The 71,493-nt window shown below is 41.9% G+C and overlaps 5 protein-coding genes and 1 pseudogene across 6 annotated transcripts in view; 3 read left to right on the top strand and 3 right to left on the bottom strand.

The window, feature by feature from the left end:
• LOC129548569 (tripartite motif-containing protein 77-like) overlaps positions 1-2,468 on the top strand; it is an 8,882-nt gene extending 6,414 nt beyond the window's left edge. For both annotated transcript variants that reach the window (XM_088832401.1, XM_055415081.2), the window contains 2 exons: positions 586-683; positions 1,975-2,468. In XM_088832401.1, coding sequence (XP_088688527.1) covers positions 586-683; positions 1,975-2,468 — 592 coding nt within the window. The remainder of the gene's footprint in view (positions 1-585; positions 684-1,974) is intronic.
• A 21,800-nt stretch (positions 2,469-24,268) lies between these two features.
• On the top strand, positions 24,269-25,573 carry LOC148773913 (upstream-binding factor 1-like protein 1). The gene has a single exon (XM_088832100.1). The coding sequence runs from the start codon at positions 24,341-24,343 to the stop codon at positions 25,571-25,573; it is 1,233 nt and encodes a 410-aa protein (XP_088688226.1). The 5' UTR covers positions 24,269-24,340.
• A 575-nt stretch (positions 25,574-26,148) lies between these two features.
• Positions 26,149-28,711, top strand: LOC148773912 (MAU2 chromatid cohesion factor homolog pseudogene; annotated as a pseudogene).
• Positions 28,712-30,945: 2,234 nt separating this feature from the next.
• Positions 30,946-37,785, bottom strand: LOC148773911 (tripartite motif-containing protein 43-like). Its single transcript, XM_088832273.1, has 6 exons — positions 37,375-37,785; positions 35,844-35,939; positions 34,071-34,301; positions 33,364-33,386; positions 32,515-32,612; positions 30,946-31,445 (listed from the first exon to the last, which is right to left on the bottom strand). The coding sequence occupies exons 2-6, from the start codon at positions 35,844-35,846 to the stop codon at positions 30,946-30,948; spliced, it is 855 nt and encodes a 284-aa protein (XP_088688399.1). The 5' UTR covers positions 35,847-35,939; positions 37,375-37,785.
• TRIM48 (tripartite motif containing 48) lies at positions 37,348-37,785 on the bottom strand. Its single transcript, XM_088832272.1, has one exon. It carries the CDS (start codon positions 37,783-37,785, stop codon positions 37,348-37,350), a length of 438 nt encoding a protein of 145 aa, XP_088688398.1.
• Positions 37,786-44,108: 6,323 nt separating this feature from the next.
• LOC129548568 (tripartite motif-containing protein 64-like) lies at positions 44,109-49,584 on the bottom strand. Its single transcript, XM_088832096.1, has 5 exons — positions 49,174-49,584; positions 48,585-48,680; positions 47,693-47,923; positions 45,186-45,321; positions 44,109-44,608 (listed from the first exon to the last, which is right to left on the bottom strand). Exons 1-5 carry the CDS (start codon positions 49,582-49,584, stop codon positions 44,109-44,111), a joined length of 1,374 nt encoding a protein of 457 aa, XP_088688222.1.
• Positions 49,585-71,493: the final 21,909 nt, after the last annotated feature.

Genomic DNA, 71,493 nt, shown 5'->3' with positions numbered 1-71,493 from the left:
TAGTCTGCCAGATTTTATATAGTCTGCACTTTGGTGACAGTATCGTTGGGAGGAACGTGGTTTCTATTGCAAGACTTTCTATAGAAGTTGCAAAGAGACGACGATTTTTCTTGCCCCCAATTTCCAAATCCTAGTTATCCAAAGATTATTCCTGGTCATCCACAGGAAAGGCAGATAAGCTCAGAGAAGCAGTAGGTGGAAGGATGCTGAGAAAAGGAGTGAGGTAGACGTCATCAAGAAAGAACAGACAATAGTGCTGACGTTTCCTATATATTAAATGGCAAGTTCCAACAATTTTCCACCTATTAGATTTCAGGAATTAAACGAGAATTGCTGTGTGGATCCCCTAGGGAAGCTAGAAGGAAGGAAACAGACAGTTTTGATTGAGGCATCACATTCTACTAGGTTTGATATGCCAAGAGCAAGGAAGCAGATTGTAAAATATAGTAGCAACTGCAGTGTCCCTCCATCTGAAGTTAAATTCATGCTCTTTAAAGGTCATTATGAGCATTCTGTGGAAGCATCCTCAGTGGGTTGCTAATGATACCTTTGGGCCTCTTAGTAAGTGGGCCTTTCTCTTTGCAGGAGTCAGTTAATGCAGCTGTATATTCCCCAGCCTTTGGACCCACAGCTCAGTACATGGACCATCACTGGGATGCTAGAAAGGCTTAACAGCTTCCGAGGTGAGAGGCAGCACTCTGCGTGAAGGCGTCACATTTCCTACATGAGTAGATGACACATTGATGATATCTCTTCACTGCTCTGTCTGTTCTTTGTAGAGAACAGGGGAGCAGGTACATATGCAAACCCTTGTAACTTATTTATTTCATTGCTAATTATCAGTCAGAAAAGTTAACTGAAGCCTGTCAAAAATAATCAAATAGGACACATAATTTTTTTATGTAACTACTTGCAGTGAGTTAAAATAAAATAAAAAGAACACTTTGACCTACAAAAATGCATATCCATTCAGTGTATTTCATCTTGTAGTTCGCTGTGGATATTTAGATTATATGTGGATATCGAGATTCTTAGAATCACCTTAATGCTGTTATTTAAATGTTTACCTGAATATTAAAGGTAATGACTGTATGTGAAAAATCACAAGACTTTCAAAAAGCTTGAAAACAATCCATAATTCATTGTGTAGAGGCCTCCCTGAGACAAATGCAACTGGAGGTGAGCCGGCGGACAAAGGAGAAGCTGGACTGAGATGGGATGAGTTGGATTCTGATTCAGCAGAGACTCCATTAGAAACTCTGAGAGGAATCACTGCAAAAAAAGAGCACATATAGATATTTGGTTTATTTTACTTTTGCTTCCTTAAAAGTTAAGCCCATATATCCTAGGCAATGTGATCCCTATTTCAGTCTAAACATAACAACAATGTCATATAAAATACAGTATATATTTATTACGATTATTTTTTATTTTGTGATGATTGATTAATGAGATGAATTAAGGGCCATTTTGCTATTTTCTTGACATCTATGAATGGACTCCCAAATTTTTGGTGAGGTAGTGAAAATAAGCCTGAGTCTCACATCCTATATCTTTATGTATTCTCAAAATTTTCCTTCCTCCAGTTGTACAATTAGAGATTTTCTGGCTCTTTAGATAGATAAGAAGCCCTTCCTGTTCTTTCTCTGTATTTCCAGTGACACACTCTGTATAAAAGGGTGTGGTAACACAGGGTGTCTAACATGTGTGGTTAAAGGGTATTCTGGAACTAGCCAGTACTGCCACACTTGTGGGAGCTAACTGTTACTAGTTCCAGAATTTTAGGAGCAATTACTAAAGGACTGGCACCTTGAAACTGGTCATGGTGGGTTAAAATATTCCCAGCAAATAAATCAGTTTTGCTTCGTTTCAGAGTTTGGTTGCTAAACATTTGTCACAACACCACTGCACTTATATGTTCTTCCGAACTTGAAACCGCTGTTCTCTGACTTCATTGCTTTCGTTTCACTGAAGTGTATGTTACGTTGGACGGTGAAATAAGGAACGGCCGTGTGCCTCTGATTGAAGCCCTGAGACATCTGAAATGCAGTCCTGTCCATCGAGATGTGCCTTGGGACCCAGCATGTCCAGAGAACACGCCCACATGGGGTGCTCAGACCTTCACCGCTGGCAAACACTACTGGGAGGTGAATGTGGGAGACTCCTGTGATTGGGTCATAGGGCTCTGCAAGGAGTCCTGGACAAGCAGGAATGATATGCTGCTTAACTCTGAGGACATTTTTCTGCTTCTATGTGTCAGTAAGGATGGCCATTTCAGTCTCTTTTCTACCTTCCCATTCTTACCCCACTATATTCAAAGACCCCAGGGCTACATAGGGGTGTTTCTAGACTATGAATGTGGTATGATAAGCTTTATTAATGTTGCCAGAGGTTCCCTCATTTGCAATTTCCTCTCACAATCTTTCTCTTTCCCTCTCAGACCTTTCATTTGGTGTGGAGGCAAATGATCAGGAACAGGTCACAAACCTGACCAAGGTTTTGGGAATTCTAGTAGCTGAGGGGGATCCTAACCTGGTGACTTCTAAAATGGGGAAAATCAATTATAACTTCACTGTGTTTAACTTCATTTTACCTTTAGGACTTACAATGGCTGCATTATTTTTTAAAGTGGTGGTAATGTTAATGATATCCATTTGTCTTTTATATTTTATTTAAATAAAAGCAATAATTTTATTTTATTGGCTAGGATATAGGCACTTTTCATTTGCCATCTGAACTTGCTAGAGATGAAAGAACACATGGGTGTGGAAACCCAGTCAAATGCATGAATGCAAACCCAGAGGACTCTTCTTTCAGAGAATCCTTGTTAAAACTCAAGGGCAGCATAGAATTTTCCTCTCCTTCCACTCATCTGGGTAAATTCTATTCCCCCCTTAATCCTCGGTTTACTGAAGTAGAGTAGATCAATTATAATATGACCTCAAGAACAGCTTATTCTTTCCCTTTGCAAAGCTCACAGTAGATTTCGGATCTTCTTTTGCAGTTTTCAGACTGCAAAAACGGAAGGCCAACATCTGTCCTCTTCATAACCACATTCCAGGGACAAAACACCAGGTTAAGGATATGAAAGACATCTGAAAAATATTTGAACAAATGAATATGTAGGAAACACATTAAAAGCAAAGGCTATATAACCAAAAACATTTCCTATCGTGTAGACACAGTCAGTAGCTCGAGAAGTGATAAGAAACATTGAAGAAGTGAATTAAGTTATTGTTCAGGTTCATGGCTCAGAAATTCATTTTAGTGGGCAAGATATAGATTGTGTGTGATTTGCGTCCCTCAGTGTTGCTCTTAGTAGCTCTCAATGATGAACAGATTTTCAGGAACACACACATATTTTTACCAGAGTGATAGTAGTACAGATAATGTGGCTTAGCTGCTTGGAATCTGCAGTATTTTTAAGGAAGGTGCATAGTGTGAAAATACTCTGAATATATATTTTCAAGGATGGACAATGAACTTTATTTCTCACATATACAAAACATCCAAGCTGTCGACGAATTTCATTTCAAAGAGTGTTACTGACTTAGAGATTAAAACTTTGCAAAATAAACAGACATTGAAATCCATCTCTTTGGGGAGGTATTGCCCAACATAATGACTCTAGTTAACACTGTTGTATGATCAATAAGAAAGCTGTTAAAAGAGTAGATTCTAAGAGATCTCATCATAAAGAATATTTTTTCTTTTTCCTTCTATTTTTATATATATATATGAAGTGAAGTGTGAAAGTGTTAGTCACTCTATAGTCTGACTGATTCTGTCAGTTGTGTCCAACTCTTTCTGACCCCTTGCACTGTAGCCTCTGTCCATGGAATTTTCCAGACAAGAATACTGGAGTGGGTAACCACTTCCTTCTCCCGGGGATCTTCCCAACCCAGGAACAGAACTGGGGTCTCCTGCATGGCAGGCAGATTCTTTACTGGCTGAGTCCCCAGGGAAGCCTATATATATACATATAAATATTTCTCTTCCCACTCTCCTTTCTTCCGTCTCTGCAACTTTTGTTCAGTCTCTTTACAGAGAAGGTGGTCTAGGGAATAATCTCTGGATTAAATGTATCTCTGTGAAGTTGTAGCAGAAAATAAATTTTAATTAGAGTTTCAAGTATTTGCTTCAGTTCAGTTCAGTCGCTCAGTCGTGTCCGACTCTTTGCGACCCCATGAATCACAGCACGCCAGGCCTCCCTGTCCATCACCAACTCCCGGAGTTCACTCAAACTCATGTCCATCGAGTCAGTGATGCCATCCAGCCATCTCATTCTCAGTCACCCAATCCCTCCTAGCATCAGACTCTTTTCTAGTGAGTCAACTCGTCGCATGAGGTGGCCGAAGTATTGGAGTTTTAGCTTTAGCATCAGTCCTTCCAATGAATAACCAGGATTGATCTCCTTTAGAATGGACTGGTTGGAGCTCCTTGCAGTCCAAGGGACTCTCAAGAGTCTTCTCCAGCACCACAGTTCAAAAGCATCAATTCTTCGGTGATCAGCTTTCTTCACAGTCCAACTCTCACATCCATACATGACCACGGGAAAAACCATAGCCTTGACTAGACGGACCTTGGTTGGCAAAGTAATGTCTCTGCTTTTTAATATGCTATCTAGGTTGGTCATAACTTTCCTTCCAAGGAGTAAGCGTCTTTTAATTTCATGGCTGCCATTAGCATCTGCAGTGATTTTGGAGCCCAAAAAAATAAAGTCTGACACTGTTTCCCCATCTATTTCCCATGAAGTGATGGGACCAGATGCCATGATCTTCGTTTTCTGAAGGTTGAGCTTCAAGCCAACCTTTTCACTCTCCTCTTTCACTTTCATCAAGAGGCCTTTGAGTTCCTCTTCACTTTCTGCCATAAGGGTGGTGTCATCTGCATATCTGAGGTTATTGATATTTCTCCCAGCAATCTTGATTCCAGCTTGTGCTTCTTCCAGCCCTTAGGGATTATTTAAAGCAATCTAATAATGCCCAGGTGGGGCTCAGTTTAGTTCAGTTGCTCAGTCCTGTCCGACTTTTTGCAACCCCACGAACCGCAGCTCGCCAGGCATCCCTGTCCATTACCAACTCCTGGAGTTTACTCAAACCCATGTCCATTGAATCAGTGATGCCATCAAACCATCTCATCCTCTGTCCTCCCCTTCTCCTTCTGCCTTCACTCTTTCCCAGCATCAGGGTCTTTTCCAATGAGTCAGTTAGTTCTTCGCACCAGGTTGCCAAAGTATTGGAGTTTCACCTTCAACATCAGTCCTTCCAGTGAATATTCAGGGCTGATTTCCTTCAGGATGGACTGGTTGGATCTCCTTACAGTCCCAGGAACTCTGAAGAGTCTTATCCAACACCACAGTTCAAAAGCAGCATTTCTTGGGCGCTCAGCTTTCTTTATGGTACTACTCTCACACCCATACGTGACTACTGGAAAAACCATAGCTTTGACTAGACCGACCTTTGCGGGCAGGTGGCGCTAGTGGTAAAGAAACCACGTGCCAGTACAGGAGAAATGAGATGAAGGTTCCATCCCTGCAGGGGGGCGCAGCAACTCGCTCTAATATTTTTGCCTGAGAATCCCAGGGACAGAGGAGCCTAGCCGGCGACAGCCTATAGAGTCCCAAAGAGTTGGACACGACTGAGGTGACTTAGCACACACGCACAATAATGCCCTTATTTTTGGAAGGGATCCAAATATTGTTGCATACCTAAACTTTTTAGATTGATTCTGGCACCGGCCAAAATGGGATAAATTGCCAATCGTATGTCTCACGCACAGATAACTGAAAACTCAGAATTGACTATAAATAGTAACTTTGTGAGGACTGCGAAAAATTAAAAGTGGAAAGTGAAATGAGGAGAGAAGTTTAACTGGACTCATCACCCTCAATGGAGTGGGATTTTGTGGCCTTGTTTTTCCGCTTCTCTTTCCCAGCTCTCTGGTCTGCACGGCTTGAGCATGCAGCAAAACGTCACACACACACACGCCCGCTCTCTGGTCATAGAACCGGGAAAAGATGTTTCTGCAAAAAGAAAAGTGTGGCAGAAAGTTTTTTTTTTTTTCTTTGTATTTGCTGGGAAGTTTCACTCCGGGCTGGATGGGTAGGCCTCCTGGCTCCCCGCGACCGCGCGGGCCTCAGTTCCCTTTAGGAGGTGGGGAGCGCCCCAGCCACCGGCTTCTCCGAGCGCAGGGCTGCCGGTCCTCCCGGAGGAGGGTCGCGCCGCCCCGGGGCTCGGGCAGCTCCGCGGCCGCCTTCTGAGTCCCGGCGCCGCGACGTCCCCGCCGCGCCGGCTCGGTCTAGAGCTGCGCTCGGCGTAGTCCCGCCTCGCCCCCGGTGACTGCTGCAGGCCCTCTGGCCGCCTCCCTTCCACGCACCTGGAAGAAGAATTTACTAGGTTGTAGGTCAGAGGTTAAAGCGTCTGCCTCCAATGCGGGAGACCCGGGTTCGATCCCTGGGTCGGGAAGATCCCCTGGAGAAGGAAATGGTAACCCACTCCAGTATTCTTGCCTGGAGAATCCCATGGACAGAGAAGCCTGGTAGGCTACAGTCCACGGGGTCGCAAAGAGTCGGACACGACTGAGCGACTGAACAGAACAGAACAGAAGGTCTCCTATGCACGCGTGCGCAAGCGTCTGTGCTCCTTGACCGCCGTCGTGGCCTTCTCTTGGTGTCCCCATGGTCTGTAGCCTCCCAGGCTCCTCTGTCCATGGGATTCTCCAGGCAAGAGTACTGGACAGGTCATTCCCTTCTCCAGGGGATCTTCCTGACCCAGGGATCCAACCCAGGTCTCCTGCAGATTCTTTACCATCCGAGTCATCAGGGAACCCCCAAACCACCTATTCTTCAATTTAAAAAGGAGGGGAGAATTTTCTTTCGCAATACAGTTGTTCAGGGGCCCAGTCGTTTGGGACTCTTTGCAACCCCATGGACAGCAGCACGCCAGGCCCCCCGTCCCCCACTGTCTTCCGGAGTTTGCTCAAGTTCATGATCATTCATCGGTGATGCCATCCAGCCATCTCATGCTCTGACGCCCTCTTCTCCTTCTGCCTTCAATTTTTCCCTGCATCAGGGACTTTTCCAATGAGTTGCCTATTTGCATCAGATGAACAAAATACTGGAGCTTCACCATCAGTATTTCCAACAAGTATTCAGGGTTAATATCTCTTCAGATTGACTGGTTTGATCTCCTTGCTGTCCAAGGGACTCTCAGGAATCTTCTCCAGCACCACAGTTGGAAGGCATCAATTCAGTAATACAGTAGTAGTCAATTAACAATACAGTTCAGTTCAGTTCAGTTCAGTCGCTCAGTCGTGTCCGACTCTCCGCGACCCCATGAATCACAGCACGCCAGGCCTCCCTATCCATCATCAACTCCCTGAGTTCACTCAAACTCATGTCCACAGAGTCGGTGATGCCATCCAGCCATCTCATTCTCGGTCATCCCCTTCTCCTCCCGGCCCCAACCCTTCCCAGCATCAGAGTCTTTTCCAGTGAGTCAACTCGTCGCATGAGGTGGCCAAAGTATTGCAGTTTCAGCTTTAGCATCAGTCCTTCCAATGAACACCCAGGATCAATCTCCCTTAGAATGGACTGGCTGGATCTCCTTGCAGTCCAAGGGACTCTCAAGAGTCTTCTCCAGCACCACAGTTCAAAAGCATCAATTCTTCGGCGATCAGCTTTCTTCACAGTCCAACTCTCACATCCATACATGACCACGGGAAAGACCATAGCCTTGACTAGACGGACCTTGGTTGGCAAAGTAATGTCTCTGCTTTTTAATATATTATCAGTAGACCATGTCAAAAAACTGTTTAGATCTTTCAGAATTCAAAGATATTGCTGGCCATGTCCACACCTCAAATTTCTCACATTGTTAAACAGCTTGGTATTGTGACTGATTATTTCTTAACTGAAGGAATTTGCCACTGTGGCAAAAACAGAATATTTCAGTCAAAGTCAGAGTTTGAATTATTATAAAGGTTTCCTAAGAGTCATCCCCCTCTCCAACAGTTTTCCTCCTGTATAAAAAAAAATAAAAATATGGTTTTGTTGTTGGTGTTCGTTCGTTCGTTCGTTCGGTCGCTCGGTCGTGTCCGACTCTCTGCGACCCCGTGGACTGTAGCCTACCAGGCTTCTCCATCCATGGGATTCTCCAGGCAAGAGTACTGGAGTGGGTTACCGTTTCCTTCTCCGTTAGTTTCCTCCAAATAGCTTGGACTTCCACAGTTTGATTCATCCTATAGCTCCAGGTGGTGAGTCCTATTTGGTCTGAAAAATCAAACAATAATAGTACCAGCCAGGGACTGGTTTAACAAAGAGTAGTTAACTAAATTTTTCCACTTCTATTATTTCATTTAAGTGTCACAACCATGCAAGCAGGATTTCTTGTTCAAAATCACCCTGCTGAGAAGTGTGGGTGTAAGAAATCACTTTTGACCCAAATTAAAATCCACAAGTCATCAAGTCTCCTGCTGCTAAGTCATTTCAGTCGTGTCCAACTCTGCGTGACCCCATAGACGGCAGCCCACCAGGCTCCCCCGTCCCTGGGATTCTCCAGGCAAGCACACTGGAGTGGGTTGTCATTTCCTTCTCCAATGTGTGAAAGTGAAAAGTGAAAGTGAAGTCGCTCAGTCATGTCTGACTCTTAGCGACCCCATGGACTGCAGCCTACCAGGCTCCTCCGTCCATGGGATTTTCCAGGCAACAGTACTGGAGTGGCTTGCCATTGCCTTCTCCTCATCAAGTCTCCTAGATCAGGCAAAATACAAGCAACATGTTGTTTTCTAAGCAACTATGTTAATTCAACCACAGGTGTTTTCTGGCAAGTTGACAGTTCAAGGGACAATCTACCAGCTTGAAGATGTAATGGTTAATAAAACAACATCCTTATAAGAGATAATCAAAGATTAAAAAAAAACACCACAGCTGTTAAAATGAGAAAATGTACACAGTGCCACTGATCTGTACTTCTTCTGTCCTCACCCATGATCTAGAAAATGCTTTAAGGCCTCCTCTGGTGGTCCAGTGGCTGAGACTCCTCACTCCCAATGCAGAGGGCCAAGGTTCCATCCCTGGTCAGGGAAATAGATCAAAGTTCCAGTGTGCTACAACTAAGACTCAGCACAGCCAAAACAAAATAAATAAATAAAAGTAACATTAAAAATATTTTTAAAATGCCTTTATCGCAACCCACTGATTAAAATGTAGGAAAGTGTGCATACACAAGATATAGTCATAAACTAAGTGGTTTCCTTTGATGTCCTTTATCTCAAATATAATTTGTCATTAAAAATCAGTTTCCTAATATATGAATTAATAGGTTAATTTTTGTAAAAGTGGGTTAGATTTCAACTAAAGTCTTCTTTTAAGAGTATAGCTACATTTTAAAATTTGCCTTCTATCTTTATTATTGACACCTTTGCATTTAAAAACAAAACATTGAGGAGAAGGGATTATTCTAAAGTTCTTTGAAACTATTATCAGGAACTCCTCCCCACTGTGATGTAACTCTCATTCCTGACAGACAGCACCAGAAAACAAATCCTTTTAACGTTTTATTTTGTAAAAAACATTTCACTTCAGTTCAGTCCTGTCTGACTCTTTGTGACCCCATGGACTGCACCACAACAGGCTTGCTTGTCCATTACCAATTCCTAGAGCTTGCTTAAATTCATGTCCATTGAGTCAGCAATGCCATCCAACCATCTCATCCACTGTCGTCCCCTTCTCCTCCTGCCTTCAATTTTTCCCAGCAACAGGGTCTTTTCTAAGGAGTCAGTTCTTCGCATCCAGTGGCCAAAGTACTGGAGCTTCAGCTTCAGCATCAGTTCTTTCAAAGAACATTCAGGGTTGATTTCCTTTAGGAGGACTTCCCTGGTGGCTCAGATGGTAAAACATCTGCCGACAATGCAGGAGACCCAGGTTCAATCCCTGGACTGGGAAGCTCTCCTGGAGAAGGAAATGGCAACCCACTTCAGTACTCTTGCCTGGAAAAATCCCATGGATGGATGAGCCTGGTAAGCTACAGTCCATGGGGCCACAAAGAGTGGACATGACTGAGTGACTTCACTTTCTTTCTTTTCTTTTAGGATGGACTGGTTCAATTTCCTTGCTGTCCAAGGGACTCCAAGAGTCTCCTCCAACAACAGTTCAAAACCATCAGTACGTGATCTTAATTTCTACATCCCAAGAATGGTCACTTTAATTTCTCATATTTATGCACAGTTACAAATGTCGCTTTCTTATAGATACATTCATTATTGTTTGCTCCAAGTCAGAGGTTTCTGAAGAGTCATTTGCCAACACTCAAAACCAATTTCTTTTTTTTTTTCTCAAATCATTTACTGCACTATCTTGCTGCTGCTGCTGCTAAGTCACTTCAGTCGTGTCCGACTCTGTGTGACCCCACAGACGGAAGCCCACCAGGCTCCCCTGTCCCTGGGATTCTCCAGGCAAAAACACTGGGGTGGGTTGCCATTTCCTTCTCCAATGTGTGAAAGTGAAAAGTGAAAGTGAAGTCGCTCAGTTGTGTCCGACCCTTAGTGACCCCACGGACTGCAGCCTACCAGGCTCCTCCATCCATGGGATTTTCTAGGCAAGAGTACTGGAGTGGCTTGCCATTGCACTATCTTACCTATTGCTAAACATTCTTTCTAACGCACACACATATTACCACTTGTAATATATTTATATGAGTAGAGCAGGATGCCCTTTTTAGGAGCTGCACTAAATAGAAAACTAACCAGTACCTGGAAACTACTTTCTGAGTCCCTAAAATCTATGTAAACAAGGAATTCATAGATAACAGACCTAAAATTTATCATCAAATTATTCAAAAAATATATAGCAAGACAAGATGGCAAAATGGTTTACTTTATAGAAACGTTGAAAGAACATAATACTTTAAAAAATTTGACAAATGAGATCATTACATAGAAACAACCTCAGCTTGTTATAGGAAAGCTTGGCCTCTGAATACCCGTTCCAAATCAAATTCCAGAGACAGTTTTGGGTGAAGCAGAAAAGGATAGCTTTATTGCCTCGCCAGGCAAAAGAAGCCATACCAGGCTTCTGCCTCAATAAACTGTGCCTCAACTCCAGAGGATTTGATGAAGGTTTTTTATAACATTGGATCAAAGGTGGGGTCTGACAAAATTAGGGTGTGAGCAAGGCTTGCACTCGTTTAATCTCGTCTCAGATAGTCTGTCTGCTAATCTTGATGAGCTTCTTTAATCTTACCTCAGGTGGTTTTTTGGCTGTTCCTCCCTTGATTATCAACTGTTTGAATCCACCCTTTGCAACTCAGGGAGGTGGCTCATGCCTACAAGAAATGGAGGCACAGAAAAGCCTCCATCCTTGGGAGCGGTCCCGAACTTTTTGGTGCTAGGGACAGTTTCATGGCAGACAGTTTTTCGTGGATTTGCGAGGGGACATAGCACAGGCGGTAACGTGAGGGATGGGATGGGCAGACTACCTTCGCTTGCTCACCTGCTGCTCGCCTCCTGCAGCATGGCCTGGCTCCTTCCAGCCCGTGGACTGGTGCCTTCCTCGCCTCAGGGTGGGGACCACTGCTCTGATTCCCCTGAGGTCTGGGAGCTTCCCTGGGGTTGGCTATGCAGGGTTAAGGCAGAAGGTGCTTTTTGGATCTGGGACCAGAGGGCGGGGCTTTAGCAGGAGACCCAGCTGAGCGCCTAACCAGAGACTCAGTTCTCTCTGATTCAAACCGGAATCGAACTGGGGTCTCCTAACCAACTGAGCTATCAGGGAAGCCGTGGTTTGATGCTACTATACTGAAAAATTCCAAGAGGGTAGGGAAAATATTTATTTTTCCCACTATCTTATACTGCTTAGAAGGTAGAATACTATAAAAATGTGGTGAATGAGTGAATAAATAAATGAATGAAAGAGTGAATATAAACAACATTATTCCGGCATTAACAAAGTTTTCCAAAATGCAGCTAACATCATAGGACTGAGAATAATGAAGCATAATGTCAACAAAAGGCAAATCATAAATTGATTTCCATATTGTTAGCCCAAGGAAATTCCATTATTTTGAGATTTGAAATGATTATATATACTATAATTTTATTCTACAGGTTTGATTTTGAGATTTCCTCAGGGATGGGCTTCCCTGATAGCTCAGTAAGTAAAGAATCCGCCTGCAGTGCAGGAGACCCCAGTTCCATTCCTGGGTCAGGAAGATCCACTGGAAAACGGATAGGCTACCCACTCCAGTGTTCTTGGACTTTCCCTGTGGCTCAGCTGGTAAAGAATCCACCTGCAATGCAGGAGAGACCTGGGTTTGATTCCCGGGTTGGGAAGATCCCCTGGAGAAGGGAAAGGTAACCACTCCAGTATTCTGGCCTGGAGAATTCCATGGGATTGCAGAGTCTGATACGACTGAGCGACTTTCACTTTCTGGGATGGCAAATATATATTATGGAAGATAATGTTCCTCGTGATAAGAAAACAGAAAACAATACTTAGAATGAGACAGTCAGGATTTTTATTTTTAAAGTTTTTACTGGAGTATAGTTGATTTACAGTGTCATGTAAATTGAATTGATTATACATATATCCACTCTTTTTTAGATTCTTTCCCCACATAGGCCATTCTATCCAGTAGGTCCTTTTCAGTTATCTATTTTATAGTAGTGTGTATATGTTGATCCCAATAGCCCACTTTATCCCACACAAACACACTTACCCCTTGGTAACCATAGTTTTGTTTTCTACATCTATAACTCTATTTCTGTTTTGGAGACAAGTTTCTATTTGTACCCCTTTTTTAGATTGACATATAAGTGACATATGATATTTGTCTTCCTTCAGACAGTCAGGATTTAAATAGGCACATATACAAAAATCACTTACTGGGACTTCCTTGGTGGCAGTTGCTAAGACTGCACTCCCAATCCAGGGTGCCAGGGTTTGATCCCTGGTCAGGGAATTAGATCCCATATGCCACAACTAAGAACCAGTACAGCCAAATAAATAAACATTAAAAAAAGAATCCTTACTAAAGCTTTAGATGATATAAACATTAAACATTGAAAAAACAAAACAGATTTGCTTTTGAAAGAATGATGCACCTGACTGATAATTCACATTTCTATAAACAAAATGCTAACATGCCTCACAAAAAAGAAAAGCAAAGAAAATATTTTGGTATTTGGTTCCTGGGTTCCAAAATCACTGCAGATGGTGACTGCAGCCATGAAATTAAAAGACACTTGCTCCTTGGAAGGAAAGCTATGACAAACTTAGACAGTATATTAATATTCATTAGGACTGCAGCTGAAGCGGAAGCTCCAATCCTTTGGCCACCTGATGCAAAGAGCTGACTCACTGGAAAAGACCCTGATGCTGGGAAAGATTGAGGACAGGAGGAGAAGGGGACAACAGAGGATGAGATGGTTGGATGGCATCACCGAGTCAATGGACGTGAGTTTGAGCAAACTCTGGGAGGTAGTGAAGGACAGGGAAGACTGGTGTGATGCAGTTGGTGGGGTTGCAAACAGTTGGACACGACTGAGCAACTGAATAACAACCAGATGGTGTATTAAAAACCAAAGACAAATAAAAGAAAAAAAAAAGAAAAAAACAAACAAAAAATAAAAACCAAAGACATTGCTTTCCCTACAAATGTTCACCTAGTCAGAGCTATGTTTTTCCCAGAGTCATGTACTGATACGAGGACTGGACCATAAAGAAGGCTGAGTGCCAAAGAATTGATGCTTTTGAATTGTGATGCTGAAGACTCTTGAGAGTCCCTTGGACTGCAAAGAGATCCAACCTGTCAATTTTAAAGAGAATCAGCTCTGAATATTCATTGAAAGGACTGATGCTGAAGCTCCAACACTTTGACCACCTCATGCAAAGAACTGATTCATTGGAAAAGACCCTGATGCTGGGAAAGATTGAAGGCAAAAGGAGAAGAGGGTGGCAGAGAATGAGATGGTTAGAAAGCATCACTGACTCAAAGGAAGGAATTTGAGCAAACTCTAGGTGATAGTGATGGATAAGGAAGCTTGGTGTACTGCAGTCCATGGGATCAGAGAGAGTTGGACATGGCTTAGCGACTGAATACCAAAACATGGCCATGGGATAAATGATGACTGAAATGTGGAAAAATAACATAATTTGGAATGTGTTAAATTCCATGAAACCAGGAGTTCACTTCTTACATATATTTCAGGCAAGTGAAAATCTCTCAAACAAGTTAGAGGACAGGCTAATTTTCTCTTAACAAACACCCCCGAACTTAAATGAATCAGAGTGTGTATTTCCCAGGTTCTTCTCCTGTCACCTTTCCTTTGATTTGTTGCTTATGACTAAGAATTCAAGATTATGTTAAATATAGTTACTGTTATTAGATAATGAAAAGTGCAGAAAAATGTGATTTTTTGGCCCCACTTCTACTGATTTAAGTATGATTTTGGTCAAATTTCTTCATATCTCTTTGATTAATAATTTTTTTCTTTCCTTTTTAAGTTTGGCTACATTTCATGGCACGTCAGACCTTAGTTCCCCAACCAGGGATTCAACCACAGCCGCTGCATTAAAAAGTGGGGTCTCAACTACCAGCCCACTAGGGAAGTCCCTTGTTTATTGCATGTTTAATAGAACATTTTTAAAGCATTTTATCTAAGTTTCTGTCCCTTTAACAGGATTTAATTTCCAGTCACCTAAAACAGTGGTCTTTTAGACTATGGAAACTTTCAAACTTTGGGTGGGGCGGCGCTCTGAATTCTACAAGCATGCCATTGTTTTAAAGGGAAGGGCTTAAGTTTATTGTTTTCTTACTAGAGAAAATAATAAAGGAAATTTCTATTTTGAAAAGATAGGCATAAGATCTACAAAAAAACTGGGCAGAGGGACAAATTACTGCTATGTTGAAAGGAGATTAGTAGCAATTGTTCCCTTCAGTCTCATTTTAGGAAGAACTGTCATTCATTCATTTTCTGTTCTTTATCCCCAGCTACTAGAAAATCTTCCTTGATGAGTTTTTCTCCTCGATTACAGTTCATTTCCAAAGATGCTTGGGAAACATCCACAACTAAATACTGTATTAACATAATCCTTTTAAGAAGAAAAACATTTATCTTCCTTACATTTATAGAAAGAAAGCAGTCCAGTAAGAATCAAAGGACATGGAAATAAAATTTGCCTGATTTGTGTAGCCTCTGGTTGGAAGATCAACACAGTTTCTAGAGAGCTAGAATCCAGAAAAGCTTCTTACATGGAGTGAAGGACGGATTGCCTCCATGAAAGCTCAGACTAACCCAACAGCATTTCTCAACAATTTTGTACGAATATTGTTCTTCATCAACCAGGTAAGAAGATACCATAGAGCCTATTATTTCCATCGACATCTTATCTTTGAACACAAATCTGTAATTCTGTGTGTATGAAAAGTGGGAATATTAGGAAATATGTGACTGGACTATATAATTTTTTTGGTATTTCTTTTCTTCATTTCATTTATATTTGACTGAGCTGGGTCTGCCTCTCTAGTTGCGGTGACTAGGGGCTACTCTAGTTGCAGTAGTCTGGCTTCTCGGTGTGCTGGCCTCTCAGAGCACGGGGTCTAGGTGAAGCAGCTTCAGGAACTGTGGTTTAGGGACTTAGTTGCCCTGGGATCTTCCTGGACCAGGGACAGATTCTTTACCACTGGACCACCCCACAGAAGTCCCTTTTTTTGTATTTTTCTTTCATATTATTACTTACTTGCTTCACTAGCATCTGTATTGTTGCCTTGCATGCTTTAGATTTTACAGTTTTAAGAATCAGCATGTCTAAGCTATGTTGTTATGATCTTACTGTTGTTGAAAATTCAATTAACAATCAAGGGGGGAAAAAAGAGCATTTTACTCAAGCCAAGCTGAGGGTTATAACTCAGGAGACAGACTTGCAGAAGCTCTGAGAATTATTCTGCCTGTTAGAAGTGGAAGGCACAATCACAAACCTTTCAAGACAAAGTAACAGACATTAAAACCATATATTGATATTTTATATAAAGTTCACCAAAGATATATGGTCCAGGTGAAAAATGAAAGTGTTAATCACTCAGTCATGTCTGAGTCTGCGACCCCATGGAATGTAGCCTGCCAGGCTCCTCTGTCCATGGAATTCTCCAGGCAAGAATACTGGAGTAGGTTGCCATTCAATTCTCCAGGGGATCTTCCCAACCCAGGGACTGAACCCAGGTCTCCCACATTGCAGGCAGATTCCTTACCATCTGAGGGAAGGTAGGGGAACCCCCATTCTTTTAACACTAGCAGTGTAACCTTTTAAAGAAGAGTGTTCTTTCCTGGCTCTGTATCGGGGTATCATGATGACTTGCTGCTCATTTTGCACGTTGTTACCTAGACTATGAGCATCCCTGGTGGTTCAGAATCCACCTGCAATGTGGGAGACCTGGGGTTCGATCCCTGGGTCAGGAAGATCCCTGGAGAAGGGAATGGCTGCCCACTCCAGTATTCTTGCCTGGAGAATTCCATGGACAGAGGAGCCTGGTGGGCTACAGTCAATGGGGTCCCAAAGAGTCGGACACGACTGGGGGACTAGCACTTTCAAGAAGTTACATTGCTAGCATTAGAAAAAAGGGAAAAGACATTTCTTTATGGTTGGGTGGACACCCGCATCGTTGAGGAGATCTGGTTAGAGTGGAATTCAGATGGACACTGCACACTAGGGAAGGAGGGAGGAGGCCCGAGTGAAACTGGAAGAGAACTTTAGGTTTAATTTCTCATTGTAACTAAAAACACAAATTTTATCATGAGCAATGTCTCATTTGTTTTTTACACTGCAGTGGTTTCAATTGGGGGTGATTTTTCCTTCCAGAGGGCAATTGTTGTTATGTGGATAAATGTTGCTGCTGCTACTGCTAAGTCACTTCAGTCGTGTCCGACTCTGTGCGACCCCATAGACAGCAGCCGACCACGCTCTGCCATCCCTGGGATTCTCCAGGCAAGAACACTGGAGTGGGTTGCCGTTTCCTTCTCCAATGTGTGAAAGTGAAAAGTGAAAGTGAATTCGCTCAGTCGTGTCTGACTAGTAGCGACCCCATGGACTGCAGCCCACCAGGCTCCTCTGTCCATGCAATTTTCCAGGCAAGAGTACTGGAGTGGCTTGCCATTGCCTTCTCCGATATCAAAGGCAAGTCTTCCCAAACCAAGGTGCTGGCTTTATATCCTTTTTTGGGTCCTTCTTTTATTTGGATTTGACTTTATAAGTTCTGATTAGCTAATGGGTTTATTAGACACTTTAAACAAAATGCAGATGAAGATGAATACTATGGAAGATATGAAAAATAAAGAATGAAGAGATAGGAAAGAAACTGATTCTGTCATTTGCTATCAAAGTCACATTGGGCAAGGTCTTTAATAACTAAATCTGATCTATCATCTTCAAAATACAGGTATTTATTTCAAGGGTACTGTGAGGATCAACTGAGATCATACACCTGATGTACTATATCAAAGTAAAACAGTATTTTCATGAGAAAAAAAAAAGCCAGAGTCCACTGTAGCAAAGGCAAGAACTTAAAATTTGAAGTATTATTTTAATCTTCTATCAGCCAAATTAAAAAAGAAAAAATAATCTTGAATACAGAAAATCTATTTTAGCTTTGTCCTTAACCACTCATGTAAAATAACATAGAACACATGGCCAAATCTTGAAAAAATAACCATGAAGCAGACCCATGAAAAACTACTAGGTTTCACTTTTCATCTTCTTTACTGTTCTGTTAAATTCTCACGAGAACTTGAATTTTCTTGTGGTTTCATTTTAGAATTGGTTATGAATGCTGAACAATCTTATATGAAGAGAATAGAGCAATAGTTAAGCATAACTGTCTCCAGAGATTTATTAATCAGCTAATATCAAAGTCATTGACTCAGAATTAGAAAATATCTAGAAGGAGGTAACAATTTTGAAGTTGGATGTTACTATTATTTCATGGGTAGATACCATGGATTCTGTTAAGCAGCCTACAAGGCAGAGGCAAGCCCAACAGAAAGAAATAAGCAGTTCCAAATGTCAGTTGTTCTGATTTTGGAAAATCCCTGAGCTAGAGAATCTTAATGAGGATTAGTAATAAGGCTTTTAATTAGCCAGTTCCTGAAGAAAACAGGCAATCAGTAAAAAGTCCTGAATAAATGGAAAGCTAAGACTTTAAAGATATATATATATATATATATTTTTTTTTTTTGCCTAAGATTTATGTAGAATTCCTTGAAATCACTCTGGATTATTAAATTCACATCTACTAGCCAACAATATTTTGACTTGAGATTTTGTCACTGTGATTTGAGACTTTGCCTTTAAGTCTGTAAACATATTTTCAATACTGTGAATACTGCATCTGAATGCATTCTTGGGTTATTCTGTTGCTTATGTAGTAACATTTGTTTTAAGTAGCAAGAGGTGGTTATGAACAACACAGACATCCTTCCTATCTTTATGAAGATTATAGACAGGGAGCAAGGAATTGAATAAAAGTTATAGTTAAAATTTGGATCGGTGTAAGAAGGGGGAAAAAGGAGTGTACTGTCCCTTCACTTCATGGGAAATAGATGGGGAAACAGTGGAAACAGTGTCAGACTTTATTTTTGGGGGGCTCTAAAATCACTGTGGATGCTGATTACAGCCATGAAATTAAAAGACACTTACCCCTTGGAAAGAAGGCTATGACCAACCTAGACAGCATATTAAAAAGCAGAGACATTACTTTGTCAACAAAGGTCTGTCTAATCAAGGCTATGGTTTTTCCAGTGGTCATGTATGGATGTGAGAGTTGGACGGTGAAGAAAGCTGATTGCCGAAGAATTGATGCTTTTGAACTGTGGTGCTGGAGAAGACTCTTGAGAGTCCCTTGGACAGTTCAGATCCAACCAGTCCATTCTAAAGGAGATCAATCCTGGGTGTTCCTTGGAAGGACTGATGCTAAAGCTGAAACTCCAATACTTTGGCCACTTCATGCGACGAGTTGACTCACTGAAAAAGGCTCTGATGCTGGGAGGGATTTGGGGCGGGAGGAGAAGGGGATGACAGAGAAAGAGATGGCTGGATGGCATCACCGACTCGATGGACATGAGTTTGAGTGGACTCTGGGAGTTGGTGATGGACAGGGAGGCCTGGTGTGCTGTGATTCATGGGGTCGCAAAGAGTGGACATGAATGAACTGAACTGAAAGGAATACATAATCAAGTATAAACATAAGGCAGTGGCATCTGAAGACAGACTTGAAGGATCAATAGGGTGGGGTGGGTGGAGATCCTGAGGTGGGAAAGAGCTTTGATACTTTTCAGTACATGGCTGAAAAAGCCATTGAATCGAAGAAAACAAAAGTATAATGAGGTAATTAGGGCTGAACTGGCTTCCTTGGTGGCATTGGCAGGAGACTTGGGTTTGATCCCCACATCCGGAACATACCTTGGAGAAGGAAATGGCAGCCCACTCCAGTATTCTTGCCTGGGAAATTCCAAGGTCACAGGAGTCTGACAGCTACAGTCCATGGAGTTGCAAAAGAGTTAAACACGACTAAATATCACCAACAAAGGCTCAGTTTTCTTCGACTCAAAAAGTATTTTAATCTTGAATATGTATTCCTACTTCTTTGCTACTTTTGAAAAATAATCTATTGGTATAATAGTTTTTCTTTCTTATAAGATCCCCTACAGATATCATCTTATGCAGAGTTTTCTTTTCAATACTATAATTTTGTTTCCTTCTCTTTCCCACCACCATTTTTATAGATTACGTCATCTTGGCCCTCCCAAGAGAAGTGCATGGAAGCAGTGATAGTAGCTGTGAGTAAGTGAACGTCGCTCAGTTGTGTCTGACTCTTCGTGACCCCCATGGACTGGAGCCTGCCTGCCTCTGTCCATGGAATTCTCTAGGCAAGAATACTGGAGTAGGTAACTGTTACCTTCTCCAGGGGATCTTCCCAAGCCAGGGATCAAACCCAGTTCTGCACTGCAGGCAGATTCTTTCCCATCTGAGTCACCAGCAAAATGATAGTGACTATCCTTGATCTTATTTCTGGTTTTAAAGAGAATGCTTCTAGTGATTCCCCATTCACAATGGCATTAGTTATATTTATTTTATTTAGTTATATTTGTTTTAATCTTATACTTTCTCAGATTTAATAATATTTCCTTTTATTCAAACCTTTCTAAAAGTTTTTATTGTGACAATATGTCACATTGTTTTAGACTTCCTTTAGGTCTTAGATAATGGCCAACGTGTTTAGAATAATGTATTTGGTAACTATTGGATTTTGTTTCTGTTAATAAGGTTAATCTTGTTAACTGAGTAGTTCAATTCTTTAATGTCTTTACTGAAACTTTTTTCCCTGCTTGATTTATCCATAAATGAGATATATGTTTATTGCTCAATATAAATATATATATAAATATAATATAAACTTGGGTACACTGATTTATCGCCATTGTTTCTATCAGTTTTTTAAAGTGATTTTTCAAATTTTTATTTATGTATTTACCTTTGGCTGAGTTGGCTCTTCACTGTTGTTCACTGGCTCTTCTCTAGTTGCAGGGGCAGGCTTCTCATTGCAGTGGCTTCTCTTGTTGTGGAGCACAGGCTCTAGAGCACACGGGCTCCAGTGGTTGCAGTGCTAGGGCTCAGTAGTTTGGGCTCATGGGTTCTAGAGCACAGGCTCAACTGTTGTGATGCACGGGCTTAGTTGCATGTGGAATCCTCTGGCACTTGGGATCAAACCAGTGTCCCCTGCATTGCAAGGCGGATTCTTAACCACTGAACCACCAGGGAAGCCCCCCTTTTTTTCATTCTAAGGCTATCAGTTGTCTACATGTTTCTATTTGATATGTATTATTGAATTGAATATTTTTTATTGTGTATTCACCTTTCAAGACACACTAGATGTTTAATACTTTGTCTGACGCAAATCTATCATGTACTAGTGTCTCTTGTAAATATATATCACAATTTAGTTTCTTTTTGCCCAACATTAAAAAAAGAAAGCATTTCTTAACTGGTAAATTTAATCCATTTATGTTAATTTTAATTAACCTAAGTCTTTTTAGATTGGCTTCTTTGAGTCAGTAATAACATTTAAAATCTTTCCATGTCTACTGCTGGCTTAATAGCTTGTTCTATTTAGCACTGCATTATATATCATTGTTTTGATGTACCACAGTTTATTTATTAACCTATCCTGAGGGACTTCTTGATTTCTTTCAAATGTTGGCAATTATGAATAAACTTGTTACACACATACACGTGCAGATATTTTTGTGGACATAAGCTTTCAACTCATGGTGGGTAAACACCAAGAAGTATGATTGCTGGATTGAATGTTAACATTATGTTTTGTTTTCTAACTAAAGCCCCCATGGAGAAATGCTATGCCAAACTTGTTCCATAGTGGCTGTACCATTTCCCATTCCCATCGGCAGTGAATGAGAATCTCTGTTTTTTCTGTGGCTCTGTATCCTTGCCTGCATTTGTTGTTGCCAGTGTTTTGCATTTTTTTCATTTTTATAAGTATGCAGTGGTATCTTATTGTCTTAATTTGACACATTGTTTGATGATACATGCTGTTGAACATTTTTACATGCTATTTTCCATTGGTATATTGTGTACGGTTTAGTGACTGTTCAGGTCTTCCACCACTTTTTAAATAAGTTTATTTTCATTTGAGTTCTGTTGAGTCTGAAGAATTCTTTGCATTTTTTGAAAGTGGTGTGTTATATATGTTCTTTGCAAAAACTTTCCCTCAGTCTTTGGTTTGTGTTTTCATCCTCTTGACAATGTCCTTTGCAGGGTAGAAGTTTTTTTAAATTGTAATGAAATCTACACAATGAATTATTTTTTTCATGTACCATGCCATTGGCATTACATGTTAGGATTCATCACCATATTCAAAGTTATCTGTATTTTCTTCTCTGTTATCTTTTAAAGGATTTTATAGTTTTACATTTAGATCTATGTATGATGTGTGTATGTGCATGCGTGTGTGCTTGATCATGTCCCACTCCGACCTATGGACTGTAGCCCTCCAGATTCCTCTGTCCATGGAATTTTCCAGGCAAGAATATTGGAGTGGGTTGCCATTTCTTCAACCAGGGGATCTTACCAACCCATTGAACCCAGGTCTCCTGCATTGCAACTGTGCCATCTGGGATGCCCCAGATCTATGATGTAGTTTAAGTTAATTTTTGTGAAAGGTGTAAGATCTGTGCTTAGATTTCTTTTTTGTACATGGTATCTTTTTTTCCTCCACCATTTGTAGAAAAGCATGTGTTTCCCCTCTCCTTTGTATTGGCTTAATTCCTCTGAACCATGATATGTATAAAAATATAGACCTTTATATATATATAAAGAGAGAACAAATAGATATAATACACAGAAGAGTTCAGTTCAGTCGCTCAGTCGTGTCCGACTCTGCGACCCCATGAATCGCAGCACGCCAGGCCTCCCTGTCCATCACCAACTCCCGGGGTTCACCCAAACTCATGTCCATCGAGTTGGTGATGCCATCCAGCCATCTCATTCTCTGTCGTCCCCTTCTCCTTCTGTCCCCAATCCCTCCCAGCATCAGGGTCTTTCCCAATGAGTCAATTCTTCACATGAGGTGGCCAAAGTATTGGAGTTTCAGCTTTAGCATCAGTCCTTCCAATGAACACCCAGGACTAATCTCCTTTAGAATGGACTGGTTGGATCTCTTTGCAGTCCAAGGGCCTCTCAAGAGTCTTCTCCAGCACCACAGTTCAAAAACATCAATTCTTTAGCACTGAGCTTTCTTCACAGTCCAACTCTCACATCCATACTTTACCACTGGAAAAGCCATAGCCTTGACTAGATGGACATTTGTTTTAAAGTCATTTCCTTTTCAGGAATTTTAATTTTTTAAATTTTGTTTCATTTTCACTTATTATTTGCCCCCTAAGAGGGCAGCCAGTCTTTTGTTTTGTTCATTTGTATGTAAAACCCTGTGGTAAGACTGATTGGAAGGCATGTTGGAAAGGTGCCTGTGGATTTTTAATTATGCAAAAGAAGCTTGATAATATTCAATAAGAGTCTCAACTCATGGAGAAGGAAATGGCAACCCACTCCAGTATTCTTGCCTGGAAAAGCCTGTATGCAGTTCATGGAGTCACAAAAAGAGTTGGACGTGACTTCACAACTGAACAGCAGTAGACTTTTTAGTAGTTTTTTTTTTTTTCCTACCACTCGAAGAAGTATACAGCCAGTGTATGATGAAATCTTAGTTGAATAGCTAGGTTGTGTTTTTAAAAATGCCTATTTTAAATGATCACATTATTTTCAAAAGAAGTTTTTCTGAGACTCTTTTACCAAAATATTCTTGTCCTTTTTAGCAGGTTGTGCTTCATGCACCATTATATAGTAGCTTTCTGGTTAATATATATGTGTAATATATTTTGTATTTATCTAATTGCTTTTTTTAAATATATTAAAGGTAGTGTAAAAGTTTGAATCTTATAAGCTGACTTTTGAAGAAACAAAGTTCAGTAAGTAAAGATGAGAACTGAAAGAGGAACTCCACAACAGGGGTCAAGCTTAGCAGTAGCCACAGTGACAACCTTGCACCTCACTTAGTTGCTTATCTTACCCTTCACTGTCCTCCTCAGCCTTATGTATAGTATTAGCTCTGTGTGAAATAGATTTCACAGTCTTATTGCAGTAGATATTTTTTAAAAATTCTGTCAAATTCCATAAATTGTTGTTAACAGTGATTTAGTTTGAAAGAAAATCAAGAATGGAAGAATTCCTAATTTCACCTTTAGAGGGTGGAGTTGGTTTGCTTTAGTTTGTAGACTCAAAGGAGGAAAAATTAAGGAGAATCCACCTGTTGCAGAAAAACATTGACATTTAGCATAGGTGGCCCCATGTATTGATGTTATTGATCATGTGGTTGGAGGTCATCATTAGGTGGTTATTTTGGCATAAATCTTATTAAAGAGATTGGGTAGAGAAATTAAAAACTGACTACAAGAAATGATTTTTTTAATGAGATCTGAGTAAATCATCTGTTGTGTCTAAAAAAAAAAAAAAAGAGTCTCAACTCAGAGGTTGGGCCAGTTTTCATTTATATTCTTAAGGGTAAATGAAATGATAGAAAGGACATATCTCAAACAGGGTGTGCTTCTCTCATGTATCACATAGGAGAACTTTCCTTTTCTTTCTCCACAGAAACATAGAATTGCACACTGCAAGACTTCAGAAATAACTCACCTGCTGAATCTTGAGAGTGACGAAGCTGAAGATTCTGCTGAGGTGTCTGAACTGCTGGGACCATTTAAGTGTCCCAAAGACCTAGAAATGGCAATGCCTAAAAGTCAAGATGACTGGTCCAAGGAAGACATTGTGCAGTTACTGGAATGTATAGAGAAAAACATTCCATCCAATGACAGGCACACATTCAAAATGACCCAGTCAGTGATGGACTGGGGTAAAGTAGCTTTTAAAGATTTTTCTGGGGAAATGTGCAAACTCAAATGGTTAGAGCTTTCCTATAACTTGAGAAAGTTTCGCACTTTGAAAGAATTAGTCCTGGAAGCTAAGGAAAATGTTAACAATCCTTTCAAAAGCAGAAAACACAAGAAACATCCTGATTTACCCAAGAAGCCCCTGACCGCTTACCTCCGCTTTTTTAAAGAGATGAGACTTCAGTACCTCCAAAAACACCCCAAGATGAGCAACCAGAAGCTGACCAAGGTTCTGTCTGAGGAATACAGGAAGCTTCCAGAACAGCTCAAGCTGAAATACAGTCAAGATTTCCAGAAAGAGGAACAGGAGTTTCAGGAGAAAATGGCTCTGTTCAGAGAACAGCACCCTGATCTAGTCCGGAACTCCAAGAAACCTGATGTCCCCAAAGGAAGTCAAAGCAAAGTACCAAAGAAGTTTCAGGAAAATGTGCAAAAAGTGAAGTCTCCTTCAGAAAACAATTTACCCATGAAGCAGAAATTCCACGGAGAGCCCAAGAAGCCCCCGATGAACGGCTATCACAAGTTCCACCAGGATCTCTGGTCAAGTAGGGAGCTGAAAGTGTTGCCCCCGAGGGAGCGCATGGTGGAGATCAGTAGACGCTGGCAGCGGGTCCCCCAGGACCAGAAGGAGCTTTATAAGAAGCAGGCGGAGGGACTGCAGACACAGTACAAGGTGGACCTTGATCTCTGGCTCAGGACTCTGTCTCCTGAAGAATATGCTGCTTACAGAGAGGCGACCTGTGCTAAGCGTAAGAACATGAGTGTGATGGGGGGCCCTAACCCCAAGATTCAAAGGATGAGTCCACAGTCCCCATCATCAGGGAATCTACAAGGAAGGCTTAGAGAGGACCAGGGGCTTCAGACTGCAGAGTTAGCATCATCAGACACAATTGGAGAACATTCTCCTGCCTCAGGGAGATCAGAAGGAAATGAGGAAGATGCAGAGGAGGATGCCTCTAACTCCTCAGCCCAGTGCAGAGAAGATGAAGACTGTGAATTTAAAAGCAGTGGGGATGAAGATGAAGGCTGTGATGTTGAGAGCACTGTGTCTAACTCACCTTCCTAAGGGGACTCCTCCGACTCAGACTCCAGAGTTAACTTTTTATCCCTTAAATGGTGGAACAGAGGACTTTCCAGCAAAGCTCTAGGGAATCTATGTCAAGGGAGTGGAGTCTGCTCCTTGCCAGTTTCCCTCCCTCTTTTCCTTCCTTCCTTCTTTGTTTCCTTTCCCCTCCTCCTCCATGTAAAGGAGGATAGGTTGGGAAGAAGAGAACTTGAGACGTATTCACCGCATCAGGTCCATATACATGAGAGGAGGGGACACTGCTGGAGAATAGCTAAGTATGAACTAGCGTTGCTCCAACCTCCAATACCACCCATCCCTCCTCCTGGGAACCAGGATATATCTGAAAATCTGTTTAAGGTTAATGCCCTCTCATTATTCTTTCTTTTTTTCCCCCCTGAAAGTTCCTGGCTTCTTTCATATTTTTGTTCTCAAGAAAACTTGCATTTACTAAGTAGTTGCATCTTTTATATATGTAAAAATAGGTTTGAGTGTTAATTTTGTTGCTAGAAATCTTAGAGGTTTATTTTATTGTTCATAACTGTGTTTCTCGGTAAACAATTATAATACCAGAAATAATGACAATATTTACACTTGGTATACCTGAAATTTATTTCACAGTATGTCTTGCCATATGTCTGAAACCATGTTAATAGTGAAGATATGTTATTATCCTGATTGTGACTTTAAAGCTGATGCTTCAAAGCATTAAGGCGGGTTTCCACTGATGATGCCTGAAGGCTGAGTCGTGCTACCTGGTGCTCTTGGGATTCCAGGAGCACTTCCATCCCTGTGCATGCACTGCTTGAAGGCCATGTTCTCCTTCAAGCCACCGCAACCCACTGAAGCCCAAACACACCTGCAGCTTGGATCCCTGCTGTGTCTTCACACTAAGAACAGAGAGCAGGCAGGTAGCCACCTGGAGAGGGCAGGCTGACATCACAGCAAAACCCGCTGTTTCAAAGATGCTAAATCTGAAGCAGCAAGGCTTTTGTCTGAATTATGTTGTCAAGAGACTATTGATTCAGGAAAGTCTCTGCTGTGAGAAGCAATCTAGATCTCACAGCAGACCCTGTCCTGGCACTGCTGCTTGGTCTTCCAGCTTACACGACTGCACACACTCACACTCGAGAAGGAGCCCATGTCAGCCTGCGACCTCCGGCATGTGGGGCCGCGTTCGCCCGGGCGGTGGGATCTGAGTACACACGGGCGCTGTTCCCGCTCAGCAAGGGATGCAGCTGCTGTTGCAGAAAGTCCACCCACTGTTGACCCTCCGTGGACAGATAGTAGAGGACCCGCAAGGGAACCCCACTCAGAAAGTCTCTGTGTATCTTCTTCCTGGTGCTCCAGGTGGGTGCTTCTGAAGCCAGACAGGTAAAGAGCATGAAGCAGCAACAGCAGGGCATCTAGACCGTGTCCACACTGCACTCGAAGAGATCCTGCCGATCCAGCAAACCCGCCAACCTCTTCCTCCAGTTACCCAAGCAGCACGCGTGCGCACTTGTCAACGTGGAGACTGTGATGCACTCCATGCAAGCCAGCTACCAAGAGAAGGCGCAGAAGCACACAGACTTGTCCTCATGTGGCAGGAGAAGCTTAAAACGCTCGATTGCAGCCCGTCCTGTCCTCTTTCCTAATAATCCTGCGTGAGTTCACCAGCCCGTGCAGGCTGGGCAGAGGATACGCACCACTGGGCTGCAGGACATCTCCCAGGTCTGTTGGCTGCGCCGGCAACGCGACCCCGCCTTCCCACCCTCCTAGCCACACAGCTCAGCTGCTGCTACCCTGCCGGGCCGGGCCTGTGACTCTGCCAACGACACGGACAGCGCTGAAGCCCAGCTCACCACAGCTTTGAGGCTCACCGATGACTGGGAGCTGTGGGCCTTCATCATCACCAACCTGGTGAGCAGGTATACAAAGGAAGGAAACAGACACCCAGAGGGAACTGAGCAGTTCGCTGGAGAGGGTCAGTCCAGACCACAGCCTCGCTGTCAGCTCCTACTACCTCTGAGTGTGTGGCTTTTTTACCTGTGTGTGCTCTTCTCCTTCTTCCAGACCCGATACAAGGAGGTCAGACACGCTCTACATCATGTTTATCTCTGCTTAAGCCTTTGCTTCTAGGGCATTTTGTATGTAGAGCAGTTTAAATAAGAACCTTAACTTTTAACATCTGTCTTGATATTAAAGTGCTTGTGGTGACCATTCTGTTATCTGTATATGAGTAAAGTTAGGGACAAACTCTTAAGTTTACAGTTAGAAATTCAGTGTGTGCCTGTGTGCTCAGCCACTTACTTGTGTCCAACTCTTTGTGACCCTGTGGACTGTAGCCTGCAAGGGTCCTCTGGAATTTTTCAGGAAGAATACTGGAGTGGGTTGCTATTTCCTCCTTCACGTGATCTTCCTGATCCAGGGATCGAACCCATGTCTCCTGCATTGGCAAGTGGATTCTCTACCACTGAGCCACCTGGGAAGCCTCCCCTCCTATATTCAGTACTTGATATTTAATATTCCACTCTAGCTTCACGGAGGGCATGCATTTGTGTGAACTTTGAGCCTCCCCTTCACCTTTCAGTTATGTAAAGCTGTCGCAAATACCATCCGATGAGTCCCAATTCAGTGCCTCACAGTTTTTTAATCATAAAATTTAAAATAGACAGCAAGCAAGCCCCCAAGGAGCCATTATAGCTAGTCTCATATAGCTAAAGTGAAGTGAAAGTCACTCAGTCATGTCCAACTCTTTGCAACCCCATGGACTGTAGCCCACCAGGCTCCTCTGTCCATGGAATTCTCCAGGCCAGAATACTGGAGTGGGTAGCTGTTCCCTTCACTAAGTGTTTAGGAAAAACAGATAAATAAAACTCCAGAACTTTACAGGAATGTGAAGATGCTGCAGAAAGATTCCTCCGGGCAGGTGAACCATTGAAAGCTAGTCAGACCCTTGTGTGCGCCTCCCACTTCTTCCGACTGGCTGGGGTGGCCCTCAGGGCCTGCGGTTCTGGGGGTGCTGGTCCAGGAGGTGTCACGTTCTGTCACAGGCCCAGAAATGCCTCCCCCCGTTGTTGGGTCCTGACAGTCACCATGAGTGAGGCCAGGGTGCCCCTTCTGGGAATACAGGCAGGGAAATTGGAAAGGGCTGCCTGATGCAGTGGGTAAATCTGTTCGCTGCATTGTTTTTGTTTCCTTAAAGGGTTTTTTTAAATAAGGATTGGGTTGGCCAAAAAGTTCATTTGGGTTTTTCCATGACAGCGTATGGAAAAGCCTGAACGAAATTTTTGGCCAACCCTATATGTTTAGCATTGTTGTTGCTCACTGTGGTGTCTGACTCTTTGCGACCCCGTGGACTGCAGCACGCCAGGCTTCCCCGTCCTTCACTGTCTCCTGGAGTTTGCTCAAACTCATATCCATTGAGACACGTTTGGCAAGCTGTCTTTTAATGGGTTTGTAATGTCTCATGTTTTTAGCAGCCTGTGTCTGCAGCTGGTGCTTTTAATTAGGAAAAGAAAAAAAAATGTGAATATAAAACATCTTTAAAAGACAGAACCATAGAACACAACTTGTCACTTGTGGATTTTTTTTCTGTGTATTCCAAGTAAAATAACTTGAAGCAGCCACTGAAAAATTAAAGTACTTCCCCCGCCTAGATTCTTGTAGGTGCTTTTGGTATTGTGGTAAATATAAAAACACACTTTGATTCTCATGAATGTGAGGAAATATCTGTACTTAAATGATTTCTAAATGGTTGAAATGTTGAATGTATTTGGAAAACCATGCTGCAAATTATATAATTTGCTTCTCTGCTCAATATGAATTTGTAAAATTAGCGCCAAAGACATGATTCTTATTTCAAATAGCAGGTAATAGAGGAGACTCTTGATACTAAGATGTAAGATTTATTGAAGAAGAAGTTAGAATTTTCTATAACCTCCTTCTCCTTCTGCCTCTGTAACTCAGCTTGCCCCTTGCCAAGTCTAGATCACACAGGTCACGTAGTCTCAGAAAGTGGGGACTTGCAATACTAGGAACTGGAGCTTATCTCACTCACCCTTGTCCTGCTCTTTGCAGTCACCCAGTCCCTGCATCCTGCTTACTCATGCCTGTCCAGGTCAGACATCCCCCTCCCCACGTTGACCACTGTTCCCGTGCGAGAAACCCCTAGTTTAAACCAGCCTATTAGCAGCTAGTGTTGCCCACTAGATTCTGTTTATAAAAACTCTGTAACCCCTTTGTTCGGGGCTCAGAGCTTGGAGTGTTAACTCCTCTGGGCCCGCTGGCGTAATAAACCTGAGTTCTCCAGCTCTCCGAGTGTGGTGCTTGGTTTCTCGTGTACTGGTTTCGGCAACATTTCAACATGAACTACAGAGTAAGTTTAACTAACCAGTGTTGAAAAACTTATCAATATATATTTAGAAAGTATCTTTAGTGTTAGAAATACAATGGTGAATATGTAATTCAGTATGGGGCAAAAATATTTAAATAAAAAAAGTGCTCTATTGTATGATCGGAAAATGGGAACAGACATGCTCCCAGCCATCCCATCCCATCCTTCATGCCCAGGTGATAATCCTAAATTAAAATAATATAAAACAGGAACATACCACCAGTATGGTTGCAATGCCCACAATCACCCCCACACTTATAATAGCTACACTTAACAGAACCTCCAACATACAAATACACTTAAGCTCAATGTGTGTGATCTAATTAGTTTTTGACATCTACTTTCAAAGCTTGAAAACTTAGACTCTAGTCCCTAACTTTTATTGCAAAACTCTTTTCCAATAAGGAGTATTTATTTATTAATTTCTTCAGGCCAAGATTTGTCCAGTGCCCCTCATGAAGCACTTTCTTTTTATTATTGTAGAAAAAAAAGACCTGCTAATTCTGGATTCTCTGAAAGAAACGCTTATCCCAGTCTCCAGGGTCAGTGGAGATTTCCCTGCAAATCGGTTTTCGCCCGGAGGGTGAATAGATCTGTAGGACAGAGTAATTTTCGAGGAAGGAGGAGAAGGTTGGGGGCTGACCTGGATCTGGTTAGAGACCAGGTCTGTCCATGCTGTTTAAGCTAAGCCCTGGGGGGCAGGAAATGGGAAGCACATGGTCATATTTTGTTGAGTCCAGCAAGCTTACAACACAGGTGAATAACCATTTCATATACTCCAGACAAATGGCTATAATGGAAGATTTCATTGTCAAGATGATAGTAGAAACCAACAAAAGTTTGCAGTTGACACCTGCTTTATAACATAGCAGTAAAAGGGAGGGTCCATTACAGTAGAAAGAGCCTAAAGACAATGGCGTATTTTTTGCAGCACTGGACAAGGGCCCCGCCAGAGAAGGAGTCCTGAGCATCCCGTCTGGGCCGTGACTCAGCCTCCTCACCTGTGGCCAGTGCAGATGAAGGGCCTGACAGGGAAAGTGCACACGCCATCATCATACCTCCAAAGGAGGGAGCGCTTGGCAACATCCACAAAACTAACACTCCCACTGTCACAATCAAGGAACACCCCAACCCTGCCCAGAGGTCTCTCTGTGCACACAGGCGTGGTGGGGGCGGTGGTCCGGAGTTGGTAATGGTCATCCTGCTTTACACACACAAGGAGAAAGTTGTCCCTGTTGGACTCGTCCAGTATGCCTTTGTCTTTCCTTATCCAGGAATCCTTACAGACGCCTACAGCCCAGTCCCAAGAGCTGTCCATGAGCATCTCCCAGTACTGTTTGCCGGAGGTGAAGCTCTGGGCTTCCCATGAAGCAAAACACTTTGATGTTCCACCGTCCAAAGACGCATGGAGGCTGTCATGTTTATACTTCAGATTTCTTAAATCATCAAACAGCCTGATGTGCTGACTGCTTACTTCATTATTGAGTGAAAAAGTTACTGTGGCGAGATGAGAGAAAATGCTAGTCAAAATTAGTATTAAAATAAAATGATGAGAGAAGACGGTTTATCTAGAGTCTCACTGGGTAAAAAGTCTTAAGGTTATTAGACTTAACTGCGTAGCTTTATCTGGAAAACATTGGATTCAAATGTTGCCAGGATATCTGTCAAGGAAATAGATTATTAGTTACCATGGAAAAAACTGCTTAAAACCTCAAAGATTATAAGCAATAGGGAGGTCATGTCTACTTCCGGCTGGGTACTTTTTATTCCATCTAAAAGACTAGACAACAGGCATTGATCATCTCCAAGACCATGACAATATATCTTACCTCCACCTCCATTACTCCTGCTCAAGGGAAAATAAAATACAGTAGAGTAGAGAATTGGTGATCATTCTCCCATTTCCATTAAATTAGCAAATGGACATTGAAGAAACAAAACCTAAGGATGACTTCTTATAAGTGATTTCCTTATAGGCTTTTTTCTGCTTTGGATCTGCGGTTCCAGCCTAAGGTCTAGTCTCCACTTCCTGACAAATCACCCTCCAGGATGAGGTTTATCATGGAGCTCTGTGGGGCCCATCCACCAACCATTTGCTTCCTTCAGGTTTCCATAATTTTTTTTTGAGGCTTATATGTTTTTACAGATTATATCAATGGGAAAACATACCATACATTCAATTGCTAAGAAACTTTCTCTATGTAACTGCACTTAAACCCTGAAACTGAAATACCCTGGATTAATAACCAGCTTTCAGTGAACAACTGACATGGTATGTGATGATATTTCTAGGGATCCAGGAGCCATTTTTGGTGTATGCCCTTTTCTTCATTATACAGATTATTCAAATTTATAAGTAATTGATAAGGCATGAATTGCATCAGTCCCTGCACCAGCCTGTGTGTATTCTGTAGAGGATTTCAGTGACTCTGTGACTGTACATGTCTGTTTGTGCCTATTTTCAGGCTGTTCTGCACAAGCTGAGAGATGAAGAGGGAAAGACTGTCTACAGAAACCAACACTGAGGGACGCTGCAGGGCAGACACACCAGTGGGGTGATACTCACCCCGGAAGTGGTTGAGCCAGTCCATCAGCCCAGCCGTGGGTCGCGCAGGGAGTTCCGGGAGCAGAGGCTGAGGCACGTGCAGCTGTGCTGACTCACTCCTGTAAGAGGAAGATGCGGTTCATCCTTCTGCTGCCCAGGGCTTCTTAAACACAGCCTTTCCGATAAGACAGCATCCTTCAGCTCAACATTCTTCATCTAAATCATTTTCCCCACAAGCATGGGATAGGATAAGGTTATTCTTGGGAAATTTTTTTCTCATTTTTCTCATGGTCTGTTTTCACCCCCATTTCCCAGAGGTACTTACCTTTCTCACCTAATGCCTGGAAATACTAGTCCTTGAGCTTCAACATGTTTATGATCTTGAAATTTAAATCAGTAAAAACTGGCTTTTTGGAAAAGTCTGCATTGGGCATGGCAACACTTACCTCCCTCAGCCACAGGAGCAAATATGCTATTAATTACTTCGATTCAAGTATAACAGGAAATCATATTCAACAAAACAGACACGGATATGTGCGTGTTAAGTTGCGTCCATTTCTGTGTGACCCTATGGACTGTTGCCCGCCAGGCTTCTCTGTCCATGGGATTCTGCAGGCAAGAATACTGGAGTGGTTGCCATGCCCACTTCCAGGGGATCTTCCCAACTCAGGGATCGAACCTGCATCTCTTGTGTCTCCTGCATTGGCAGGCGGGTTATTTCCCACTAGCGCCACCTGGGACGCCCCATAGATACATATACACACACAATGTAGTGTTGTCTGGCACACTACGTGTTCCATTTGTTAAAGGCAGCTTGATCTCTTACACAGCCCTCACAGTGCCATCATCAGCATCGCAGATCAGACTTACCATTTCAGTTCGTCTCCCAATTCCTGTCAAAAATAAAATAAGGAAACATAAGACTAGACTTCTTCATAAATAGCCAACCAGTATTTGGGTTGGGGAAAACTTCAGAAAAGTTCTTATCACCACCATGAAAAAACTGTCGGGACACCCATTGTCTTTTTTCTCCCCAAAGGAAATTGGCACAGCTTGTTGAGAGAATCCAATTCTCGATAAATTAAGAAATTTGGAGGGAGAAGAAGAGAGAGAAAGCACAAGGGTAGTGATTGGACAACCCTCAGCTCTCTGTAATCTGATGTTTCCTAGGGCTTGTCCTAAAAGATTAATATGCCCCAAACTAAAGGCAACTCAAACCTGGGATATTCCAACAGGAGGTGAAAATTTATGAATGTATCTAACATTTCTCCCATTTCCCAATTGGAGATCAAAACACTGAATGGCAGTACAAAAGTTTTTCCTTTCTGGTTTTTACAGAATCAAATTAAAAAGGAGATTTTGAAAAGGGAATATTCCCTGAGGCGTCTCCATCATCACTGTTCTGCAAAGCTTGCTCAATCATGATTTGCATGAGTTGCACTTTCTCTATAATATTTCCCACCAGGAGAGACTCCCACCTTAGGATGCAAGAGATGAAAAAATAGACACCTGGTATCATCTAATGGGCATCAAAGGTGTGAGCTTCAGATAGAACATTTTCAGTCCTCAGTCCTTACCTGGAGCAGCTCCACATTTGGTTTGTAGGACATTTCCTTGAATTCTTTGTGTACTACTTTGAGATCGGTCTTCTTTCCACTCAGTTCCTTGTGTCTCTTTCTGATCTGCTTACAAATCCTTTGGCCTTCTTTTGTAATAAACCCTTTGGGGTAATTTTCTCCCTCCTGAATAATTGGAGTTACCATCTGATAAGTTTTCTTAATCATGTCTCCATATCCATTCACATAAAACTGTTGGGAGAGGGGTTTCACCAGCATTTAGTTTGCTCTGACTCATTCTGTCTCCCAAGAAGCTACTGCTGCTACTGCTGCTAAGTCACTTCAGTCGTGTCCGACTCTGTGTGACCCCATAGACGGAAGCCCACCAGGCTCCCCCATCCCTGGGATTCTCCAAGCAAGAACACTGGAGTGGGTTGCCATTTCCTTCTCCAACGTGTGAAAGTGAAAAGTGAAAGTGAAGTCGCTTAGTCGTGTCTGACCCTTAGCGACCCCACGGACTGCAGCCTACCAGGCTCCTCCGTCCATGGGATTTTCTAGGCAATAGTACTGGAGTGGCTTGCCATTGCCTTCTCTGCCAAGAAGCTACATCCATCTTAAATTCATATCTTCTCTATTCTCAGAAATCAAACTTACTCCTCTTTCCTTCACTTACTTTTCATGGTTTTTGACTAGGTCAAGAGTCAAACCCATCCTTTTCTCAAATAACTCCCATTCATTTCATACAGATGTTTCTGAAACATCTGGAGAAAACCTTTTCATGGGTCATTTCTTTCATATGCCTCCTATCAAATCTGAAAGACCCATGCAAGCAATTGAAATCTATGGGTAATTCATGCATCATGTGCAGCATCCTGATTTCAGTGTTAAGAAGTAAACTGATGTCTCATCTCAAACCTCCCAAACTCCATAGCCTGACTTCTCTCTGAGCTGCTATGTTCCATTTTACCCTTAGGGTTGGTATCCTAAGGAAAGATCTTTAGATTTTCATCTACTGCCCTGAAACAGATGCTCATCCTCCCAGTCCTTTCTTTCTGCCCTCCTTTGCTCTACAAACATGTTCTGTAAGGTCACAGGCTCCTACCCACATTGTTTAGAAGGTCATTCATTCCCATTCCATTGCATATTCCTTCCCAGTATTGATGAATTCACTCTCTCACTGTTTATCTGTTTCTCTTTATCCCTTTCCCTCCTGAGGTTTTTCTTTAACATGTTGCATTTTCTGCTTACTCTCTAGATAGTGAGCTGTCACTCTTCACCATGATACTCACACCCCTTAAATTGCTGTTCAATTTCCTTTGTATCTACCTGAGCTCATGTACTAATCAGATTGAAAATACCTGGGTTTCTCAATATGTCCCTTACTTTCTAGAATGTACGACTTATACAGGAATCTGTGCCTGAACTAACCCATGAATTTTTAAACGCCCCCTTGATCTTCAGAATGAGAACTGATTTTAAACCTGAGAAGTTCCTCCTGAGGTCCTGAGTTCCGGGTGTGGAGTCGTCCAAGTCCCATCCTGTGCCTCCATCTCAGCACTTGTGCCATGCTCTTCTGATGGAATTTTTGCTGTACTTCCTGATCCGTTAGATTCCAAAGCCCAAGAGGCTTGGGAATGCAGGTTGAAATGGTACATGGAATATTATTCTAAATATTGTTCAACTCATTCTCTGAATTTTTTAGCACATGATTATTTCACATCAAACTATTAAGGGATAAGTTTCTAGCATGTCTGCCTCGATCTTTTTCAAAGAGAAATTCATTCTCCTATTTACCATCCAAGCGTCAGTTCCTTCGCCCAGTTTTTTGAGGTTTCTTTCAACATCTTTTATCTTTTCCTAAAAAGATCTCATTTGGTTTGCCAGCTTCTCCTGTAAAAGAATTGAATTTTGGCACCAGAAAAGATTGACGTTTCAGACCCCAAGCGAGGGAGTGTGCTAGGGAAGGTCAGGTACAGGAACTGGAGGAAGACTAGGGAGGCCATAACAGGTCACCACATTTCCCTGTTCTTCCTCATAATGATCAATTTCAGGAGATTCTGCACCACAGAACCACACCCAGGGAATCATCCATTTAGGGAAGGGAATGAGGTTTTGTTGAAGATAGCTAATTATCAGATACTGTGGCATCTTGTATCAGAGTTTGATTCTAGTGATGCTTCAGTTCAGTTCAGTTCAGTTCAGTTCAGTCGCTCAGTCGTGTCTGACTCTCCGCGACCCCATGAATCACAGCACGCCAGGCCTCCCTGTCCATCACCAACTCCCGGAGTACACTCAAACTCATGTCCACAGAGTCGGTGATGCCGTCCAGCCATCTCATTCTCCGTCGTCCCCTTCTCCTCCCGCCCCCAACCTTTCCCAGCATCAGAGTCTTTTCCAGTGAGTCAACTCGTCGCATGAGGTGGCCAAAGTATTGCAGTTTCAGCTTTAGCATCAGTCCCTCCAATGAACATCCAGGATTGATCTCCTTTAGAATGGATGGGTTGGATCTCCTTGCAGTATAAGGGACTCTCAAGAGTCTTCTCCAACACCACAGTTCAAAAGCATCGATTCTTCGGCGATCAGCTTTCTTCACAGTCCAACTCTCACATCCATACATGACCATGGGAAAAACCATTGCCTTGACTAGACGGACCTTGGTTGTCAAAGTAATGTCTCTGCTTTTTAATATACTATCAAGGTTGGTCATAACTTTCCTTCCCCTGTTATTTCCAGCGTACTGTATCTTCCTTCTTTGTCCAGGGTTAGGAAACCAGGATCCAAAGGAAAAGACTTTTTACACTTGTAGATTTTGGAGTCAAAGACTTTTTCTCAAAATGAAGGCTTTACAGAGCCTTGAGCATACTAATGTGTCATCCAAATAATCATGGGGGCTTCCCGGTGGCTCAGCAGTAAAGAATCCACATGTCAATGCAGGACATGAGTGTTCAACCCCTGGGTCAGAAAGATCCCCTGGAGAAGGAAATGGCAAGCCACTCCAATATTCTTGCTTGGGAAATGCCATGGACTGAGGAGCCTGGTGGCTACAGTCCATGAGGTCACAAAAAGTCAGACATGACTTTACAACAAGCTGACTTCATAACGAAGCCAGCGGGTACAAGTTCCATAAAGGCTGGTGTGCTATGGCATTTTCTTCACAGCTTTATCACTGCTAACTAGATTTGTACAGGCACTCAGTAAAGGGAAGGTTTATCTCTTCATCATTTCTTCATGATGATCAAGATCATCATCATAATCATAATATCCTTTTAGTCTCTTAGGTGTACCATCCCCAAGCTTCCTAAGTGCTCTCAGAGGCATCACTCACCCAGGATTCCTCAGCAGCCTCTTCAGCGGGACAGTGTCTGTGAGTCTTGTGCTCCTGACCTTGAGAGCAGACCAAACAGAGCAAGCTCTTGTCGGCTTCACAGAAGATCTTCTTTGTCTGCTTGTGGGTCCCACACAGGTGTTCCTCACACTTCAGGAATTGCCTGAGACTGGCTTTTCTGACAGTGGACACCAGATTCTTCAGAAGAAAATTGGTTTTGAGGTTTGTCTGTTCTGATTGTTGTCTGCACACCGGACAACTGGCAGGGACTTCAGCTTGTTCCCAGAAAAGACAAAGACAAGACCTACAGAAGCTGTGCCCACAGCCTGTGGTGACTGGGGCTAGAAGGAAATTCAGGCAGACGAGGCAGGTGAGCTCCTTCTGGAAGGCTTCTGGGATTTCTGAGTCCATTTTCCTGAGAGAAGAACATCAGGAGTTTATTCCTCTTTCCCCAAGACATAAAGGAACAAACAAATTAGACTTGGGGGATGACTCAACTCTGGAACTGTATTGGGAACAGAAGAGACTGGAGTTTGCTTTGACACGAATGGAAAACTGAGACACAAAGAGAGCTCTCAAGAGCTGCAGGAAATTTTCTCGACTGCCAGACAAACACTATCTGCTTCCTGTCCCCTTTTCCTCTACCTAGAGGAGAACCTCAATTTTGGTGAGGTCTTATTTTCCTCTAAGTAGCATGAGCTTCAGAAGTTTGACCTAATTTATAGCTCTTTGTTACGGCTCTTGATTGCCCTAAACAATCAATCACAATTCTCCGTGCCGGTCATTGATTTAGCACAAGATACTTGAGTAAACTTGTGTTTTATTATTTCCTGTGATTGTCAGTATTCCTGTGATTGGATGTCCTTTGTTTTATCTCAATCTAAATTCACATCCACAATCACTTTTTTTCTCTCCAAAACACTTTCTGAATACAGAGTTAATGAAGATGAAACTAAATTTTGTCAAATAAGATCCTATGTAACAGAAACTCTTGACATAAACTAATTGTATTTAATTGTGTGTGCATGCATGCTTAGTTGCTTCAGTCATGTCTGACTCTTTGGGTCCCTGTGGACTGTAGCCCGCCAGGATTGTCCAGACAGGAATACTTCAGTGGGTGGCTGTACCTTCCTCCACGGAATCTGCCCAACCCAGGGATTGAACCCAGGTCTCCTGCGTTGCAGGTAGATTCTTTACCTCTGAGCCACCAGGGAAGCCCTTCATGAATTGTAGCATATACTAATTCCATATACTGATTGGTTGCCTTTGCCTTTCTGTTTAATCTATATCATACTCATTAATCAAACAAAAAATGAAACTATAGGGTTATCTCTTCCAAGTCTTTAAAACTATTATCAGACACCCCTTTCATCTTGTGATAAGATGCAGTTTGCATGTAATGTTGACAATCAGCACCAAAAAACACATCATACTCTTTAAAACTGACTTTGCTAAAATATCGGATCCTCGTGTCTGTACTAGTTAAGTATGGAAATTCCTCAGACATCTCAAGTGTCACTTTTCTGCCTGCTAAATTAGTTCTTAGTTTCTTGAAAATTTCAACCATAAAAACTCACATTTCTGAAGAGAAAACAGTTACTTCACTTTAAAATAATATTTTCCTCAAATTATTGCATTCCTTACCTAGTTCAGTAGAATACAATGGGGACAATATTATCTCTCTTGTGTATACAGGCACACTCCATTTTTAAAGTAGACCACTGTAGGTATTACACATCGAGATAAATAGCTCTAAAAATTATTTTTAGGATCTATACCACTTTCTGAGTCCTCTTAATGCATAGGAATAATTAAGAGATGAACAAAATTAGAGAACTAAAATTAGTCACCATTAATTCTAACATGTATGAGGAAAAGGGGACGACGGAGAATGAGATGGCTGGATGGCATCACCGACTCTGTGGACATGAATTTGAGTGAACTCCGGGAGTTGGTGATGGACAGGGAGGCCTGGCGTGCTGTGATTCATGGGGTCGCGGAGAGTCGGACACGACTGAGCGACTGAACTGAACTGAACTGATGTCATTTAGACAATATAGAAATACAATAATTTTACTCAGTTGGCACACACAGTTACTTAAATGAAACAAACTCAGTTTTCTGTTAAAATTAGTAAATTTTGGTTTTTTTTTTCCCCCTTCCTCAAGAGAGGAACTTGAGCTGCTCTGTGACAAACTGTATACTCACCTAAGGAGATGTAGAAACAGTTCACCCTGGAGAATAATGTAAAGTTGGCTTAGGGATCAAGATTTCCAATGTGGTCGTGATAGCTTTCCAAAGTCTCAAGATCCAGGTGAGCTCCAAACATTCCCTCTCAGTACTGGAGAAAACTTTGGCTCCTGGAGTCTCCTTATACTGAATCTCTGAACCCCACCCATATGTTCCAAATGATTGCATTTCATCAGTCTTCCAGTGGGGTTAATACTGATAATGAGATTCCCTGAAACAAGATAAGATTGCTTTAATACCTTGGCTTATCTTCATAAATATGTCTCTGCAAACATCCTCTTATCAAGAGTCACTGAGGGTACTACAAACCCACCCTGAAATATATCGATATGTGACTTTCCGAATATTAATCATTTTTATTTTTAACTTACCAAAAAAGTTGGAAAGATTATTTCATCACTTAGAGAGTTTAGCTAAATGTCTTGGAAAACTTGGAAATCTGTTTCTTGAGGTTCGTTTAAATGTGTTCTGTCATGGAGGAGGAGTTTTATTTTATCACTTGATTGATTTTTGCATTTTAAAGGGACACTGTAATGTGAGAACTCCTGTGGTCACCACTCCAGAATGGAAACATCTCTTGCCCCTCACCCTCACACTCCAGATCGAGCCCCCCAGTGCCCCCCAGCAACAACAACAGAGGGGTTTCTGCCTGGTGATCCCCACCCAGCTCATGCGGGACAGTAGAGAAAGGCCCCAGCTCAGCACACCTTCAGGCCAATGACATTAAAAGGTTGCTTTGGAACAAAACAGAAACATCAGTGACCACAGTGGGAAAATTAGGACAAAGACATATTTTGAAGAAATAATACATATCCTCACCTTTCTGTCCTGATATATTTCCCATTGGGCAATCAGCTGGAGAATGCAGAATTTTTGGAAAGAGGGTTGATCAGGACCCTGCTTTTAACTCTTTCAAGACACCTGTACTATTTATATACATTTTAAGGAGTTGATGGCTTCCCAGGTGGCTCAGTGGTAAAGAACCCACCTGTAATGCAGGGGACACGGGAGACACAGATTTGGCCCCTGGGTCAGGAAGATCCACTGGAGAAGGAAATGGCAGCCCACTCCAGTATACTTGCGGGAGAATCCCATGGGCTGAGGAGTCTGGAGGGCTACAGCCCACAGGGTCACAAACAGTCGGACACAACTGAAATGACTGAACATGCATGCAGGCAAGGCGTCGATGCTCCTAAATGTTTGTGGATGTGCATTTAAAAATGGTCTGGAAGATTCATAGACTTGGAGAGTGAACTTATGGCCGTCAGGGGGAGGAATGGCAGGAATAGTCAGGGAGCTTGGGATGGACTGGTACACACTTCTGTATTTAAAATGGACAACCAGGGACCCACTATATAGCACATTGAACCGTCCTCAATGATATGTGGCGGCCTGGATGGGAAGAGGGTTTGTGGGACAATGGATACACGTATATGTATGGCTGAGTCCCTTTGCTGTTCAGTGGAAACTATCAGGACATTCTTTGTTAATCTGCTATACTCCAATGCAAAATAAAAGTTTAAAAAAATGAAAATGATCTTGAATTGCAAAAGCACAACCACTGTCTTACAGGGGCCCACAATTGTTATGAGCATCCCCCCGGGTCATTATTTTTCAATTCTTAACCAATTTACATAGCACCCTTCATCGGTAAGTGAAGTATGGCAGTATAGAATTTAACAATAATATTTTGTGTTCCAAATTAGTCATAAAGTGTTTTTAGGAAGGCTGACATAAAGGTGATTTTATATTATGTCTCTGTTTTGCTGTATTTGGAGAATCCCAGGGACGGGGGAGCCTAGTGGGCTTCCATCTATGGGGTCACACAGAGTCGGACACGACTGAAGTGACTTAGCAGCAGCAGCAGCAACAGTCACAAAAATCAAGGCACCAGACACAAATGTACAGTTTCCTCTTTGGAAGACACGGGTACTCTGGATCTCCTCAGTGGAAGAGTTTGATGACAGTGTTAGCCCAGAGTTCTCAGAAGTGGATGACGTTAGGCCTGTGAGTGTATGTTCAGTGAAAAGACTGCCCCTGCTGTGGGGCAGGTGGGAATGAGGCTTAAGGGAGAGGTGATACATACATATATATATATACATCCTCCAATTAAAAATATACTTTAAAAAAGTTGGCTGCTCAGACAGCAGCTAGGAAGATAAATTAGTGTAAGCTCTCTAGTTTAGAATCGGGATGAAAAACTTGTGTCTGCAAACTCCCTTCATGATAGCCCTTGGATTAGTTTAGTGCTTGTGTGAATAATCATAGACCGGGTGACCCTGTGGGCATGTTTCAACTTGGCTGCTGCCTTCACTTCCCCATTGTCATGTAGCCCTGCCAAGTTGGCACGTCACAAAGTCACTGTGAGTTTATATGCCAAAGAATTTATCAAATATAAAAATACCTCCTTGTTCCATTATCAGTTTATTATGAAGACCACACTGAGTAAGTGTACTAGGTAGATAGTCTGGAACTCAATAAATTGATCATATTTGATCATACACATTTCTGAATGCAAGAAAGGAACTGAAAATTTTGTCCACTAAGATTACTGTTTGTGAACTTGACTGATTTCAGTGGATCTCTGTTTTTAACCTTACAACATTCAGTATGGTGAATTGTTTTTCAGTACTTTTTGCTGTCATATGGAGTCAACTGTTTTAGAATATCAACTAGTTAAAAAATACACAACAGATCACAGACTAAGTGCAAACTATAGTCACTTACATAGTTTAATATGTAGCATATTTTGTTCAATGATATCCCACATTTCAGAAATTTTGATTGATTTTCTATTTACTGATTTAGTTATTGAAAATGCTGTGTAATACATTCTTTGGTCCATGTATCCTTGTTTGTTGTTATTTCAATTGGAAAGGATTCTAGAGATGATGTTGCTAGGTCAAAAGATTTATATGATTCCTTGGAAAGCCCAAGAAGCCTCCGATGAGTGGATATCACACGTTCCACCATGATTTGAACTATACACTAAGCACCATTCCTTTTGTTTACTAACCTGATATAAATAAGTATACCACTTCATTCCTGCACACCAGTCTGGTTCATCTATGCAAGTAAAGCACACTGCTTACAATGTAGATGAACCTTGAAAGCATTTGAAAGTAACCAGATATAAAAAGTCATAAATTGTGTGAACCCATTTAATTGAAACTATATAATAGAAAAATTCATGAAAAATAAAACTGGATTAAGGAGGCGGCAAGATGGGGGAGGGGACATGGGGAGTAATTATGTGCACTGACTTCTTTTTGGAGTGATGGATATGTTCTGAAACTAGACAGTTCTTATTTCACAAATTTTTGTATATTACTAGAAAACACTGAATTATGTACTTTAAATGGGGTAATCGTTATGGTATGTAACTTTTATGTTAATACAACTATTATTGAAAAGAGAAAAGCAACTGATTATATTCTATGAAATACTCCATAATAAATTTTTATTTAGTTCAGTTCATTCGCTCAGTAGTGTCCAACTCTTTGCGACCCCATGAATCACAGCACGCCAGGCCTCCCTGTCCATCACCAACTCCCGGAGTTCACTCAAACTCATGTCCATCGAGTCGGTGATGCCATCCAGCCATCTCATTTTCTGTTGTCCCCGTCTCCTCCTGCCCCCAATCCCTCCCAGCATCAGAGTCTTTTCTAGTGAGTCAACTCATCGCATGAGGTGGCCAAAGTATTGGAGTTTCAGTTTTAGCACCAGTCCTTCCAATGAACACCCAGGATTGATCTCCTCTAGAATGGACTGGTTGGATCTCCTTGCAGTCCAAGGGACTCTCAAGAGTCTTCTCCAGCACCACAGTTCAAAAGCATCAATTCTTCGGCGATCAGCTTTCTTCACAGTCCAACTCTCACATCCATACACGACCACAGGAAAAACCATAGCCTTGACTAGACGGACCTTGGTTGGCAAAGTAATGTTTCTGCTTTTTAATATGCTATCTAGGCTTGTCATAACTTTCCTTCCAAGGAGTATGTGTCTTTTAATTTCATGGCTGCAATCAGCATCCACAGTGATTTTGGAGCCCCCAAAAATAAAGTCTGACACTGCTTCCACTGTTTCCCCATCTATTTCCCATGAAGTGATGGGACCAGATGCCATGATCTTTGTTTTCTGAATGTTGAGCTTCAAGCCAACCTTTTCACTCTCCTTTCACTTTCATCAAGAGGCTTTTGAGTTCCTCTTCACTTTCTGCCATAAGGGTAGTGTCATCTGCATATCTGAAGTTATTGATATTTCTCCCCGCAATCTTGATTCCAGCTTCTGCTTCTTCAAATTTAATTACCAAACTTATACATTTAAGATGGTCATGCCATTTTATATAAACATACAGTCACTGTGTTTCATTAAAATACAATGTGCTCAGAGATAGTCTGGGATTATCCTGTGACCTCACATGAGGTTTTGGAAAACAATTACCTTAGAAGAGAAGTAAAATAACGGTCACAGAATTTGACAATTCATGGAATCCTAAGACAAAGGAAAGGCTTCAGAGGGAAGGTAAAAGGGGAAGGAAGGAAACTGTATATGAGGGATCCTCTGCAAACATCATAGAAGCTCACAGTTCCATTGTCATAATCCAGAAACACCCCAATCCTACCCAGAGGCCTTTTCACATACTGAATGTAGGGTGGGGCGTTGGTGAAGAGACTATAATGATTGTTCACCTTCTTGGTAAACAGAATACATGCTTCTTTAGAATAAACATTGATAGTAGTGTCGGTTATCAAGATATCTTTACAGATGCCCAGAATCCAGCTGGAGGACTGCGTCACATCCAGCTCCCAGTAATGTCTCCCGGAGCTGAAGGCCTGAGCTCCCCAGGACATGGCACTCTCCACGATCTGAGGCTGTCTGGACACTCCGTGGTGCTCATCTCTGAACATCACACTTGCATCATCGTCATCCTCAGAAAGGCTCATGTGGTGAATGGTCATTGTCTGACTAAGAAGGTTATCCACTGCAGAAAGAGCAGAAATCAGATTAGCAAGTGGGATTTCCATGTCTCTGAGAGGCAGAAGGCAGAGGTTCCCTACCCACTGAGATATTTTTTAATTTTCCCTCCTCAAGGAAACCCAAAATAAAGACAGCAAAGTGAGTTAAACTGTCCTTCTACGAAGAGGAAGTTACTAATATATATATTGCATATAGAAACACCTTAAATCATATCAAAAGAAAAAGACAGATATATCATGAACTGTATGAAGTCTGATTTAATCTCAGCCTCTTGATGATCACACTGAAAGCTGAGTATTCTATTTCTTTATAACCATATGAGCAACTTGATTGCTCTCTTTTGCTCTATGTCAGATGTAACTAAATATATGTATATGACTTTGCATTTCATTAAACTATGGGCTGTAAAGTGCAGCCTTGATCTCTGCAATCCAAATATACAGGCAGAAAAGATGTAACAACTTTGGGAAAGTCATATAGTATCATCATTTCAGATAAAAATAAAATAGCATTAAAAGGAGGCTCCTTCCCAAGAAGCTCTAATGAAGCGTAGTCCTGATCACCACAGGGCTGCCCCTCACCTCTGAAGTTGTTCAGCATGTCTAGGATTCCAGTGACAGGCCAGCAAATGAGCTCTGGGTTCACTGGCTGAGGCTTCTGCGTCTCTGCCAAGTCAGTCCTGTAACAAATGACATAGAGACGTGTCAAGGCTAAAAGCTAATCACATTACCATTACAAAAAGCAGTTCTTAACCCAGGACATTTTGTTAGAATTCTATTTTTGGTTAATTGCATATGTAATACATTCTACACAGTTTGGAATATAAAAAATTACCAGATTTTTTTCCTAAACATAAATTATATCAAATTTCAACTTCCTCATTGTTTTCAGGTATTATTCCACTTTTCAACTCATTGAACCTCATTCCCTTCCTCTATTCCATATCACGGAGAAGGCAATGGCAAGCCACTCCAGTTCTCTTGGCTGGAAAATCCCATGGATGGAGGAACCTGGTAGGCTGCAGTCCGTGGGGTCGCTGGGGGTCAGACACGACTGAGCGACTTAACTTTCACTTTTCACTTTCACACACTGGAGAAGGAAATGGCAACCCACTCCAGTGTTCTTGCCTGGAGAATCCCAGGGACGGGGGAGCCTGGTGGGCTGCCGTCTATGGGGTCACACAGAGTCGGACACGACTGAAGTGACTTAGCAGCAGCAGCATTCCATATCAGGTAATGCAAAGATAGCGGGCATTTTACTGGCAGAAAATTCAGGCTAAGCCTTTGAGACTTCAGTCAGTAAGTATTCATCAAGGATACATTTGGTGTCTACAAGGAAGAGTTCATTGAGCCAGACCTGTTTGCTCCTGTCAGCCCAGCAAAGGACTCCTATTCCAACCTGGTTATTTTGGTCCAAAAGTCTACCTTCTCGGTGGGCAGCAGAAAGCCACTCCCTCTGAGATTCTGCCTACAAGGGACCTTGCAATGAGGGAGCAGGCTGAGTCACTGCTACTCCTCTGAACAAAAGCACGGTTCCTCTCTCACTATAGGGAGTTTGCCTCTTTCAGGCCTTTTCCACTTTCCAACTCACTAGCATAAGTGCTTCCTCTGTGATATCTCAGAAAATCCCTTCGGTATTTTAATGTGGTGAGGCTGGAACGGATGGGGTGAGTGGGTAAAATAAAGCCCAGAAAGTCAGAATGTTTTCAGGTGCATTGGATTTTAGCCAAATGAAAAGGAAACTTCTGAGGCCAAGGATTGAAATTCTTTTGAAATAAAATAGAAAATAGCCAAAAAGACAATATATGAGGGTACTGCACCTACGGATTTACACATGGATTCGATTTATAAATTCTCAGTTATTTGTTTATGTACTTGCTTATTTACACATTTATTTATTTCATGGGAGGTACTTCTTGGACTAACTATTTTAAGTATATGTTAAATACTGCAGTGTATATATGTCAACCCCAGGTTCCCAGCCTATCCATTTCCCCCATCCCTACTCCTAGTTCTGAATGGAAAATATTCAGAAAAAAATTCCAGAAAGTAAAACTTGAAAATGGCACATACCAGGGAACTATTTACAATGCATTTAATTTACATTATATGTGTTAGTTGTTATAAGTCATCTAGAGATGACAAAGTATATGGCAGTGTGCTTGTAAGTTAACTGCAAATACTATGGCATTTTGTATAAGGAATCCTGCATACTGGAATTTAAATATTGAGGAGGACTTGAAAACAATCTCCCATGGTACCATACATCTACTTCATCAAAAATAAACAACTTTTCCAGAAATAAAAAATTAGTGTATACTCACATTTCCAACACATTTGCCAAGACCTGCAAAGAAAAACAAAGATCATGTTAATCATGAGACTTCTCTCATTTTGCATCTTCTTCTCTATTCTTTGTTTGAATAAATAAGAAATTGCTTTTTAAATTATCTTCTAAGGAATACTCAGAAGGGTTCCTAATAACACAGCCTAAGGTAAAACACGGGGGGTTTCCTCAGGGCACATTATTGAAGGAATTCAGAAGAGTCTGCGTAATGATGCAGCAACATCTAGGACTCCAGTATCACCCTCTGCCAGTGCTGTTCTCAAGGATAGAGCTCACCATTTAACAAAGCAATAGCGAAAACAGGGAACCATATTTAATTCTAGAGTGAAATTGAAGACTAGTTTTAACAACCTTGCCTAGAGAACAGGCGAAACTTCAGGGTCTCTGGAAAATTTGGGATAACGGGGAGTGACAAAGGTTTAGGGGAACACATACTGAGATTTACTCCAAGAAACTTAACTTTCTACTGGTCACAGAATTTTGCTGAGTTGTTAGATCATCTGTCTGGATAGTACTCCTGATCACACCGAAAAAATATAGTCCTATTTTAGCTAAGAAATGGAGAAAAATCTTCCAAAGATTGCCAGAATATGTTGAACTAGGGGACTGGACAAATATAATAAAGGGGGTCAAGGAGCACCATCCCTCAGCTGAGAGTAACCGTATAAGAGGTAATATGCCAGTGTCACAGCAGCTCGTCTAGAAGAGTGTTTCTCTCTGAGGATGGACCCTCCTCTCTCACCTGGAGCAGCTCCCCGTCCGGCTTGCAGCATATCCCAGTCAGCTCTCTGTACATTTCTTTCAGACTTGCTCTGTACTGAGTCATTCTGAACACACTCCCCTCGAGTTGTTCACAAATCTCCTTGGCTTCTCGCTCTAGGGCCTCCAGATGCAGTTGCTCTTCCTCCCGGAGCAACAGAAGCATCCTCTGATATTCAGCTGTAATCATCTCCTTCCTTAAGGCCACAAAGTCCTGTGGGGATAGTGAATTCGAAGTATTACTTATGCTCACCTTCAAAAGAAAACTTCAAATATTATTCCCTTGATATCATCAAGAACATTCTTGACAAACTGATGGCCTCAAGAATCTTCCTGTCCAGTTTCTCTGAGTTCCTAGCCTCTGTCCCTATTTGAATCAAGCCATCTGAGGGGTCCCAAGCTCTCCCTTAGAAGGATTCTTCAGGGTTCTTACTCTATCAATTATTTCCTCTTTAATTTGGATCGTGTTTTTCTCTTGTTCCTTGCCCTGATTTTTCTAAATATTCTTTAATGGGTAAACCCCATTTTGTATAGTTTTAAAAGTTGCTCTCTTTCCCCTCTAGCTACTTCTATATTCCTCTCCTCTCCTACAGAGTGACACCAAGTACAGTGTTGTCTTATACTTCATTTCTGAGTTTTATACAAATCCTCAAAATTTGGTCTAGGAACACTTTTCATGCTGAGGTTTTCCCAGGTACTAGCATTTCTTGAACTAGCCTGTATTGGCTTGTTCCAATTGTGATTACTGATAGGTCATTTGAAACCACGCCTTTTCAAGGGAAGAGATCAATATCCATTAATGGGAATGTAAATAGACCTAAAAGCTAGTATTATATCACTATCTATAGAGATAAATAGGAGCATTTTATTCTTACCTTAAATGACCGAGTTTTTTTAGCTTCCTGGTTCAGAATGATTTGCATTTCTTCTCTGATTTTCCATAAAGAGCCCATTCTCTTTAGAAGTTTCTCCTGCAAAATACCTAGGGGATTTAGACACAGAAGATGACACTGTAAATTTCATTCCCTTATTCGTGAACAAAGGCACTTGTTGGTTACACTGAAACCTTGAGTTAGAATTCTGTGGTCAGATTTTCCCACGTTAATCTGAATCTAAGACCAAGATGATAGTGACAAAAGTGTATGCTACAGAACTGGGGAAATGTTACAGATCATGAAATCCAATCCCTAAGAAATTGAGACTCACATATTTCTATAGCTTGATTAGGAAAGCCTCAAGCTCCCATCAGAAGCCTGTGTCCCTGGTGCCACCCACCCCGGGATGCTGCGTTTCCAAACGTGTGGACAATCGGGCAACAACACTGAAAGGACACATTATATGTGAGGATCCACATTCAGAAATCCCACCTCCACTATCTCTACCCCACTCCCATCATAGCATCCTCGTCTTTCTCTGTGACTTAGGAGCCTCTAGATCCCAAACCGCTCTAGAGGCATCACCTACCTGGGACTCCTCAGCAGCCCTGTATATCCGACTGTGGCTGTGAGCTGCGTGCTGGGGGCAATCAAAGCAGGGCCCACAGAGCAGGGTCTGGTCAGCCTCACAGAAGAGGCCTTTGGCTTCCTGGTGTGTCACACAGACCTGCTCCTTAGAGCTGTGGTTGTGGGCAACTCTGGCCTGTCTGGCAAGGGAAGCCAGCCTCTTGAGGGCAGTATTGGTTTTGAAATTGGGACACTCTGATATTCCCCTGCACTCGGGGCAGCTCCTTGGAGTCTGGCCTTCTTCCCAGCAAAGGCTCAGACAGGGACGGCAGAAGCTGTGCCCGCAGTCTATGGTGACGGGGTCCAGGAAGCAGTTCATGCAGATGGAGCAGGTAAGTTGCTTCTGGAAGGCTCCCAGTGTGTCTGAATCCATGTTTCTGAAAAGTAGAGAGAATAGAAATGGTAAGAGAGAAAGTCCTTCTTCTGTCCTGATAACGGAAGCATAAAGCCTTTAGCATAGTCCTGTCTTGAACTCTATCTGATCTCCGTATTTCCTTACTCCCAATACAAACTTAGAAATGGTGACTACAGACAGGTTCAGTTCAGTTCAGTTCAGTCGCTCAGTTGTGTCCGACTCTTTGTGACCCCGTGAATCACAGCACGCCAGGCCTCCTTGTCCATCACCAACGCCCGGAGTTCACCCAAATTCATGTGCATCAGGTCGATGATGCCATCCAGCCATCTCATTCTCTGTCATCTCCTTCTCCTCCTGCCCCCAATCCCTCCCAGCATCAGGGGCTTTCCCAATGAGTCAACTCTTCACATGAGGTGGCCAAAGTATTGGAGTATCAGCTTCAACAGCAGTCCTTCCAATGAACACCCAGGACTGATTTCCTTTAGGATGGACTGGTTGGAACTCCTTGTAGTCCAAGGGACTCTCAAGAGTCTTCTCCAACACCACAGTTCAAAAGCATCAATTCTTCGGGGATCAGCTTTCTTCACAGTCCAACTCTCACATCCATACATGACCACTGGACATGGAACAACAGATTGGTTCCAAATAGGGAAAGGAGTATATCAAGGCTGTATATTGTCACCCTGCTTATTTAACTTATACGCAGAGTACATCATGAGGAACGCTGGGCTAGAGGAAGCACAAGCTGGAATCAAGACTGCCGGGAGAAATATCAATCACCTCAGATATGTAGATGACACCATGCTTATGGCAGAAAGTGAAGAGGAACTCAAAAGCCTCTTGATGAAAGTGAAAGAGGAGAGTGAAAAGGTTGGCTTGAAGCTCAACATTCAGAAAACAAAGATCATGGCATCTGGTCCCATCACTTCATGGGAAATAGATGGGGAAACAGTAGAAACAGTGTCAGACTTTATTTTTCTGGGCTCCAAATTCACTGCAGATGCTGATTGTAGCCATGAAATTAAAAGACGCTTACTCTTTGGAAGGAAAGTTATGACAAGCCTAGATAGCATATTAAAAAGCAGAGACATTACTTTGCCAACAAAGGTCTGTCTAGTCAAGGCTATGGTTTTTCCAGATAGGTGAGGTCCATGCTATCATACAAAGGATAAAACTAGAGGAGAGGCGCTAGAAACTTTTGTTTAAACTCTGATCTTAGTCATACCTAAATTATATGGAAAAGGTTAGAGATTAGACCTGAAGGTAAATGTTAGGATGACTCCAGAGTTCATTTTGTCAGCTGATTGGTACAGAAACACATATAATCTCAACCTCTTTTTCTCCAATTCTCCCTCCTTGGAACCCACACTGGTACACGCTTCTCCTCTACACTAATGTTCTCTGTCTCTTTTGACTTCAAAGTGACTTGTGTGTTTTTCTAAAGAGAAATAAAATTGTTTTTGAATAATTTAAACTTAATGTAATCCTTGTTAACTTGAACTTTGATGTCCTAAAACTGTAAACAGGTCGGTGTTTGGATCTATTCTGAATATTTTTCATTTATGGATGCAAAGTGATGGCTTAAAAATGTTAGTAAATGTGACCATTTCAAGAAGTTTTTCTGATTATTTCAACCCTTTTTCATCTGTGTAAACACTATGAAATGTATACATGGTGCTGAACATTTTAGAAGTACTATGTGTTTTATAAATACATGTCTCTAGAAAACTCTTAAGACGTAAAACCATCTAATAAGGTCATGAAATAAGGACAATTAAATAGCTGAATATTACCAATATCAGTATATTAAAATTGCTTTATTAACAGTTATTTTAAATTTTGATATTGTCTTAAAACCCTAAGAAAACTACTTCTTTTCTTGGACAAGACCCATGGAGTTAAGCTGGTAATGGAAAGTATTGGATAAGAGAAAATGGGCATGAATATATAATTTTACTTATCATACATTGTAACTAAATATTTGCTCTAACACTATGATTCCTGTTTTCTTTCCTCTCAGTGAGAAATTGAATAGAAGAGGCTGCTTCTTTCCAAAGCTGAGACTTTAGGTCTGGTCACAAAAAGATAGAAAAAAAAAAAAAAACACAAAACTTTTGCTTAATTGAACAAGTATAACATCAGCTTTAAGATGCCTTTTTAAAAATGATTAACAGTAAAGTCATGGTGCACAGATCTATTTATTGAAAAAAATTGTTGAGAGGGGATTTATGGAATTCTGAAAGATAACCATAATTTTCAATAGCATGGAACCTAAAGCCTTTGACTAAAACAGGCATCAAATGAGGAGATAGATGATGAAGAGGGAGAAAGTATAAAGAGGTCATGTGTAGAGTGGGCTGGAAACTGACAAAGAATTCTTTACGAAGAAAATCATTTTTATACTAGTGACATTCATGATTATGATATATTAAAATAACAGGAGAACTTAATGGGCTTCCGAGGTGGCTCAGGGGTAAAGAATCAGCTTACCAATGCAGGAGATGGGTTTGATTCCTGGGTCAGGAAGATTCCCTGGAGAAGGAAATGGCAACCCACTCCAGTATTCTTGCCTTGAAAACCCCATGGACAGAGGAGACTGGCTGGTTAGTCCATGGGGTTGACATGACTTAACAACCCAACAACTATAAGAGGAGAACCTAATATGTGTTATTCAGTATTTGTTGGCATTGGATTAACTCCTTTTATAGATATTAACTATTTTAATCTTCTCAACAATTTTCACTAATTTTCTACTTCCCCTCCTCATTTTTTAAGGGTTACTATTAAGAAGAGGTGGCAAGAATACACAGAACTGTACAAAAAAGATCTTCACTATGAAGATAATCACGATGGTGTGATCACTGACCTAGAGCCAGACATCTTGGAATGTGAAGTCAAGTGGGCCTTAGAGAGCATCATGATGAACAAAGCTAGAGGAGGTGATGGAATTCCAGTTGAGCTATTTCAAATCCTGAAAGATGATGTTGTGAAAGTGCTGCGCTCAATATGCCAGCAAATTTGGAAAACTCAGCAGTGGCCACAGGACTGGAAAATGTCAGTCTTCATTCCAAACCCAAAGAAAGGGAATGCCAAAGAATGCTCAAACTACTGCACAATTGCACTCATCTCACACTCTAGTAAAGTCATGCTCAAAATTCTCCAAGCTAGGCTTCAGCAATACGTGAACCTTGAACTTCCAGATATTCAAGCAGGTTTTAGAAAAGGCAGAGGCACCAGAGATCAAATTGCCAACATCTGCTGGATCATGGAGAAAGCAAGAGAGTTTCAGAAAAACATCTATTTCTGCTTCATTGACTATGCCAAAGCCTTTGACTGTGTGGATCACAATAAACTGTGGAGAATTCTGAAAGAGATGGGAATACCAGACTACCTGACCTGCCTCTTGAGAAACCTGTACGCAGGTCAGGAAGTAACAGTTAGAATTGGACATGGAACAACAGACTGGTTCCAAATAGGAAAAGAAGTACGTCAAGGTTGTATATTGTCACCCTGCTTATTTAACTTATATGCAGAGTACATCATGAGGAACGCTGGGCTGGAAGAAGCACAAGCTGGAATCAAGATTGCTGGGAGAAATATCAATAACCTCAGATATGCAGATGACACCACCCTTATAGCAGAAAGTGAAGAGGAACTCAAAAGCCTCTTGATGAAAGTGAAAGAGGAGAGTGAAAAGGTTGGCTTGAAGCTCAACATTCAGAAAACAAAGATCATGGCATCTAGTCCCATCACTTCATGGGAAATAGATGGGGAAACAGTGGAAACAGTGTCAGACTTTATTTTTTGGGCTCCAAATTCACTGCAGATGCTGATTGCAGCCATGAAATTAAAAGACGCTTACTCCTTGGAAGAAAAGTTATGACCAACCTAGATGGCATATTAAAAAGCAGAGACATTACTTTGCCAACCATGGTCTGTCTAGTAAAGGCTATGGTTTTTCCCGTGGTCATGTATGGATGTGAGAGTTGGACTGTGAAGAAAGCTGATTGCCGAAGAATTGATGCTTTTGAACTGTGGTGCTGGAGAAGACTCTTGAGAGTCCCTTGGACTGCAAGGAGATCCAACCAGTCCATTCTAAAGGAGATCAGTCCTGGGTGTTCATTGGAAGGACTGATTCTAAAGCTGAAACTCCAATACTTTGGCCACCTCATGTGACGAGTTGACTCACTGGAAAAGAGTCTGATGCTAGGAGGTATTGGGGGTAGGAGGAGACGGGGATGACAGAGAATGAGATGGCTGGATGGCATCACCGACTTGATGAACATGAGTTTGAGTGAACTCCAGGAGTTGGTGATGGACAGGGAGGCCTTTCGTGCTGTGGTTCATGGAGTCACAAAGAGTCGGACACGACTAAGCTACTGAACAGAACTGAACTGAACTGAATGTCTATACGTCAATCCCAATCTCCTAATTAATCCCTCCCCTCTTCCTAGCTCCTAAGATATTTTTTAGTAAGTTATCTTTTCTTGCATTTGTGACTCTATTTTGCAAATAATTTGATTTGTACCATTTTCTTAGATTCCAATATCATATGATACTGGCCTTTCTTTTTCTGACTTACTTCACTCAGTATGCCAGTCTTCAGATCCATGAATGTTGCTGCAAGTGGCATTTTGGTTCTTTTTAATGGTGAACTGCAAGGAGATCCAACCAGTCCATTCTGGAGGAGATCAATCCTGGGTGTTCATTGGAAGGACTGATGCTAAAGCTGAAACTCCAATAGTTTGGCCACCTCATGCGACGAGTTGACTCACTGGAAAAGAGTATGATGCTAGGAGGGATTGGGGGTGGGAGGAGATGGGGACGACAGAGAATGAGATAGCTGGATGGCATCACCGGCTTGATGGACATGAGTTTGAGTGAACTCCGGGAGTTGGTGACGGACAGGGAGGCCTGGCGTGCTGTGATTCATGGGGTTGCAAAGAGTCGGACATGACTGAGCAACTGAACTGAACTGAACTGAGTATTCCATTGCATATATATCTTTTTTATCCATTCATCTGTCCATGGACATTTAGGTTCCTTTCAGGTCTTGACAATTGTAAACAGCTTGTCAGTGAATGTTTGGGTTCATGTATCATTTTGAGCCACGCTTTTCTCTAGATATATGCCAAGGAATGGGATTGCTGGATCATATGGAAGCTCTACTTTTAGTTTCTTAAGGAATTTTAAGTGTTCTTCACGGTGGCCTTACCAATGTACATCTCCATCAACAGTGTAGGCAGATTCCCTTTCCTCCATATCCTCTCTAGAATTTACTGCTTGTAGTAACTTTGATGACCACCATTCTGATTTGTATGAGGTTATATCTCATTGTAGTTGTGATTTGTTTTTCTCCTGTAATTATTTGGTGTTGAGAGAATTTTCATGTCCTGATTGGCTGTTTGCATGTCTTCTTTGATGAAATGTCTATTTAAGTCATCTGCCTATTTTTTAATTATTTTTTAAAATATTGAGCCATGTGAATTCTTTGTAAATTTTTGGAGACAAATCCCTTGTTGGTCCCATCGTTTTCAAATATTTTCTTCCATTCTGTGGATTTTCTATTTATTTTGATTACAGTTTCCTTTTCTGTGGAAAACCTTTTGAGTTTAATTAGGTTCCATCTGTTTATTTTCTTTAAATTTCCTTTACTCTAGGAGAAGGCTGGAAAAATATATGGCTATGCAATTTATGGCAAAGAGAGTTCTGCCTATGTTTTCATCTAAGAGTTTTATAATATCTGGTCTTACTTTTAGGTCTTTAATCCATTTGAATTTATTCATGTGTATCAAACCAGTCAATGCAAAGGGAATAAACCCTGAATATTCATTCAAGGACTGATGCTGAAGATAAAGCTCCAATACATTGGTCACCTAATGCAAAGAGCCAACACATTTGAAAATACTTTGATGCTGGGAAAGATTGAAAGTGAAAGGACAAGAGAGCAGCAGAAAAGATGGTTAGATAGCATCACCAACGCAATGGACATGAACTTGAGCAAACTCTGGGAGATAGCAAGCTCTGAAGGAGAGCAGAGCCTGCCGTGCTACAGTTTATAGGATCGAAGAGCTATGGACACCATTTAGTGCCTGAAGATCAACAGTGATGTTACAGAATGTTCTATTTCAGGTTTTCACGTGCTGTCCTGTTCTCCCAGAACCGTTTTTTGAACAAACTGTCTTTCCTCCCTTGTAAAGCAAGGAAGGTACTTTTAAAATACTGGTTTAGGCTAATAACAGTTTGTGTGTGTGTGTGTGTGTGTGTGTGTAAGCTAACTAGCTTATTAACATTTTGAGACAAAGACATCTAATTGAGAACAAAGATCGGCAGCAGAAAAAAATAAGTTCATACACTGAAGAATATAAAATCAAAGATTAAAAGTCCCTGATGTCAGTTAAGTTTACATAAGGTGATTTAAGATATCAAGATTTCAGTTATTGTCATTGTTAGCATTGCCATATTATTATTTATTGCAATTAAAAATATTGACTAAATGCCACATTTATTGAGAAACAGAGTGCATATTCAGGTCATTTTCTGGGTAGGCAATCATTTGTACTATATAAAAAATGAGAGAATATTTATGTTTTTATACTTTTTATGTTAAATTGCATGTGACCTTGCCATGGATTTGTGGTGTGTCAGACAGGTTAGTGTAAATTGCGGGGATTTCAGAACACACTGACCACTTCCTGGCACACACGTCTCTTACAGCTATTCAAGCAAATATTAGACCAGGTGCTGCTCTGAAGGGATTCTGCAGTGTAAATTCAACTAGGGGGACTACCAGGTACACCTGATGAAATCAATAGGAGGCCTTTAAAGGAAGGTTGGAGACTCCTTGAATAAAACCCCAAACAGCAAGTGAATCTACATGACTCCCATTGCCACGGCAGCCTGTGGATAACATCTTTGTCCTGAAGAAGTTAGCTTCCAGCTTGCTTGCAGTTTCCCTCCTTGAGTCATCGCTCTCTTTTCTCAGACTTGCTCAGCCAGTTTCTACAATGATCAGTTCAGTTCTGTCACTCAGTTGTGTCCAACTCTTTGTGACCCCATGAAATGCAGCACGACAACACTCCTTGTCCAACGCCTACTCCCGGAGCCCACCCAAACTCATGCCCATTGAGTCGGTGAGGCCATCCAACCATCTCATCCTGTGTCATCTCCTTCTCCTCCTGCCCTCAATCTTTCCCCGCATCAGGGTCTTTTCAAATGAGTCAGCTCTTCGCATCAGGTGTCCAAAGTTTTGGAGTTTCAGCTTCAACATCAGACTTTCCAGTGAACACCCAGGACACATTTCTTCTAGGATGGACTGATTCGATCGCCTCCCAGTCCAAGGGACTCTCAACATTCTTCTCCAACACCACAGTTCAAAAGCATCAATTATTCTGTGCTCAGATTTCTTTATACTCCAATTCTCACATCCATACATGACTACTGGAAAAACCATAGCCTTGACTAGACGGACGTTTATTTACAAAATAATGTCTCTGCTTTTCAATATGCTGTCTAGGTTGGTCATAACTTTCCATCCAAGGAGTAAACGTCTTTTAATTTCATGGCTGCAATCATCATCTTCTGTGATATTGGAGCCCAGAAAAATAAAGTCAGCCACTGTTTCCCCTGTTTCCCCATCTATGTGCCATGAAGTGATGGGATCAGATGCCATGATCTTATTTATCTGAATGCTGAGCTTCAAGCCAACTTTTTCACTCTCCTCTTTCACTTTCATCAAGAGGCTTTTTAGTTCTTCTACACTTTCTGCCATATGGGTGGTCTCATCTGCATATCTGAGGTTGTTGACATTTCTCCCGGCAATCTTGATTCCAGCTTGTGCTTCCTCCAGCCCAGCATTTCTCATGATGCACTCTGCATATAAGTTAAATAAGCAGGGTGACAATATACAGCCTTGATGTACTCCTTTTCCTATTTGGAACCAGTCTGTTGTTGCATGTCCATTTCTAACTGTTGCATCCTGACCTGCATACAGGTTTTTCAAGAGACAGGTCAGGTGGTTTGGTATTCCCATCTCTTTCAGAATTTTCCAGTTTATTGTGATCCACACAGTCATAGGCTTTGGCATAGTCAATGAAACAGAAATAGATGTTTTTCTGGAACTCTCTTGCTTTTTCAATGATCCAGCAGATATTGGCAATTTGATCTCTGGCTCCTCTGCCTTTCCTAAATCCAGCTTGAACATCTGGAAGTTCACAGTTCATGTAGTGCTGAAGCCTGGCTTATAGAATTTTGAGCATGACTTTACTAGCATGTAAGATGAGTGCAATTGTGCGGTAGTTTGAGCATTCTTTGGCATTGCCTTTCTTTGGGATTGGAATGAAAACTGACCTTTTCCAGTCCTGTGGCCACTGCTGAGTTTTCCAAATTTGCTGGCATATTGAGTGCAGCACTTTCACAGCATCATTTTTTAGGATTTGAAAGAGCTCAACTGGAATTCCATCACCTCCACTAGCTTTGTTTGTAGTAATACTTCCTAAGGCCCACTTGACTTCACATTCCAGGATGTCTGGCTCTAGATGAGTGATCACACCATCGTGATTAATTGTGTTGTGAAGATCTTTTTTGTACAGTTCTTCTGTGTATTCTTGTCACCTTGTCTTAATATTTTCTGCTTCTGTTAGGTCCATACCATTTCTGTCCTTTATTGAGCCCATCTTTGCATGAAATATTCCCTTGGTATTGCTAATTTTCTTGAAGAGATCTCTAGTCTTTCCCATTCTATTGTTTTCCTATATGTCTTTGCATTGATCACGGAGAAAGGCTTTCTTTTCTCTCCTTGTTGTTCTTTAGATCTCTGCATTCAAATGGGTGTATCTTTCCTTTTCTCCTTTACTTTTCACTTCTCTTCTTTTCACAGCTATTTGTAAGTCCTCCTCGGAGAGCTACTTTGGTTTTTTGCATTTGTTTTTCCTGAGTATGGTCTTGATCCCTATCTCCTATACAATGTCACAAATCTCTGTGCATTGTTCATCAGGGACTCTGCCTATCAGATCTAGTCCCTTAAATCTATTTCTCACTTTGACTGTATAGTTGTAAGGGATTTGATTTAGGTCATACCTGATTGGTCTAGTGGTTTTCCCTACTATCTTCAATTCAGGTTTGAATTTGGCAATAGGGAGTTTTTGATCTGAGCCACAGTCAGCTCCCGGTCTGTTTTTGCTGACTGTATAAAGCTTCTCCAACATTGGCTGCAAAGAATATAATGATTTCGGTGTTGACCATCTGGTGGTCCATGTATAGAATCATCTCACATGTTGTTCTCAGACGGTGTTTGCTGTGACCAGTGTGTTCTCTTTGCAAAACTCTATTATCCTTTGCCAAGTTTCATTCCATGCTCCAAGGCCAAATTTGCCTGTTACTCCAGGTGTTTCCTGACTTCCTACTTTTGCATTCCAGTCCCCTATAATGAAAAGGACATCTTTTTGGGGTGCTAGTTCTAAAAGGTCTTATAGGTCTTCATAGAACTGTTCAACTTCAGCTTCTTCAAGAATACTGAAGTGGTTTGCCTTTCCCTTCTCCAGTGGACCGCATTCTGTCAGACTGCTCCACCATGACCCGGCCGTCTTGGGTGGCCCCACACAGCATGGCCTAGTTTCACTGAGTTAGACAAGGCTGGGGTCCATGTGATCAGATTGGCTAGTTTTCTGTCATTGTGCCACAATCATCACATGAAGATATTCTTTATAAATGTCAATTCTCTCCCTTGTTTTCTGTCACCATAAACAATATAGTTCACTGACTAGCAATCCTTCTCTCAGAAATATCAGGATAATCATTCCCCAGATTACCTTCTTCTTTATGAATTTTCTTATAAAAACACAAATCTTTGGTATACAATTAAAAATAGGTGCAATATATTTTGGAATATATATATATGAGGAATTTGTATATGAACAAAACTCATGGAATCTGAAACTATGCTGGAACTTCTCCATCTTCCAACATTCCCATTGTGTCATCTTGCTTCCTGCACGTCCCATTCCCAACATCAGCCTGAGCAGGGCATCCAGTAATTGAGAGCAACTTCATGGAAAAAATTAAGAGATTTTTCTCTTGAGTCCCAGATTTTATTTCAGTTAGTACCTTCCCATTTTGACTTCCCTGGTGGTTCAGCTGGTAAAGAATCCGCCTGCAATTTGGGAGACCTGGAGACCTGGGTTCGATCCCTGGGTTGGGAAGATCCTTTGGAGAAGGGAATGGCTGCCCACTCCAGTATTCTTGCCTGGAGAATCCCATGGACTGTGTTATATCGTTCATTTGGTTGCAAAGAGTCAGACAGGACTGAGCGACTTTCACTTTCATTTTCCCATTTTAGCACAACTTCTGTAGAATTAGAGCCTTGCGAGTTAATGGGATATATTGGGGTTCAGTGAATATTGCCTTGGAAGAGTTTAGGACATTTTAGAACATTTATTTCAAAAAGAGTTTACAGTTTGGTGTGAAGTGTTCAGTTCAGTCACTCAGTCATGTCCAACTCTTTGCCACCCCATGGACTGCAGCACGCCAGCCCTCCCTGTCATCACCAGCTTCTGGAGTTTACCCAAACTCATATCCATTGACTAAGTGATGCCATCCAACCGTCTCATCCTCTGTCATCCCCTTCTCCTCCCGCCTTCAATCTTTCCCAACATCAGGGTCTATTCAAATAAGTCAGTTCTTCCCATCAGGTGGCCAAAGTATTGGAGTTTCAGCTTCAGCATCAGTCCTTCCAATGAATATTTTCAGGACTGATTTCCTTTAGGATGGACTGGTTGGACCTCCTTGCTGTCCAAGGGGCTCTCAAGAGTCTCAGACAACACCACAGTTCAAAAGCATCAATTCTTCAGTGCCTGGCTTTTTTTTATAGTCCAGCTCGCACCATGTGAAGTATAGTAGTAGTAGTAGTAGTAAAGTCGCTCAGTCGTGTCCGACTCTTTGCGACCCTGTGGACAGTAGCCTACCAGGCTTCTCCGTCCATGGGATTCTCCAGGCAAGAGTACTGGAGTGAGTGGGTTACCATTTCTTTCTCCAGGGGGTCTTCCTGACCCCGGGATCAAACCCAGGTCTCCCGCATTGGAGGCAGACGCTTTAACCTCTGAGCCACCAGGGAAGCCCATGTGAAGTGTATTTAGAAACAAAACACAAATGACATAGAGTCAAAAGACCAGGAGAGGGCGCTATCAAGTCCTGGTAACAGAGTGGAACCCAACAAGAAGAAAGATTACTTTCCTGACAAGCCAATGAAAACCCAAAGAATCTTTCCTTACCATAGGCTTTCCACTTCTTTTTCCTCTCTAAAGGAGAGCTTTTCTTAAACAATAGTACAATATTATTTTCTGCTGTAGCTAATGAGGACGACCTCAGGCATGCGGTTTGCAGGCAACCAGTCAGATTCCTGATTAAGCCCTTATCATTTGTGTCCAGTATGAAAGAAAGGCCTGGCAGGGACATTGAAGGACTCATCTGAGTAGAAGGAATTCTTGGCGGCCTTGAAGAAACCAGCACCTCTCCTTCAACATCTAGGAATACACCAACCCTGCCTGCTCACAAGTTTTGCTATGGAAAGAAAAACACATTGAATGGGGGAAAGGGGGGAGTCAAAAGACCGTGGGAAATGTTCTTTCTCACACGTAAGAAATGTGTCTGGATTCAGTGTTCCCTCTTTCTTATCTCTGAGTCCTTGCCCAGGGCTGGAGCTCGGTCCCAGAGACCCACTACGTCCTGCTCCCACTGATGCTGTCGCGGTGAAGGTCTGGGCTCCTCCTGGAGCTACTAGTCAGAGCACCGAGGATTCAGAAATGCATCTTGACGTCATGTCTGCACCGGTAACTTCTCACATTGTCAGACAGCCTGTGAGTGTAGTTGGTTACTTTATTTTAGGAACTTTACACAGTTGAAACAGATTAAGAGTCCAATAAAAGACAATTTTAAATGTCAAATTGTCTTTGACATAGGAGCTTCTTCCTAGAATCTACCTGGTAAGAAAAGCAGGCTTAGATTCATAGACAGTTCTGGCTGGAAAATGTCAGACCCAAGCCCTACAAGCAAAACTGCAGTAGAAGCTACATCTAACCCTAGAGAACAAACTTGCTAACATTTAGAGATCATAAAGGACGGTTTGCCTTTTGTTTGGTTTGATTACACACTACTGCTTTTGCTGTGGCTGTAACTGCACACACAATAGCGGATGGTGGTTATTCCCCAAGACTCTGTTCCTTTTAGTCATTCCCGGCATATCATATCTACCCTATCATTCTATTATCCAACCTGTATGCATATTTGAAATAATGATGCTAGCTTGTGAAGTTAAGGATTATGGTGTAATTGTACACTACAGGATAGACTAAAAGAAACCATAGACAATGTGTGAAAGAAATGTGATACTGTCTATGAAGTCTGGCCACGATCTCTTAAGATTTTCTCTATTTTGACTGTTTCCTTCTATTCCTCAAAACATTTTCCTATTTAATCAAAGATGGGCCATCATGCTCCACTCAAGGAAAGATACTTTATTTTCTAAATTTTTCTGAAGTATGGTTGATTTACAATATTGTGTTTAGTTTCAGTTGTACAGCAAAGGGAATCAGTTTATATATATATATATATATCCATTCTTTTCTTCATACTCTTCATGGTGTTCTTGAGGCAAGAACACTGAAGTGGTTTGCCTTTCCCTCCTCCAGTGGACCACGTTTCGTCAGAACTCTCCACCATGACTTATCCATGTTGGGTGGCCCTGCAAGGTATGACTCATAGATTCCTTGAGTTACACAAAGCTGTGATCGATGTAACCAATGCAAGAAGGTAAAGTGTTTCTGAAGAGGCTTTACAAATAGCTGAGAAAAGAAGAGAAGGGAAAGGCAAAGGAGAAAGGGAAAGATTCCCAACTGAATGCAGAGTTCCAGAGAAAGGCAAGGAGAGATAAGAAAGCCTTCTTAAGTGAAGAAAGCAAAGAGATAGAGGAAAACAATAGAATGGGAAAGACGAGAGATCTCTTTAAGAAAACTGGGGATACCAAGGGAACAGTGCATGCAAAGATGGACCCAATAAAGGACAGAAATGGCTAGGTTTTATCTTTATGCTTATAACCCATTTCACTTGATTTTTTTGTGGATGATTTGTGCTATTTATTGTAACTTTCTGGTTTTTTTGCAGTTAGTATTTTTGTATAATTTTTTGAAAAGATTATGCTTTCTCCACTAGATTCCTTTCACCTTTATTTTAAAAAATCCATTTTCACATATACAGAGGTGTATTTCTGGGCTCTTTCTTTTTGTGCCATCGATTTAGTTATTTCTTTTCACACCAACACCACTCAGTTGTGATTACTGTGGCTTTAAATAAGTTTTGACATTAGGTAGTTACTCCTTCAATTATGTTCTTTGCAGTAACACAATAATATATTGTCGTTGGGAGTCACGTTCTATAAATGCCCATTAGGGCAAGTTGGTTTATAGTGTTGTCTTGTCCTTCATGATCTTCTATTTAATCTATGGATCAATTTAATGTATTGGTCTATTACCTATGGATTCCAGTGTTCAAAGAGATATTAAAATATCTATTGAAATCTCAGACTACAATTTCCATTTCTCTTTGCAGTTCTATCAGCTTTAGCCCTATGTAATGTGAATCTTTTATTAAGTGCATGAACACTTAGGATTCTTAAGTCCTCTTGATGATTTGATCCCTTTATCACTTTGAAATGACCTGGTAATAATATTTTTATTCTGAAATTTATTGTTTCTAACATTAATATAGGCACTCCTGTTCTTCTTAGAATAGTGTTAACATGTTTGACTATTTAGTTGTTTTAATTTAGCCAATTTGTGAATCTATATTTTGAGTTTCTAGACAACATAGAGTTGTACCTTGTTTTTTATCTATCTGAAAACACTTGCCTTTACTGGAATGTTTCCACCACTTATGTTAAACAGGACTATTGATATGGTCATCAGTCTCTCATTGCTGCTATTTGCTTACTGTTGTCCAACATGTTGTCCTCCTTTCTTCTCTCTTCCTGTCTTTGTAACATATTTTTTATGATTCCATTTGGTCAACTTTGTTGGCTCATTAGTTGTAATCCCCAATTTAAAGTTATTTTCAGTTCAGTTCAGTCGCTCAGTTGTGTCCGACTCTTTGCGACCCCATGAATCACAGCACGCCAGGCCTCCCTGTCCATCACCAACTCCCGGAGTTCACTCAAACTCATGTCCACAGAGTCGGTGATGCCATTTTAGTTGTTTACAAAACTTTTATAATATATATCTTTAATTTATCATAGTCTACATATATGTGATATCTCACCATTTCATAAATACTAAAATAACAGCATTTTATGTGTAAATAAATGTCCATAAATGTATTTCTCCTTCCAAACTCTGTAATATGTTTGTCATATATTTTACATTTATATAGATAGTAAAAGGTTCATAGTATTGTGAAGTTTTTAATAATTGTCATATTGCTATTTTATCATCATAATGTTTTTATTTTTAAATATAATCCATTATCTTAATAGGTTTCAAATAGCAAAATAATGCCTTATATATTTACCCACAAAATTATAATTTCTGGTGCTCTCCATTTTTGTGTGTTTATTTTCCTTGTTATATGCTTATATATCTAGAAGCCATGATTTCTTGCAGTTTTGGTATCATACAAGAAGAAAAACCTAGTCTATTTCTCCATCTTAAGAAGTCTCCCCTTGTGTAACTTTTGTGAACAGTAGTAATAATGAAAAAAATGGACTTTCTATTAATTTTGTTTTACTAGAGTTTTAGTATTTTAAAAGTTAACTGCTTCTGGATTGCTAGTGAAAATATCTTACCTTGCTTATTTGGGACGTGAACACTTAAGGAAGTATTCAATTAAGATGCACCAGTGGGAGACTGGAAAACATTGTGATTGTTAACAATGACTTCTGTCTGGGTGATATTACAAACAACTGTGCAGCTATGTATTTTGAAAAACATGTGGAAAAATACGTTTATTTTTCTTTATTGTTTTATACAATCCCATTCTCTCTTTGAAAAAAATTAATATTGAACATTTAATTGTAAATGTGCCAAAGTTTTGAGGTCACTGCAACACTTCTTTTCCATTTTTAAAATAAAGCTATTTTTTCAGAACAGTTTAAGTTTCCAGCAAAACTGAGCGAAGTAAGGGGATTCTGATATACCCCATCCCTCACACATGCATAGCCTCCTCTACAAGCAAACTCCTGCAACAAAGTGGAAACTTTGTGGCCTTTGCAGACTGGCTTTGCTTCATTCATTCATTCATTTTCAGTCGCTCAGTCGTGTCCAACTCTCCGCGACCCCATGAATCACAGCACGCCAGGCCTCCCTGTCCATCACCAACACCCGGAGTTCACTCAAACTCATGTCCACAGAGTCGGTGATGCCATCCAGCCATCTCATTCTCCGTCGTCCCCTTCTCCTCCCGCCCCCAACCTTTCCCTGCATCAGAGTCTTTTCCAGTGAGTCAACTCGTCGCATGAGGTGGCCAAAGTATTGCAGTTTCAGCTTTAGCATCAGTCCCTCAAATGAACATCCAGGATTGATCTCCTTTAGAATGGACTGGTTGGATCTCCTTGCAGTATAAGGGACTCTCAAGAGTCTTCTCCAACACCACAGTTCAAAAGCATCGATTCTTCGGCGATCAGCTTCCTTCACAGTCCAACTCTCACATCCATACATGACCACGGGAAAAACCATAGCCTTGACTAGACGGACCTTTGTTGGCAAAGTAATGTCTCTGCTTTTTAATATACTATCAAGGTTGGTCATAACTTTCCTTCCAAGGAGCAAGCGTCTTTTAATTTCATGGCTGCAATCAGCATCCGCAGTGATTTTGGAGCCCAAAAAAATAAAGTGTGACACTGTTTCCACTGTTTTTCCATCTATTTCCCATGAAGTGATGGGACCAGATGCCATGATCTTTGTTTTCTGAATGTTGAGCTTCAAGCCAACCTTTTCACTCTCCTCTTTCACTTTCATCAAGAGGCTTTTGAGTTCCTCTTCACTTTCTGCCATAAGGGTAGTGTCATCTGCATATCTGAGGTTATTGATATTTCTCCCGGCAATCTTGATTCCAGCTTGTGCTTCTTCCAGCCCAGCGTTCCTCATGATGTACTCTGCATATAAGTTAAATTTAGTCTTTAGGGAAATAACATTAAAATCACAGTGACATACCATTCCCATCTTTTACAATGCCCCAGACTAAAAAGATTGACAACACATGGTTTTGAAAAAGATGTGGACAAATTGGAAGTCTTATACCTTGCTGGTGGGAATATAACATGGGACAACCACTCTGAAAAACAAGGTGACAGTTTTCTAAAAAGTGAAGTGTACACCTACCAAGTAATATTGTCATTCCACACCTAGGTGTTTACTCAAGATAAATAAAAGCATATATCCATATATAGACTTGTACATCAATGTTTCATGACTGTTTTGTTTGTAATAGCCCCACTCTAAAAACAACTGAAATGACCATCAAGAAATGCATGGATAAGCAAATTGTCTGTCATATATCTAATACAATGGGGCACTATTTAGTAATGAAAGAACCACTGATATACATCATAACTTGAATAAATCTCAAAATGAATATATTGAATTAAATTAAGCTTACTTATATACAATCAGGCTTCTTGTCTTCCTGTGGTTTGATAGCTCCTTTCTTTTGAGCACTGAGTAGCATTCTGGGTTCCGGATGTGCCATTGTTTACTCGTCCCTTCACCTGTTGAGGGACGTCTTGATTGCCCCCGTGTTTTCACAGTTATGAACAAAGTTGCTACAGACGTCTGTGTACAGGTTTTGGGTAAGTAGACATTTTCTACGCCCTTGAGCAAATAACAGATTGAGATTGCTGGACCAACATATGTTCAGATTTGGAAGAAGTGCCAAAGTTTATTCCTAAGTGTCTGTGCCATTTTGCATTGCCAACAGCAGTGAACGAGTTTCTATTACTCCACGTCCTTGTTGGCATTTGACATGTTTTCTACCCTTTATATTTTGCATGGCAGTCAGCACTTGCTGGTACATGTTTATTTGAAGAAATAAGCTTAAACAAACAGCATGATACTCAGAGTTGAAAGCAAGCAAATAAACCGGAAACCCCGGCTGTATTTATCTCAGAGGAAGAAGGCCAGCGCTAGGAGCGCACTAGGGCTTCGCTGGAGGCTCAGTAGTCCAGGCTCCGCCTGCCAACGCCAGACACAGAAGACTCGCCGGTGGGACGCGGGGTCGACGCCTGACCAGGGACGGTCCGCTGGAGGAGGAAACGGCAGTCCCCTCCGGGATTCTTGCGTGGAGGATTCCGTGGACAGAACCTGGCGCCTTGCAGTCGTCCTCGGGTCCCGAGGAGGAGAAACCGCGCACACAGGAGCTCCCGGGCTGCGCTGTCCACGGCCGGCTGCGCCTGCCTGGGGCTCCGGCAGCCCCGGGGATCCTCCTCTCAGGTCGCCCTGGACACAGAGACCCCGCGGCCTCGCTCCGCACACGGGCCCGCGGCGTCCTTGCCCGCGGAGCCGGAGGGGAGGCCGCGGCCACAGAAGCCCGCGACTCTCCTCTCGGGCTGCGTGGCCCGGCGCGCCCCGCTTCCCGCACGGGGCCCGCGGATCCCGGTTTCTGACTGCGGGCCGCCGCCCTCCCCGACAGCGTCCCCGGCGCCACCAGGCGCTCGTGGACGGAAGGAGCCCGGGGCCCGCGAGGAAGCCGCCGTCTCTCCGGACGCGGTCTGCTCGCCGGCGCCCCCCGTGCCTCCTCGCTCCCTGCGCGGCTGCGGCGGCCCGGAGCCGGACACCGCCCGCAGACCGGCCCGGGACCGGCCCCCGGGCGCCCTCCCGCGGCCTCCCGGGCCCCGGAGCCGCGCGCCCCGCGCTCCGCCTCGGCGCTCTTCCCGGCGGCGGGCGCGCTCGGCGGGGCGCGGAGAGGAGCCCCCCGCGGCGGCTCGGATTCAGACCCGCGGCCGCAGACATCTCCTGGAGACGCGCCGCTCTCTGGGAAGGAGGAGGCTCCTTCCAGAAAGGATGTGAAATCCAGGGACAGACTCGAAGCTCACAAGAGCGCTGTCCCCAGCAGTGACACGGAACCAGAGTGGGGCTGAGGCTGGGGGTCTCCAGACCTGCAGGGTCAGAGGGTGTCCAGGGCCGGCCCTGCTCTTCCTCCCGCCCTGGGGCTGCGGAATTCTGCGCTGTAGGGCTTCAGTCTGGGGCCCTGAGGCCTTTGGATACTATCTTTGATCCAATATTTTTCTGTAGCACCAATTACATTTTTTTTTCTAGATAATGTTTGTATTTTTATTCCTATTTTTGTTCAAAGCCGAATCCCTTGATATTTTAAAAGATAATACAAGAAATACAGTGAAAACTTTGTTTCTAAATTAAACATAAAAATAAATACAAATTAAAAATCGAATCAATTTACAAAAAACCTATTGGGTCATAAATTCATGAAAGAGAAAACTGGAATTGTTTATAGTAAGACAGAAATGAATTTACTCATTTTTATATATTTAACTTATATGCAGAGTACATCATGAGGAATGCTGGGCTGGAAGAAACACAAGTTGGAATCAAGATTGCGGGGAGAAATATCAATAACCTCAGCTATGCAGATGACACCACCCTTATGGCAGAAAGGGAAGAGGAACTCAAAAGCCTCTTGATGAAAGTGAAAGAGGAGAGTGAAAAGGTTGGCTTGAAGCTCAACATTCAGAAAACTAAGATCATGGCCTCTGGTCCCATCACTTCACGGGAAATAGATGGGGAAACAGTGGAAACAGTGTCAGACTTTATTGTTTTGGGCTCCAAAATCACTGCGGATGATGATTGCAGCCATGAAATTAAAAGACGTTTACTCCTTGGAAGGAAAGTTATGACCAACCTAGATAGCATATTAAAAGGCAGAGACATTACTTTGCCAACAAAGGTCTGTCTAGTCAAGACTATGGTTTTTCCCGTGGTCATGTATGGATGTGAGATCTGGACTGTGAAGAAAGCTGAGCGCTGAAGAATTGATGCCTTTGAACTGTGGTGCTGGAGAAGACTCTTGAGAGTCCCTTGGACTACAAGGAGATCCAACCAGTCCATTCTAAAGGAGATCAATCCTGGGTGTTCACTGGAAGGACTGATGCTAAAGCTGAAACTCCAATACTTTGGCCACCTCATACAATGAGTTGACTCACTGGAAATGACTCTGATGCTGGCAGGGACTGGGGGCAAGAGAAGGGGACGACAGAGAATGAGATGGCTGGATGGCATCACCAGCTCGATGGACATGAGTTTGAGTGAACTCCGGGAATTGGTGAGGTACAGGGAGGCCTGGCGTGCTGTGATTCATGGGGTCGCAAAGAGTCGGACACGACTGAGCGACTGAACTAAACTGAACTGAATGAAAAAATAAAACTAATGTGGAAATGCCCTCAAATTTTATATAACTCTAATTCATTTAACCCAAATACTGACTGTGTCATTTTAAGTCATTTTGGACAAAACCTCTACTTGCCTTTACCCTTCCATGCACTCTGGCATCAAGTCATGTATAGCAAAGGGCTGTGGAGTTATTGGTCTCACTCTATTAGAGACATAAACAGGCCAGAACTCCATGCAAACAACTGTTTTCCCATCAATAGAATTCCTGAAACAGTCAGCTGATTTAAATTCCCTGTCTTAGATTGTATATTGTACGTGATACCGAGATTAAATATTTTCAACCTGTGTGCAAACACGAAAGAGGACAGTAACTAGTAGTTTCAGTCTCCAGAGTAAGTGTTGCCAGATCTCTCCTGCTTTTGATCCAGAAAGAAAACCACAAGCAGGGATTTATTTTCTGCCCCCTCACTAAGGTGGCTGTCATTTTTCTGGGCACTGGCAGTGAGAGTCTCAAGGAGTCAGGGCAGAGAAATTGGGAACACTGGGACACAGCCGGGGAAGGGAAGGACTAGGACACACACCTGGAGTCTGTACACTGTCCTGGCCCATTAACTTCAGTGACTGACTGTTCTGCCTCTCCTGCCTCATTCTCATTATTACTTTCACTTCATCTTGGCTCCTGTATCAGTCGCCTTTTTTTTTTTTCAGGTGTTATTATTTTTTTTAAATTTTAATTGGAGGATAATTACTTTACATTGTTGTATTGGTTTTGCCATACATTGACATGAATCTGCCCCGGGGGTACATGTGTTCCCCATCTTGAACCCCCCTCCCACCTCCCTTCCCATCCCATCCCTCTGGTTCTTCCCAATGCACCAGCCCCGAGCATCCTGTGTCATGCATTGAACCTGGACTGGTGATTCGTTTCGCCCTTTGTATATTGTGACCCTACATATACTTTGCATGGCTCTTTCAGTGATAATGCTTTCTATTACTGATTACGCTTACTATTCAATCTTTAATTTTCAAGAATGAAATACTATAAAGTCAAGAACTGTAACTTTTAGGCTTGTATCCTATGCAACAAGACATGCTTAGAAAATCTGTTCAATCTTCAGGGATAGAATGACATACTATAAAGTCAAGAATTGGAACTTTTAGGTTTTATATCCTCTGCAACAAGACATAGAAAACAGTAGATGCTGAGTGAATTAGAAAATATGTGCTTTAAATTCACAAGAAGAGCCCCACTTGACTGGATATCTCACTATCTATCTTGGGTTATAAGACTTACTAGCACTTCATGTCAAAAATAACTTATGAGAAAATCTCCTGATTTTAGGTAAAAAGAATTGTAACTTAGACCTAGTTTTGCCAATTAAAGCCAAGTAGGGAAGCAAGTAACACAAACTGATAAGAAATTTTCCAAACAAATTCAATATTTTAGTCATCTTGGCTCAGAGGTTAAAGCGTCTGCCTCCAATGCTGGAGACTGGGTTCGAGCCCTGGGTCGGGAAGATCCCCTGGAGAAGGAAACGGTAACCCACTCCAGTATTCTTGCCTGGAGAATCCCATGGACGGAGAAGCCTGGTAGGCTACAGTCCACGGGGTCGCAAAGAGTCGGACACGACTGAGCGACTGAACGGAATGGAAAGGAATTAATAAAAGTATATAAAATTGAAAATTCCTGGAAGCTTTAAGAAATCAAAAGCATTTATGTACAGTGCATCCTAAAAGCATATATTAAAAAGCATACCAGTGTGTGAAACTTCATACACAGCACTCCATGGGAAATAAATATATTCATCATTTTTTTAATACAAAATGCCTTGTGCACTACTTAACTGCTTGCTATTTTAAAAAAATTCAAAATCATCTTTAACAAATATTTGTCTAATAAAGTAAAACATAAAAGTATTTTGAAGAGTCTGAAATAACTAGCTATCTGCCTATCTACCTAATATGTATCTATCTAATTCAAAGACCTTTATGTTTAAAAATATTTTCATATAGCAACAGTGAAAACTATGGGCTTGGGTGACAATGATGCGTCCATGTGGGTTCACAAGTTGTAAAAAAAAAAAAAAATCTGCTGCATAAGAGAGACAACTTACAGAAAGTGTGAGAACATGAGCTTGAGGGACTCTCTGAGCCCAAGTTCAGGCAAATCTACGGTCCCCATCTGCAGCACATCCTTCAGGACACTAACTCTAGAGCCGAGGACCCAGGTCCTCCTCGTACTGTTTCTGCACCTCCTCAGCCTGTTTCTTATATTGCTGTTTCTGACTCTTCAGGATGCCTTGGCAGGATCTGCCAATCTCCAGCCCCTTGCAGGGAGATTCTTGCAACTAGACTTGACCACGAATCCTCATGGAAAATCTGACCTCTATCCTTGGAGGGGTTTTTAGATTCTCCATGGAATTGAGTCCCTCGTGGAAAAATAGTTTTCTGGGGGAGATTCAACTCTTCTACATTGTCCTAAAACTTCTTGTGGGCTTTCATTTGGATTCCTCTGGGGACCTCTGATTTCTTGGAAAAGTGGACA

This window comes from Moschus berezovskii, chromosome 25 (genome assembly GCF_049115385.1).
Source record: "Moschus berezovskii isolate FMDL1 chromosome 25, NW_MosBer_1.0, whole genome shotgun sequence".
Classification (NCBI taxonomy): Eukaryota; Metazoa; Chordata; class Mammalia; order Artiodactyla; family Moschidae; genus Moschus; species Moschus berezovskii.
This window is presented reverse-complemented; position numbering and strand designations above follow the sequence as displayed.

What these genes read in the sequence shown, in the direction of transcription:
- LOC129548568 (XM_088832096.1), bottom strand. Translation starts at nt 49,584, where the DNA reads ATGGATTCAGACACACTGGGAGCCTTCCAGAAGCAACTTACCTGCTCC. An exon ending in GGGCTGCTGAGGAGTCCCAG is followed by an intron (nt 48,681 to 49,173) that starts GTAGGTGATGCC and finishes GGTATTTTGCAG; the next exon opens with GAGAAACTTCTAAAGAGAAT. An exon ending in CGGACGGGGAGCTGCTCCAG is followed by an intron (nt 45,322 to 47,692) that starts GTGAGAGAGGAG and finishes TAATGTGATTAG; the next exon opens with CTTTTAGCCTTGACACGTCT.
- LOC148773913 (XM_088832100.1), top strand. Translation starts at nt 24,341, where the DNA reads ATGGCAATGCCTAAAAGTCAAGATGACTGGTCCAAGGAAGACATTGTG.
- TRIM48 (XM_088832272.1), bottom strand. Translation starts at nt 37,785, where the DNA reads ATGGACTCAGAAATCCCAGAAGCCTTCCAGAAGGAGCTCACCTGCCTC.
- LOC148773911 (XM_088832273.1), bottom strand. An exon ending in CAAATGTGGAGCTGCTCCAG is followed by an intron (nt 33,387 to 34,070) that starts GTAAGGACTGAG and finishes TATTTTTGACAG; the next exon opens with GAATTGGGAGACGAACTGAA. An exon ending in TTGGGAGACGAACTGAAATG is followed by an intron (nt 32,613 to 33,363) that starts GTAAGTCTGATC and finishes TTCCTCTTACAG; the next exon opens with GAGTGAGTCAGCACAGCTGC.